The sequence below is a fragment of the Rhinoderma darwinii genome, chromosome 11 (assembly GCF_050947455.1).
Source record: "Rhinoderma darwinii isolate aRhiDar2 chromosome 11, aRhiDar2.hap1, whole genome shotgun sequence".
In the NCBI taxonomy this organism is placed as follows: Eukaryota; Metazoa; Chordata; class Amphibia; order Anura; family Rhinodermatidae; genus Rhinoderma; species Rhinoderma darwinii.
The window spans coordinates 13,311,479-13,372,426 of record NC_134697.1 but is presented as its reverse complement, the minus strand read 5'-3'; the positions used below and the strand labels follow the sequence as shown (position 1 = coordinate 13,372,426).

General features: G+C 42.2%; 1 protein-coding gene across 1 annotated transcript; it reads left to right on the top strand.

Annotated features, from left to right (window-relative positions):
- The first annotated feature begins 2,845 nt into the window (after nt 1-2,845).
- On the top strand, nt 2,846-47,111 carry LOC142663871 (ovostatin-like). The gene is made up of 36 exons (XM_075842704.1): nt 2,846-2,853; nt 9,595-9,778; nt 10,184-10,340; nt 11,347-11,399; nt 13,230-13,250; nt 14,085-14,253; nt 15,401-15,485; nt 16,821-16,947; nt 17,454-17,568; nt 17,781-17,896; nt 18,964-19,122; nt 20,549-20,779; nt 21,541-21,598; nt 22,013-22,155; nt 23,885-24,034; nt 25,421-25,591; nt 26,013-26,151; nt 26,268-26,379; nt 27,024-27,255; nt 28,629-28,749; nt 29,409-29,527; nt 30,902-30,953; nt 31,431-31,514; nt 32,726-32,902; nt 33,509-33,590; nt 34,267-34,426; nt 34,710-34,784; nt 35,535-35,697; nt 36,757-36,977; nt 38,205-38,420; nt 40,618-40,742; nt 41,163-41,253; nt 42,334-42,396; nt 43,805-43,907; nt 45,888-45,947; nt 47,010-47,111. The coding sequence occupies exons 1-35, from the start codon at nt 2,846-2,848 to the stop codon at nt 45,932-45,934; spliced, it is 4,329 nt and encodes a 1,442-aa protein (XP_075698819.1). The 3' UTR covers nt 45,935-45,947; nt 47,010-47,111.
- The last annotated feature ends 13,837 nt before the right edge of the window (nt 47,112-60,948 follow it).

The following is a 60,948-nucleotide window of genomic DNA, read 5'->3' as shown; positions in this document are numbered from 1 at the left end:
ATAAATAAGTTGCGAAAGAGAAGATATTATAAACACGTTGTGTCAATGTTACTATTGTACTATTACCAGTGACTTATTTGGTACCTGGAGGCTATGTGCACACTTTATTTTTTCAATGTTCCATTCATTTGTTCTTGTGCTGTCCCATTATCTGCTTCTCATCTTTCTTTCTTCTATATTAATTTTCTCCTTTTTTCAATAAATGGACCCTGTCGCGGAATCACTACTTGAGCAATTCTCCCAGAGTGAAAGTTTATGGAATTGCTATATGAGCAATTCTCCAAAGGCAGCTGGAGACTTTCTGGATCAAGCATACAAGTAAATCAGCTACCTCAAGTCCCACTCTGGTCAGCAGAGCGTAAGGCTACTCTATGGTCTTCACCAGAGCCCGCCACAAGGCAGGTTGGATTTAGCCGCATAAAACCTAGGTTGCTTTTACAGAATAGGGTGTTGGACAGAAGGTACAGTTGCAGGCAACGCCAGAATGGATAACCAGAAAGCCAGAGGGGTAAAACCAAAGAAAAAGCCGAAGTCCGGTTTAAAGAGTCCAAGTAGTCAAGGTGATTCAGGGTGTAACCAGGAGCTTGATCAGACACATGCATTCACAAGAAAATTAAAAACAACAATGAAAAAACTGAACAAACTCAAATACCCCACCCTTAGCCCTGATAGGTTGCAGACAGAGAAAAAAGATTGGCCCTGCATCTCAAACCAAGGTCACCCAGAAGCTTGGCTAGTAGTCACGACAACCTAAAAGTGACGGACCTCTCTTAACAGACCCATGAAATTATAACAAAGGAATCCACAACTACATGCACTTAAAAGGGGTTGTCTAGTTTGGAAAACCTACTTTAAAATACCCTTTTAAGGAATTTAGAGGGACTAGAGGGGGGACCTTTGTTCATTAACTCCTCTATTAGCATAAAGTAGAGTGACTACATAAGAACGCCTCTTGCTCTGGAAGACCCACCATGTTCATGCATTACATGGACTGCCCATTGATTTCAATGAGAACTGTGTAATACTTAATTTCTCCTGTGGTGGCGCTGCAGAGGAATTAAACACTTGCTGTCAGATTTCCCCTACAGATTGCAGCCGATTCCTGGGGATCCTAAAGGGCTAGTTCACACTGAGTTTTCTGGTGCTGTTTTTGACGTGGAAACCGCGCCACAAATCGCCGAAATTGCCTCCCATTGATTTCAACGGGAGGCGGAGGTATTTTTTTCCTGTGAGCAGAAAAAAACATTTGCGTGAAAAAAGAGCAACATGCTCTTACTGCCCGCAGTTCCGTCTCTGACCTCGTTTTTCGCTGCATTTTTTCCCGCAGTGCTCAAAAATTTCCCGCAGCGCTCAAGAAAGTGCAGGCAGGTCAAAATCTCTGAAAGAATTTTGAGGCAGATTTTTCTGCCTGCAAAAAACTCTGTGTGAACATACCCAAACAGTCCCTCAACTTGCTGACATACAGCAACTGGCTAGACAGCATCCCCTTAGGGTATGTTCACACGGCCAAATTGCAGACGTATACGAGGCGTATTATGCCTCGTTTTACGTCTGAAAATACGGCTCCAATACGTCGGCAAACATCTGCCCATTCATTTGAATGGGTTTGCCGACGTACTGTGCCGACGACCTGTTATTTACGCGTCGTCGTTTGACAGCTGTCAAACGACGACTCGTAAAAATACAGCCTCGTCAAAAGAAGTGCAGGACACTTCTTTCAGACGTTTTTGGAGCTGTTTTCTCATAGACTACAATGAAAACAGCTCCAAAAACGGACGTAAAAAACGCCGCGAAAACGGCGCGAAAAACGCCGCGAAAAATGCGAGTTGGTAAAAAAACGTCTGAAAAACAGGGTCTGTTTCCCCATGAAAACAGCTCTGGATTTTCAGACGTTTTTGTTGACTACGTGTGAACATACCCTAATAATTGGGGCAGAGCCAGCGCACTTTAAGGACTCCGATACAGAAATACAATATAGCTACGAAGAAGTCGATCAAAATGAGTAAGCCCTTCTCTTACATAACGGTGACCTAGACTGGAGCAAACCCGAACATTAGACCTGGACAACAGAAGATTCATTTCTTGGCCCTTTGCCTGTAAATTGCGCCTCATCCAGATAGGAACCAAGGATATTTTGATCATGCCAAGAATATTTAATCTAAAAAATAATTCATGAATAGAAAGTGTATGCAAATGTTAAAAATCAATGTGCTCAATATACTGGTACATTTAATCAATAGTCCTGATTTCTAGATTATTGGATGCCGAATTACAGGAATTTCACTGTATGTAAATTTCAGCACTTGGGAGTTGTTGCAGTGGCTATAAGGGTCAGTTCACACGTAGCCTAAATACATTGATTTTCCGCAACGGATTTCGCTGCGGAAAACCCGCAGCATAATTTAATAGCACCAAAGTGGATAAGATTGAACAAATCTCCTCCGCGCGCTGCGTAAATGATAAGCGGAAAAAAACGCTCAGAAATTGATCTGCGTTTCTTTAATCCGCAGCATGTCAATTGTATTTGCGTAATCGCTGTTATTTGTTGAGGGTTGGCCCCCATTGAAATTAAATGGGGAAGTAATACCTGCAACAAAGTGCAGATGTTTCGGGGGTTTTTTCGGCGGAAAAGCAGTGATACTGCCACAAAAAAACGCAACTCAGGAAAAAAAAACAAAAAAACTTATACTTACCCAGAATTCTGTATTTCTTCATCCAGGCTGGCTTCCTCGGATGACATTTCATCCCATGTGACTGCTGCAGCCAATCACAGGCTGCAGCGGTCACATGTGATAAATCGTTATCCCAGGAGGCCGACCTGCAGTACGGCAGAGGAATGGTCGCCATGGCTACGTAAGTATCAAACTTTTTTTTTTTTTAATTGCATTTTTTTACAGCGGACATTCAGGCCGAAAAACTGCACCACAATTTGGTGCGGTTTTTCCTCCGGAATTCCCAGCGGCGCCCAGGGCGGATACGCCGTGTGGTTTTACGCAGCGTATCCGCCCTGTGCGAACACAGCCTAATGGTTTTCACACAGTTCTCCCAGATTCAGATATAATAACATTTGGTTCTCTACCAAAAAAAAAAAAGATTTTCGGTTCTTGCAATATTCTCTTCGACTTCTCGCTCGTGAACAGAACCTTTATTGATAAAATTCTCTCTCTATTGGCACGGCTGCTTCTCTATCGACGAGATCCTCGCTGTGTTGACAAGACTTTGCTCAGGTTTTCAACAAGATTTACTCCCACAGCTCAATGAGATACAAGGAAGTGTCCGCCCCTTCCCAGGTGCTTATAAACAGGTGGAGTACAATGAGTTGCAGCAGGTGAGAGCCCTACCTGTGTGCTGGCATGTACCTCAAGCTGATAACCCTGAGCCTGGCGCTCCTGTGCCTCATCGATGGAGGGACATCTGAGCCGTAAGTTGGAGAATAACTTCATATTATACTTTATAGCGCAGGATTAGGCAGTCTGTGTTTTGTAGAACTTAAAATTCCAGCAAAATAAGCAGAGGTTAGTTTCATATACTAAAGACTACTTGTGTCCTAAAACATGATGGGGTATGTGGTTCTCTTACACAGTATCACGCATGATGGCTTAGATACATTGGCTGAGCAGATGATCATACACGGTAGGCTTAGATATACCACTTAGCAGACAGTACTGCCCATGATAAGCCTAGATACGTCAGCTGAACAGACAGTATCACGCATGATATGCTTAGATACACTGAGCAAACTCTATCATGCATGATGGCTTTAGATATGTCTGCTCGGCAGACTGTATCAAATGTGATCTGCTTAGATACAAAGATTAAACCGCACAATTTTACTTATGATAGGCTTAGATACATTGGCTGAGCAGACCATAGTATACATGATAGGCTTAGATATACCACTTAGCGGACAGTATTGCATGTGATAGGCCTAGATACAACAGCTGAACAGACAGTATCACACGTGATATGCTTAGATGCAAGGATTAACCTGCACAATATCACTCATGATCGGCTTAGATACACCAGCTCACAAGATGGTAAAAAGATTAGGCTTAGATACAGCCATTTAGCAGCACCGTATCACTCATGAGACTAAGGTATGCTGACTGATAGTTTTAGATACATCAGCTGAGCAGACCGTATCAAACATGATCTGCTTAGATACAAGGATTTGTGAGCACAGTATCACTCATGATTACTGTATGGCCGTGTTAAAGGGTAATTAAATGATCAATGAACTTCTGATGTGACATATCAGATGTTTTGATTGGTGGGGGTCTGAGCACTGGGACCCCTGGAAATCGCTAAAAAAAAGAGGCAAAAGCGTTCGTGTGAGCGCTGAGCCTTTTTGCTTCTGATTGGCTTTTTCCAGAAAGCCGATTTAGCGGATTACGGGCTCCTAGACTTTCTATTGAGTCCATACACCAAGTGCTCATCTTTCTGGGTGCTATATGGTTGTTGTTTAGTGTGGTCTTGCTGCGTTATGACACTGCTGTTGGGGTGGAATTGTGACCGTGTTATTTTATTTTCCTCTCCAGGCCTTATTCACACGAGCGTGTGCATTTTGCGCACGCAAAAAATGCAGTGATTTGCGTGCGTTGCACTTCCGTGTGTCATCAGTGACTGGTGCGTGGCTACGTGATTTTCACGCATATGCAATGCTTATGACACGTGGTTTTGAAGTTTAGAAAAAGAAATCAAGGAAGTGCTTTTATTTTTTCCATTTCTTTATCTCATGTTGTGAGAATCGTACGGAAGTGCTTCCGTGTGCGATTTCTTTTTTTTTTTTTTTTTTTTTTTTTTTCACACGCACCCATTGACTTCAATGGGTCCGTGATGCGCGAAAAATGGCCAAGTATAGGACATGTCGTGGGTTTTACGCAGCGGACACACACTGCGTGAAAATCCCAGCCTGTCTGAACGGCCCCATTCACTAACATTTTTCATGCGCGTATCACGGACGTAATACATGTTCGTGTGAATAAGGTCTAACCTAAAATAGCACAGGGTCTTAAATGTTTTTCCAGGTCTTGCAGAAGACCTGATTAGGAGCCACCTTTTTTTATTCAAACATGATCCAGTCAGTGCCCGTGTCCTATTACTTTATATGGAAAACTAGTGCAAAAAAGTGTCAGCTTTGGCTGAAAATCAGATTACTGCCTTCATTAACCATCCATGAAAGGCGCCAGTGGAACTTATTGACTTAATATATAAAATAGTTTGGTAACCAGATCTGCAAACCCTTATTTTTTTGCAGGACTAAAATTTGCAATTGATGCTTGCCGTTGCCTCATTCTCATCTGCCCGTATGTGACCCACCACTAAAATTCTGTACTAGACTTTCTGCCCCCTTAAGTTTCTCGCTGGCGTTTGATGCTTTAGAGGATTGCAAACCCTATTACTCTAAGGCCTCATGCCCACGTCCGTTATTTTCTTCTGGGTACTATCTGTTTTTTTTTAACTGATTGCACACAGACACGTTAATTTCTATGGGGCCATGCGCACTTCCATTGTTTTGACTGTTCCGTTCTTTAGTTCCATCAAAAGTAGAACATGTCCTACTTTTGTCTGTGGTTCAGTGTCGGTCTTGCCTGTTGAAGCCTATAGGTCTGTCAAAACAACGTACGACACGCTGAAGGCATCCGTGTTCCGTCCGTTTTTCACGGATTAGTTGCAAAGTAACGGCAGGGTGCGCCAAAGTTCCCTGCATTCAACACACAAGATGGATTTTAATGGACAGTTTAAAACCAGAGCACAACTTCCTTTAAAACAGAGTGAAAACTGAAACCACACGAAGGTCATAACTAACACACTGATCCGTTTTAAACGGAGGTGAAAACGGTGAAGGATGTGTGCGTGAGGCGTGACTATCGTATTCCCTAGATAGACTTGGAACTTGTCCACACGTAATGGAATTGCTTCAGAAAATTCTGCGGCAACTCAGTTGAAAGTAGCAGACATTCCGCTGCGGCGAAAACGCACCATTTTCTGCATTTTTGTGTGCAGAAAATGGTGCGTATTTTGCTGCGTTTCTCATAATGTTGTGAGATGGAGACATCTCCTCGGAAAAATGCAGCAATTCAATCTGCTCTCCGTATCAGGAATGGCGTGGTACAAAAAATACGCACAGCAGGTCAATTTCTGGTCGGAATTTTCTAAGCAGCGTGTGGATTGGTTAAATCTCACCCACTTTCCTGATGCGTATTTTCTGTCCGCAATTCCGGATGGTAAGTACGCAGCCATTCCGCTACATGTGGACGAGCCCTCATACACTCAGATTTAAGTTGCACTAGAATAGGTTCCCCGCCTCACGGACTAAGAACATTTTTTTTCTTAGGAGTAGATTACTGCTCTAGATACTAACAACCTCCAACATGTCTAAATAATAAGTGGATGTCTAAATGTATTGGATGATTTGCGTAAAAAAAACTAGTACCACAGCGTTACCCGCTCATGTATTGAGTTGACGCCTCTTAAACACACCCAAAGCCTGGAAATTAATGAGGTTAAAATACAAAGACATTATGCAAGGTGTCAAAACAAAAAGGTGTGAACTTCTACTGGTCCTCTGGAGGGTCAAATGGGTGCCAAACCTTCTGTAAGAGGGAAGGACTTGGGTTCTTAATTGCATATTACTTACCCCATGCACACAACCGTAAAAAAATCTCCGTAACTGCGGACCGTAATACGGTCCACAATTACGGACCCACTGCTTCTATTGGCCGCGGACACCTTTCTGTATCGCTACAGATAGGTGTCCGTGCTGGGAATTATGGGGTGTCCCACTTTTCGTATTTTACGGACTGTGCTCACATACTTTGTATGGGAGAACGGCCCGACAATGTGGGCTGCAGCCGTGCCTGCAATCGCGGGCCGTGATTACGGGCATGGCCGTGTGCATGAGACCTTAATCACAGCCAAGGACCTGAAGCAAAGGGGGGTTGGCAAAAGAAAATGTGTAATTTATTCTGGATTGTATCATACTATTGGCTGGTGATTTGATATGTTTGAGTTTACATGTTAAATAGCAAATCTGACTTCTTAGTAGTAAAAATAAAACCAGGGATGATGGAATTTTTTTAAAATTTTAATGCAGCTTACAATAGGCAATAAACAAGTTCGTTTTTATGCAGTTTCGGGCCGACTTCTTTGAACCCACGACTGATGAAAGGATGATCTTGTAACATGCCAGTGAGCAAGATGGAATGTGAGATCTCTCAATAGAAGCCATTCTATCCAGTAAATCATAACTGAATGACCAGAGCCAGCTGTTAACTAAACCAGTCCTCGAAGATACAATTAATATAAAATGACTAAATATGTTATTTATGTTAATTATGAACGAATAAAAAAAAGATATATAAATATCTACCTTATCTGTATCGATTATCCATCTATCTCCTTCCTTGGCTCTTGGTAGGAGGAGCAAGTGACGAGGAGATGTAGACTATGGTCCAATCAAATGGAGGGATTAATTAATTGGTGGTCAGCCATACAGAGAACTTGGGACTCCATCAATAGTAGCCAAGTTCTGAAGGGTTTATCTTCATGATCGGTATCTTGTAATACCTCTATGAATTTTTTTTAGGAAGTGTGCCCAAGCATGTCTGGTTGTACGGGTCACTGACAAAAAAACGCACCATGTGCCTACACCCCCCAGGCATGGGTGAATGTGCCAGGGCTACTGCCATTCTAGATTAAATCAGACTATTATATGAAGACTAGATGAGAGCTGCAGCTCTTTGTTTGGTCAGATTGGAACGCAAGACCCCTATTCTAGAAGACAGCAATGCTTCCACTACAGAGATCTGAACCATTGCACGTACTGACGCCTCTGAGTCAATTGGTTTTTCAGTAGTTGCTATGTAATTGCTGGATATAAAGTAAATGTAATAGATCCTACACATAATAAAATCTACTGAAAACCTGTTCTTGCACTCAGGTCCTATTAATGCAGTTTAAGGGTTGAGTGTAAATTACTTTAATTATAAGTTGCTCTGCCCTGTATGGGTGTCTATAGGTTTACGAAATTCTATGTGGAAATCGGCCATGACATGTGCTTGCCTAGTCAAATAAAAGGCATGGAGAAAAACAATCTAATAATTCATAGAATTTCCAATGATTTGTACTAGAACATTAATCTAGAAATATTATAGACTCTATATTGGATGCAAATGACCCTCCTCCTAATCAGCTGTTTAGCAAGTTGCTAATTGTAACCCTTAGGCCTGATTCACACGAATGTGTTAAACATCCGTGAGACGACCGTTGACACAGCGGCCGTCCCACGGACCTATGTTGTTCAATGTGGCCGTTCGCACAGCCGTTGTTTCAGCGGACCGTGGGAAAATGGGACATGTCCTATCTTTTCACGCATCCCTCCATAGACTCTCAACTATGGTGCATGCGTGACATTGCGTCCTGCTGAGCACGGATGCACCTCGGAAGTTAAAAACTGCAGTTTTTCACGTCCGAGATGTGCAACGCTCGTGTGAATTGGGCCTTAGTAGACGTACCAAGTCATGGCTACCTTCAAATGGGCCCACCAGATGAGAGGATTCTAGGGGTTTCCCTACATCACGGGGGCAGACATACCATTGGAGCAACCTGTGCAGCTGCACAGGGGGCCCAGTAAGTAACGGGGCCCATTGCCACCTTTGTAGGAAGCTGCTTATGTCTACAGCTCACAATTACTGATGCATTGCTAAAGAAACATAAGGGAGTGCTCTATGATGAGCCTGCCCCCCCCCCTTCCTTTATACAGAGTAGGCATTTCCAATTTCATTTAATCATACTCTCAGGTTATTCCCATAATAAATAAACCCTAGTGGTGAGGAGTTGTCTCCATAGTCTGGTCTGAATGGGGTTATCTTCTGCTGGACCTATGGGTCCATTGTTGTCAGTCTGGGCGTATGTTAGGATCATCTGGTTGGCAGAGTCTGATCTTGATCTTTCACCAAACATCCTTCCTACTCTACCCACACAATTCTTCCTCATCCTGACGCTTTCGGAAAGACGTAGGACAGAACTCGCATCTCGCACCTCAGTGAACTTCTCTCGGCAAAGAGCCAAGCTAATAAATGGTTCTTCCTTGGTAACATTGGGTCTCCTTCACCCTCACCACCCTACCTCCTCAGTTCCAGTGCCGCACTGCACCGTGCTCTTCTAGCTGCTCTGTGCATCTGGTAGCCGCTTTGCATCTCCTGACAACCACTGCTTGAATGTCTTGGTGCCGTCGCCTTGTCCTCATATCTGGTAATTCTTGGCTCTGGCCCTTTTTGCTCCCTTCCTTCCTTCGTTTTTTTTTTTTCCGTCTGCTTGTCCCTTTTTTAAGTGCAGTCTGGGGCTTCTAACTCCGACCCTTTGGGCTACGTTTGTTTCTTCTCTGGTACTACTGCTATTACCCTCACCTCTTCCGGGTGGTTTCTGTAGTACGGTCTCTAGTGAATGCAGACTATCTGGGAGATATCCGTCTATGTGAACTACTATAATATATTGGTGGTATGAATTAAAAATATGTGAAAGGGGACTTCTGTGTCATAGCAAATTGGCTAACCTTTGTATTCCAAACCGCTTCTTCTTGTTTCCCTGTAGACAATGTGCCTTCTCAATCCCAGCTTTGCTGAAGAGTGAAGAAATGGCCAAAGGATGTTTAGAGGTCAAGCGGCACTTGGAACCTGTTGGTGTAGATGTAATCCTTGAGGTCAGCGGTGTGAATTACACAATCCTCAGCCAGCAGGTGCCAGTGGAGAACACCTTCATATGTCAAGAATTTCAGGTTTGTCCCAGATTTAAGTTTTTAGCAGATTATTAAGTTTGGTATTTACAGAGTTTGTCCAAAAAGAGTTTTATGGGATGTTATATGATATGGAGAAGGGGCTGGTATTTGAGCCAATAAACAAGAACTAGATCTGGATCTTCAAATGAGGTGGTCATGACATGGGCAATAACTCTCCATTTAATTGCAAGACCAATCCCTTTCTACTGATTCATCTTTCGGAATGATGAGGGTTCCTGCTATCAATATTTGTTATGTTTGTTAGAAATTTCATTAGTGTTTTCGGCAAAGCCCTTTAGGTCTTATCCACTGAATGCAATTAAGATCATTATGAGATTCTACACATGACACCATCAAATAAAAAAAGATTAATTCCGTTTCTGTTTATTTTTTTTCTTCTATCAGGTCCCAAAGTTACTTTCTGCCGCCCCTGTCTTTCTTACATTCAGTGCAGTTGCCACTAATTTCAGCTATACAGCCCGCAGGGCTGTGGTGGTGGCTCCGACAGGAAAAACGACATTAATCCAGTTAGAAAAGTCCATTTTCAAGCCTGGACAGACCGGTAAGTTGACACTTCACTTGATTGATCAGTCCATTGTTTTGGGTTTTTAACTGATCTTAATTGGTTCCCTTGACCTAAAATACTTGACGGGGTCATTCTGTCTTGTTGCAGTGGCCAATTTTGTAAAAGTGACCGTGTAATGTAAAGTTTCAAGTTCTCCCAGTTACACATGCTTGAGAGGCTCCTGAACGTAGCTTTTTGATGTGCTTGGGATGTGTTAATAAATACTATTATATTTTTGCCATATTGATGCTGTCAAGTTTTGTTGTGAATTCTTTGATAATTTCTCATACCTCACAACAGTCCATAGGTGTGTGCGCCTATTTGCAATTGGCGTTTCCAGGTAGATTTAGGTTCCCATATGCTATTTCCTCCATTCATATCAGTAGCCATATTGGTGTGCCGGAATGATCCAAGAGACCTCCTGGCACACCCCATTAACTTATTCTTGCCATCAAAAGTAACACCACCTTTGAACAGCATGCCAAATGCAATTGTGAACATAGCCTTATATACAGTGGCCTGGTCGGGCCCTTTGTCCGGTGTGCAAAAATATTTTTGCAGTGGTTTTAATTATTGGCTCACCGTCTCTTTTCGGGCACTTTTTGATGTTTCTTTAACCCAGAATCTGACCTTACTACTTTCACAGGTGTTCTCACCAAGGAGGTACTGGGAGCCGTCATTGAAGGGCTTATATATATATATATATATATATATATATATATATATATATATATATATATATATATATATATATTTACCATTATCCAGGATTTAGTTCAGTCCAAGCTTTGTTTCTAAATACCAAAGCCAAGGCATATAGGCTTGTTGGCATCCCTTCTGGCACCCAGGGCTTGATACATTAGCAGGGATGTCACTGTATAGCTAGAAGTTAACTATTTGGAGGATTAAAAAAGCAATCGGGAGAAAATCATCAAAAAATATCCTGCTATATTTAAGGGTTCAGTTTAGAAATTCATGACTGATTTATTCCTTTATTTTACAGTGCATTTGAATGTGATTGCATTGAATAATAATTTACAGCTAGTGGAGGACATGGTGAGTATACGCTGTTTGTCTGTGCTATGAGTGTCTTCACTAGGGGGGAGAATATATACAAAGAATATTTCACTGCTGAAACTTCTAATGTGGACCACCATTTCTAAAGATTGATTCCTGCTCTGGAGGGCTAAACAGTCCTCTGAAATAAGATAGCAAAGTTACAAGCGTTCCTCGAAGTATCTACAATACTGGGACTATCCAAACCTACAGCATTGAGGTTCAGCATGGGTCCCCATTAAAAGCTTAGGGCCCTTCTGCACTGCATTTTCCCTTCTGTTTGACTTATTCATTGGGAAAGCTCCAGACTCATACGTAAAACATACCCATTCTACTGACAAAGGCTAAAAGTCCTTTTGGCCTCTGCCAGGCGGTATACAGCTGGTATGACTTTTTTCAGCTGGCTGGAAAGGGTAGTCGTCTACGCTATTCTATCCAGAGGTGTCTAGTAAAAAAAAGAGGCATCCATTAGATGTACAATGTGACAAGCCACTGTATGGCATAAGTTACAGGCTTTTGTTAAATGTATACCTCTGGAAGCTCTAGTGACTGAACTGACCGTATATGGACAGTTACCATATATGGACCGTTATGTCACTGGAGCTTCCCTGGGCAAAGTTAGAAAGCCGCTTAGGGTCCCCAAACACAGCAACACTATTTTAAAGCGGGTGCAGTCGGGGGACTCTGGCTATGGGCTGAAGTAGGGGGGTTACAAGCTAGACACCGTACCGCTCCTGACATTGCAGGGCTGGGGGAATCCAATATAGCCGTGCATCCATCTGATGAAGAGGGTCTAAGAGTGAGTGAGGGACAACAGAGGGCTCATGGGTGGAGGGCAACGTATCTAGGCAAGGGGGCTGTATAGGTGACTTAGGTCATTGTATGCCTATACAGTGGGATACATTGCAGCTTTCAGTTAGAGCTGTATGTCCTCTTGACTTATTCCTCCGACAGAATACTGAAAACGCAGTGTGAAAGGGAACTTACAATAGTGTTTGTACTATAAGGTGAGCATAGAAACACTATCTCCCTTTGAGTCCCACATTACAGGCATTACTCGTTTCTCCTTCTTGGGAGTGTAAGTGGCAATACACTGTCAATAGCTGTCGGCCCAGCTCTTGTTTACAGTGGGGAGTAAATTGCAGCCAGACACCTCTAATAGCCGCTTATATCCTCCGGGAACAAAAGGATCGCGTCTTAAAATTCAACAGGTCGCCATACACATCAGATGGTCGACTGACCCGCCGAAAATGGCAGGTTCTAACAACACTAATTTAAAGTGTATGGGGGGGGGGGGGGGTCTTGAGTCATAGTGGGCAACTCGTCTACTTGACAAGCATAGATCATGTTAATCTAGATTCTGCCCAGGTTTGCTTGTCGCTGGCCCTGATAAATAACTCTTTGGACATGCTGTGAACCTCTTCTTCTTTAACCACTCAAATTGCTGCATTCTTATGGTTAACAAAAACCTGAAGTCTAATTCTGTTATAGTAGTTATATTCGTGTGTGTGTGTATATAGGGGGCAGTAATATAGTAATCTTGTATATGAGAGCAGTATTATAGTAGTTATAGTCTTGTATATAGGGGGCAGTATTATAGTAGTTATATTCTTGTATATAGGAGGCAGTATTATAGTAGTTATATTCTTGTATATAGGAGCAGTATTATAGTAGTTATATTCTTGTATATAGAAGCAGTATTATAGTAGTTATATTCTTGTATATAGCGAGCAGTATTATAGTAGTTATATTCTCGTACATAGGGGGCGGTATTTTAGTTCTTGCATTTTCTGCATAGTTATAATTTTCTTCATCTCCCTTTCTTCTTAGTATCCGCTTATCTACGTACAGGTAAGAAAATGGAGTGGTCGTTGAATATAATTTGTGTCTCCATATGTCTTTGTTGCGTGTATGAAAACCTCTTTAGCCCTAGTTCAGTTTTTTTGCAAGCCGAAAAATCTGCCTAAAATTCCTTCAGGGATTTTGTGGCAGATTTTGATCTGCTGGCAGGAAACTTGCTGCGTTTTTCAGCTGCGGCCGTTGAGCGCCACAGGCAACAAAAGTTGCGAAAACCGCCTTTGCCTGCCCATTGAAGTCAATGGGTAGTCAGACAAATTCCTGAAAAAAGGGCACAACTTTTTTATTTTTTTGGGCACTGATTCAGACTGTTTCCACGTCAAAATCAGTGCTAAATAACTGAGTTGACCCTTAGACTTATTTGACGTGCTTAAGATTTACGGAGTTGCACGAAGCTAAACTATATCGTAAGTTTGACAAAAAAAAGATTTTCCCTGTTGCAGTCCTATTCTGACTTGTAGATGCGGGATATTGTCAATTGATACTTCACAGACCTGATAGACAGTCAGTGCTCTTTGTAATAGGAGTAATTGTAATCCAAGTGCTTAACGCTGCCGTATTATACACGTAACTTCCCCATACAGTACACATAAAAAATGCTACCGTGCTGTACACCACTAAAAACAAAGCATGTCCATATAGTGACTTCATTATCAGAATGCTCCCATTAAATGCCAGTCTTTTATAAATGACCATTGTGTCCAATTGTATTTCTATTAATATTATTCTATAAATCCTGGATCTTTATGTACATTCTATTAGTTAAGATTTATATTTTTTTTTTTTTCTTGTGTGCGCATGCATGGTTTTTGTTCTACATGTATATAGGACCCTTCTGGGAACCGTCTCTTTCAATGGGTAAACCAGCAAACCGAGAACAGCATTCTGTCGTTAGACTTTGATATACTCGATGATCCAGACCTTGGAACGTACCAGTTCACAATTGAAAGACAGTCTCAAAGCCCAGTTACTAAAAGATTCACAGTTGATGAGTATGGTATGTACCGAATTATTATTATTCTAGTCTTTTTAATTTTAGAAGCAGTAGTTTATCTTTACTGGCCTTCAATAGCCCGGTGTGAACTCTCCTCACCTCCCAGGACAGGATTAATATGTGCGGGCCATAAATTCCCCCCCCCCCTGTACTTTCTAACTGTATAAGGCGGGGAGTAGGGGTATGCTGCTGCAACATTTCATCAGGTTATATGTAAGCACACATGCTGAGAGGGGAGGAAGGAGCAGGGGGGAGTGGAGACATCTGATTGGCCCAGCGCACATCACAGCTCTTACATCACATCAGGAAGAGCCCGCCCACTCAGCGAGCATGGACAGAGAAGATCTAACCTTTACAGAAACCAATAAAGAGAAGGCAAAACATATGCAGTTTAGACTTGTGATCGGGCTGAACTACATCTAATATTTATCTACAGCTGCCTAAGGAGGGAGAGGAATTTTTATTTTTAATTTAGTAATAGTTACATGTTAAAGGGCTAGTCCCGCCACAGGCTTTCTTGGCATATCCACAGAATATGCTATAAATGCCTGATGGGTGCAGAACTTGGGTCTGGTGACCCTGTTTAGATTCCCGCTTGGCTCATTCTCCATATAACTTAAATGGAAAGGTGGCAATGCTAGACTCTCCCCATTGAGGTCTATGTCCGTTATGGAAAGAGCTGAGCAAGCAAAAACTCAGCTCTTTGGGGTAAATCCTAATCTCCTATAACCTTTTTAGTTTATAGTCATGTGCACAAGTCCTAACTGTGTCGGACTCTGAGCTTTCTCTTAGTAACTACATTTATTAATTTAACAGAGCATAAGATAACGGGGACCTTCTCCACAAAAAGGGGCGATCCAAAGGGCGTAATCCCCTTTAGGTCATTACAGCTGGTACTGAGCATTTGGATCTAGTATTGGCTCAAATGGTACCACAACAATAAGGGATAATATGGTTTGAAGCTACTCCTAAGATATTGGTCATAACAGACCTTTGCGTTTCTAAATCCACTTGACTATAAACATTACTGCTGATTCAGATCTGACATTTTTGACCAATGGACAGTCTATTTTAGAATTATGTTATTGAATACTGATCTTTTCAGGATTTTACACAAAATATCACCATTGTTCACCCTCTTGTGTTTCAGTTTTGCCCAACTTTGGGTCAGAAGTATCCGCTCCCAATTCCATAACCATCCTGGACAACACCTTGTCATACAAAGTCACTGCCCGGTAAGTGCCCCCTAAACCAGAAACGTGCCACAGTCCTAATAACCAGTTTTCTATACAAAACCTTTAAGGTAATTTATCCTTGTCTAGGTTTAGAACTATTTTATTAGGTGTCAACAGGATTTCAATCAGTAATTTGATAGTGTATTCATAGAGGAATCCGTGCAGGAAATACAGTACTCTATTCCACAAACTGACAACTTGTGACACAGCCGGGGGCACGGCTAGAGGGGGTGCAGAAATAGCAGTTGTGCCAAATTGGGCCCAAAGGTCGCTCTGACATATAGGAAGACACCAGCATTTAAAATAACACAAGGTTGGTGAGTGATGTAGCAGATTTTGCATAGGGGGCCGAGCTTAAGGGTATGTGCACACGGGTAGACTAGCTGCCAACTTTCCGCAACTCATTTAACTAAATAAAATCTGCAGCATAATACAGCAGCAGCAAAGTGGAGATTTGAACAAATCTCATCCACATGCTGCAGAAACCATCTTCTGAGAAAACGTACATAAAACCCGCGACAAATATCAAATGTGGTTTTTGCAGAGGAAAATCTGATTCCGACACAATTTCAAATCTTAAAAAATAAAAAAAATCTATACATAACACACCCCACACACTGCATTATTTATCGCAAGGATGTATGGTTCCTAGGTCGTGGCCCCCAATAGGTGGTCGGACTGCAGATGGCGGGTACAAAACATATTGCGGTCAAATAGATGTGAGTTTGTAACAGGCGGGCAGCGTCATGTCCAGAGAAGGTCAGGCCAGAAGTCCGTAAACTAATAAATCCGATTTAAGCGAAGTATAGCCAAATTTTGGGCCATACCCAGGCAACGGCAGACATAAACGCCAGGAATCTCACCACCGGGGCTGATGACTAAGCAACTACCTACAGGTCGAGTGCTCCTATAAAGTGATACTAATGCTCGCCCTCTGCTGGCCTCTAGCAGCAATGCAGTTGTGACACCAGCCTTACTATACTGAGTCTCTTTATGCCTATACATTTATGGAGGAGAGCAGGGCCACTAATAAAAATATGGCTACTCTTCTCTTATGCATTGGACAGAAGATGCTTGACTTGTCCATCCCTTCCTTGTAATGATACATTATTTAGTGGGGTGCAATGTTCAGGATGACAATCGAACTGAGGAACCCAGTGGTACTCCTATGGGTATAGCATGTAAAACGAAAACTATGAAGGTACAACCCAAGAAGACAAACTCCATTTAGCATTGTCTTTTGCCCAAGAAGCAATGACACAAATACTATTGTGTAATATCTGCATCTCACTTATACTATTCCAGTTAGGTATTAAGCTTTGTCTTCTCTCCTAGGTACACCTACGGCCAGGGAGTCCCTGGAGAGGTCACCGGAAGAGTATGCAGACCACCGATAAATTATTACCCAGGAAATTCCTGCAACCGGAACCCAGATGGCCTCTGCGTACCCATCTCTGGATTAGTAAGTACACCTAGAACTAAAATCGTAAAGACATCAAATTTGCAGACATGGCTAATGATGGCTTATCATTCACTACTGAAGTGGGCACCACTGGCTTTGAGGGCCGGGACACCCACACATGGTGCCAAAACATAGGGTAGTTCATATGAAACAGCTGCCTTCACTAGTTCATTGATCATGAATATTTTTTTTAGGCAACTAAATGGCATTTATTTTGGCACCTTATGGCAATGTTATCTGTGCACTGTATGGTACTGTTTAGGCACTGCATGGTGGTGCAAATCAGTTGCTGCATTATTGAGCACTATAAGGAACATCTTTTCAGGGTGCAAAAAAAAAGGGCACAGAGCAATCCAAGTTCCATGTTTTTGTGTAGTCATGCGTTCGTATCTGACCAGGGCACCATCTGCATGGAGACTGAAAGCAAGAACTGGTGTGGCAGTTCTCTATCCATCTTACTATGCTGATACACCCTTTAATAATATTTTTGTTAATCTGCCTAACAGTTGGATTCCAATGGTACATTAAGTGGAGAACTTGAACTGACCCCTTTCCAACTTGATCGGTCCGGATACAATATGGGACTTAATCTACAAATAACTGTGACTGAAGAAGGCTCAGGTAAAGGAAATGTCGTCTTGATTTATGTTTCGATGACTGAATACAATGTTAACGTGGACCAAACCACTCAATGCTCTCCGATCCTTCTTACCATGGCTCCGAGATACATTAAAGTCTTCTAAAATGTACAAGTCATATACTTATGTATGGCAGCTGTGATCTTGATAGATACATATAAGTTACCTGCCTTATAAGTAGTTTCTCTTTAATAGGAATCCAAGTGACTGAGTCAAAGTTCATCAGCATCACCAGCCTGTTGGGTCGTGTGTCTTTTAACCGTGAGAACATGGATACGTATTACAAAAAGGGTATTCCCTTTTATACAGAGGTAAGTCCATTCCTAAAGTGTCTATCCAACTCTTTTTCAAACTCCAGGGTGAAGTTTGTGAAATGGTGACTATATCATCTTCATGAGAAATGGACATGGTGGAAGTGCTGGTGGCTTCGGCCAACCACCATAAATGACGCTACGGGAATTCTATGGGGTCATAGATTTCCAGCTTTGTTGCACCACCGCTCATCCATCAGAAGTACGTTTCTCTGCCCAAGCCATCCAAACTTTTATGTGGACATTACCTACCTAAAAAATTTGGGTGGAAAATTCTAACTCCTTCCCGATCGCCCACTGTCTTTTGATGGCAGGTGGTGCAGGTCCATAATCTACAGCGACTCCCTGCAGAATAGGCCTACGAGGGCTCCAAAGAGCTCCTGCACTTAGAGAGGCCTATTGAATACAGCTGGGATGGGAGGAAACTCCGACCCCCAGCTGTCTAACCCTTTGATCGCCACAGCATGATCAAAGGGGACTATCCTCTTCGATCACGTCATGGGGAACCCAATAATCTGATACTGGGGGATTCTCTGCAGTAAGCCCTGGAGACCTAGAAAAGACCCCAGGGCTGTCCTGTATGCCTGCTGTTAGGACACACTATGGCACCGGCCTGCTTCATAGTTACACCGCACACTGCTAATGTGTTATTATAATGTGAAATGAAAATAAAGTTCTCTTCATGGGATTATTATTTGCTACCTTTTTTTTAATGTCCAAAAAAGTAATTAATTAGCTAAATATATTTTACTGTCCATGCGTTACATAAACTAATCTACACACATTCAATATCTACACAACTGTTTAATTGAACAAACTAGGCAAAATGTTTTTTTTTATAATGTACACCCACACTGTGCAGGAAAAATATACAATTTCTCCCGCGTAAAACAAAGCCTCAGACAGCCACGTCGATGAAATATTAAAGTAATGGCGGCTGAAAGGCAGAGGCAAAAAAACCTAAATGTAGCTGGGCATTAAGGCCTTTTCAGGCCTGGTCATTAAGGGGTTAAGAACAAAAAATGTTGACCATATTTTTAACCTCAAATGTATTACATTTTTTTCAGTTAACTGCAGTTGATGGACTTGGAAATCCACTGAGTGACCAGATCATTGAATTGCAAGTAGATGGGAAAACTCTTAAGAATCTCACCACAGATGCCAATGGCAAAGCCCAGGACTTCATCGATACCTCCAATCTGGAGCAATCGGTGGTTAATATTCAGGTGAGTGGATGAGATGCAACATTCGATCTTCCTGCAGGGCTGGGTAATGTATAAAAAGATTACTGTGACTTACACCTAGCACAATGCCTGCTCAGCTTCTTGTTGGTTAGGGCCAGGGGTTGATCCAGAGATTATTCCAAATATATTTAAAGGAGTTGTCCATAATTAGAAAAACATGGCTGCATTTCAATTTAATTAAAAAAATAAAACTACACCACACCTGTCCACAGGTTGTTTGCTATTGCAGCCTAGTCTCATTCACTGTAGACTAGCTGCAATACCAGGTGCTACCTCTGGACGGATAAGGCGCTTATTTTTTTAAGGCTTTCTCCTAATCCTGGACGAACTTTTAAAAGATTCTTCTAATATTTTCTGCAATGTCAATTAGAGATCATAAATCCATATGGGTGGCCTGGACACTCTTGTTTCTTGATTCACTGAATTCATTTTAGATTTGATGGCTAATATATCATGTGCATATGATGCAATTTATCCAGAAAAATTGCAGAAGATCTTGATGTATCACATAGCAGTGTTTTAATATAATATATTATAAATAACATACCTGCATAATTTTTTTATTCCCCCCCCCCCCCCCCCCCCCCAATGCTGCTTCTAGGTATTTCAACATGGAGTCCATGGCTGCAGAAAAATGCAATAGAAGAGTTAATGCTCCTCTTATTGGTTGATCGCTAACGTCATAGCTCCTACTTGTTGTGTACATTGCTGGAGAGCAGCAGGGGGCGCTTTACCTCAATGCCATGGAACCCTACACACCTAGAAAATGAGCAATTTACAGGAACATACTCACGCGTGCTATTAATTCTATATTTTAGCATTGGGTTTTAGTTCTGCAAAAGTCAGACCACTGAACAGTGATTTAAGATCCATCCCCAACTTAGTTGGGTCTGTTACAAGGCATAGAATGCAAAAGTGTTTTTTTTCTAGCCGTAGATATATGGTCGTGTACTTCCAGGCAGGTCCGGTGTGGTCTAAGGATCACAACAAACTGGACTATTACATGCTACGATTTTCATCAGTTGAGTAGTTAAGAAATCTAAAATTACTATTTTTTTTTTTACTATCTCATGGTAGCGGGGCCGGCCTTAGGGGTATGAGACCTGTGCGGTCGCACAGGGTGCATTGCCTGTCACTACTGAAGGAGGTACCAATGGCACTGATGGCCTGGACACCAGGATCTTGCATTCCCTAGTTTGCTTGGGAAGCATTATTTGGGCACTACATGGTACACCATAACAGGGGTACTGCATAGGGCATCCAGAAACCTAAGGCCAGTCCAGAATGGTAACGTGAGACTAGGCCTCCTAACACAGATGACTACTTTTTTTTTTTTTTTTTTTTGTTCTAATCTCAGTAAATTTTGTTTTCATAGTCTTACTTTTATTTTATTTTTTATTTTCCCCAGGTCATTTACAAGAATGTCGAGCAATGTTATGATTCTAACTATATAGTGCCCACTTATTCCAATGACGTCTACTCCATCACACGCTTCTATTCTCGGTCTGGTAGCTTTGTGAATATAGAAGGGCCTAAAGGGGAGCTACAATGCGGACAAACCTATACTCTTAAAGTCAAGTACATATTTGGTAAATCAGGACTTCAAGAAGGTGAAACCACCGCACATTTCAACTACATGGTGAGTATATTCAGCGACGAGGTCGGATACAAGCGATCGTGGAAACGACAATAACTGCAACCACTAAAGACATTCCAAGAAACCGATTTAACCAGATTTATTACGAATTTTAATATTTAGACATTATACATCCGTTGTCGGTCACTATGTTGCCATTTGAGCACTATGGCGGTGTTACCACTCAGGCAACCTACTGTAGTATATGGGGGTAGGGGCATCAGGAGAGTACCACACAGAGGACCATTCAACATTAAGGCCGGGTTCCCACGTAGCGTAAACGCTGCAGAATTTCCGCAATATAATTCTGTGTGGAAATTCCACAGCATCTACAGTAGTGAATGAGATTTAGTCAACCTCATGCCCACGCTGCGTGAGCGTTAATTGACCTGCGATGCAGAGTTTACTTCCGCAGCATGTCCATTTATGCTGCGTTTTTCTGTTGTGGGTTTTCATCGTTGAATTCAATGGGGATGCTAAACCTGCAACAAAGTTTTGTGGCTTTTTCGCAGCGATTACGCTGCAAAAATCGCAGAGTTGTGCAGTGGAAATTCCATCCAAAAAAACAGATGGAAGGTGCTGCGGGTTCCAGGTCTGATACACTCCGTGATTTTTACAGTGTATCCGGCTCGTGGGAACTCTGCCTTAGGCTGCCCTGCTTTAACCTATACATTAGTCAAGTCTAACTTCTATGTCAAGTCACCTTTATGTCAAGCCTCATTTTCTAAGGACATGTTTGTTTTTATTTTTGCTCATTTCTGTAGATCATGTCAAGGACCAAGATTGTAGAATTTGGTCAAATTCCAGCAGATCTGACCAACTGTGAGTATTACTATATTAAGTAAATGTCCACTTTTTTTTTTTTTTCATAAAATAGTTTTTGGGTTAAACGTTCTGTGCTGATTCCTTAAAAGAGTTTTACAGGATTAGGAATAACATGGGTGTTTTTTTTCCCCAGAGACAGTGTTGCATTTGTCCATATGTCAATGGGACTGATCTGCAATACCACACACAACCTCTAGACCGGTGTGGCACTGTTTCAGGAAGAAAGCAGCCATGTGTTTCTAATACTGGACACCCCCCCCCCCCTTTAATATATCTTTTTTTGTATTCAGAGTTCAAAACCCCCTTTTAGACAAAGCTGATCAAATTGTGTGAGCCCACCTTCCACTGGGCAACCACTATCTATTTATCACTCCTATCTATTGACTGGTTTGTTTTACTCCTACATTACAGCTTTGCAAGGGGAATTTCTCATTAATGTGCCAATCACTTCGGAGCATGTTCCAGTTATTGACGTTGTGGTCTACTACATGATGGCGAAAGAGGTTGTGACCGACACGATTAGTCTCAATACGGAGAAGTGCTTTAGTAATCAGGTAAAGAAAAATTCAAAGACAGTTTTTGTCTGGTATGGGCCAGTTCTCCCATGTAGCTCTGGCCTTACAACTGTCCATCTTTAGGCCTCATGCACACAACCTTAATTCTCACCTGTAATTGCGGATGAAATAGTGGACCAATTAATTTCTATTGGCCACTGACACCTTTCCGTATGTTTACGGATTTGTCCGGGCCGTAGAAATGATCCGCAAATTATAGAACATGTCCTATTCTTGCCTGCAGAGGCGGAACGGACTCGCCCATAGAAGTCTACGGACTCTTACACAATTGTGGACCGCTACGGATGTGTAGCCATCGGATCCGTGTTTTCAGACCGTAAAAACCCATACCGTCATGTGCATGAGGCCTTAGCTAAAAACTTCCTCTGACTGAATCTACAACATAAAAGCAAGAAATAGTAAAGTCAGAGAATGCAGACAAATTCCACTGTGTACAGAATGAAGCTCCATACAGATGTGTATTTTTTGCATTGTATGATATAAAAGCTGCTGTAGTGTATAAAAATGGTATCTTGATTTGGTCAAGAAAGAGGATGGCTATGAAGTTACATTGGAACAGTGTCAAGGAGATAAAAAGCAAAATTTAAGGGATTTATTTGGGGGCATTAGTCTGCAGATATCATTTCTCTACAATCTGCGGTTTAGAGATGGAAAAGAAAATGCCCTAATTTAAATAGTTTACTTTTTCTTGAACAAAATAAACTTGACTCCTTCAGACTAATTCTTCTATTATTACTTTGTATACTAGAGATAAGTAAACATGGTGTACATAAGCAAAGACATATTGGTTTTTTTTCCATCTGTGCCTTGGGTTCAATAGGTTTTTTCCATCTGTGACCCAGTGCACCTAATAAATTTCGCTCAATTTAAGTATGAATTCCTGTGAGGATCTTTCCTAGAAAATTCAGTTTTCCATTGGACCTAGGAAGAGTGCACTAATAACTCGAATAGCGGTGTGAAACATTACTTGTGTAATGGCCTCAAAATAGATAAGTGGCGCCCCTTTTTGCTCTATAAAAACAAAAAAAACTTGGAGCCATGGAAAAATTGTGCCCCATTACTACAGGGTAGCCTTAGGAGGAAAAAGTTGATACTGACATTGACTCAGATATTTGTAGTCCGGTCTCAACAGAACACCTTATCTCTTCCAAGTAATTTACATATCCGACTAGTAAGCTTTCCTCTGCAACATCGTTATTTCTGTCCAGGAGACTCCTAATCAACAGTGTGGTGATTAGTCAAAAGCTTCCAGGGACACTGATAGGATAGCTGTTAGTGCAACTTCTACAGCATAGGGAATTGCTCAAAGTAAACTTGCCAAAAGACGGTGGTGGTAGTAGAACTAATCCTTTAAGATCAAGGAAGAGAAAACCGGTGGTGGCCTCTAGACGTTGGTCATGACCTGGAGGATAATAAGTGCTGGACAGGATCTGGGAAGGAGGTCCTGCTGAGGAGTTGGATTCAGAGGTGCAGGGATGTGCTCAGGATCTTATCAGTGACATTTATTTTGCCTCTCAGGGCGGTAATAGAGGCAATGGCCCCAGATTTTGTCTTCATCCCACCAGGCGATGCGTCCCTGACCTGGTGTAACTTTTTTTGCTCCAAGCCTGTGTTGGTTCAATAGGGTACAATACATTGAAGCAATGGCCTATCTCGATTGAGTCCATTCTACAGATTTTTATTGACTACTTTTTTTATTTTATTTCAGTATTCTTTGCAATTCTCTGAAGAGAGAGGAGCACCTGGTTCCACTGTTAACTTGGAGATTACTTCAGCATCACGTTCTCTGTGTGCCGTGAGGATCTACGATTCAAGCCTTCTGCTTTTAAACCAAGAAGAGCCTCTCACACCTGCAACGGTAAAATACTTTGTGGGAGGGTTAATCGAAAAGTAGAAGAATTGCCAATGGCAACCAGTCAGATCGCAGCTCTCAATTTACAAAGGCTTCTAGTGCAAGCAACCACTTTATTTGTTATGGGGATTTACTTCAATTTCCCCTGGTATTTTTGAAAATCTCTCAACCTCTAAGGTTAGGTTCAGACTTTTTTGCAGGCAGAAAATTTGCCTCAAAATTCAGTTAAAAATTTTGAGGCAGATTTTGCTTTGCCTGCACGCCGATTTTTTTTTTTTTTTTTTTTTTTTTTTTTTTTTTTTTTTTTTTTTTGCCCGCAGCTACTGAGCGCCGATGGGCAAAAACGCAGTGAAATACGCTTTCTCTGCCTTCCATTGATGTCAATGGGAGGTCAGAGACAAACACCCGAAGATAGGGCATGTTGCTGCTTTTTCCTGCGAGACTGTTTTTCCGCTCGCGGGGGGAAAAAACGCCTCCCATAGAAATCAATTGGAGGCATTTTCGGCTGTTTTTTGGTGTGTTTTCTGATGCAGTTTCCGCATCAAATGTGTCAAAACTCCATGTGAACATACCCTTAGACTTGCTTGGCTTTTTTTTTTTTTTTTTTTTATTCTGACTAACTTCCTGTACTGGTGACTAGGTTGTTCGTACATGGATTAGATAAAGTTGTTTTGGTCACCAGTAGTTATTCTGTGAAGCACAGAGCATTGACAATGTATGACAAAAAGGAAAGATGTCCCATCGATGCTAAAGCAGATGGGGAGACCAGTCAAAAGAAATAGGGTTGAGGATTGGTACTCTTGGCAAAAACTCCATGTCTAAAAGGAATTTGGCTTAATAAATCTACAGTAATTTGTAGGTCATGATCAGGTTCTGCTCTGGTAGGAAACAAGTCGGTGATCTGATGGGGGCACATAAAAAAAAAAAAAGATAATTGTAACCCTTATGGCACTGACACTAATCATCTAGATGGATGAGTACTACAGCCATCGATTCAGACTTGAAGGGTTTCCCCAAGACTATATAATTTGATGGGCGATAAATGTTTGATAAGGGTGTTCAAACCTCCGGGACCACTGCAGATCAACCCAATGATTGGGGCCACTTAACAGTGGCACCATCTGCTTGTCCATACGAGTGGTGGTGCCTCGTATTGCAGCTTGCCCCATTCAGTTGAAAGGGCCATAAAATGTGCATGGTGTGCCACACATACCGTACACTATCCCTTCTCCCATGAAGTACACCCTAACCACATGGCCTGAGCATGCCCATTCCAATATGAGAAGTGCAAAATCTTAAAGAATATACTGACCAGTTGGCACTTATTGCCCCATAGCAGACAACAAAACCAAAGGTAGGACTCTTCATGACTAGATGACCTTTCTCTTTCAGGTGTATTCTTCTCTACAATACAACAGTCTATATGGCTACGACATCGCAGGATACAATGTAGCTCCACCTGAACCTCCCTGTATCGATTCTAATAAACAGGTCCTGATTGATGGTTTGTACTATACACCGACCGCCTTCCCCAATGAAGGAGACACCACTGAGCAGTTGAGAGTGAGTATGTGTACTCTGGACACGCAGAATTATTATTGGACATCCCAGCTATGAAATGGGCAGTGTGTCTAGGACAGAGGGTGCCGGCCATGTTTTCCTCTTCTGTATTCAGAATAATTACTTTTTAGACTTCTCTCATTGTATAAGATGGGAAAACTTTGAAGCCTATTGCTTATCTGCGTTCCAAGCAAATCGGCCCGGTTCCGTGTAGTTGTAGGAATGAGTTTTCTGGTTTAAGACACTTTGCAATGTCAATGAACAGAAAGGGATGAGTGAGAAACACTCAGGAAGACTGACTTAAAGTTTTAGCTAGACCTGGTATAGGATAGAATTTTTATTTGGGGGGGGTATAGATTTTTGGAATTGACTTTGTTTCTATTGTCTTTATATCGTGGTGATATGTGTTTTCTGTGTCTTTCAGAGTGTCGGTCTACATCTTATTACAGAAACCAGATTGGGAAAACCTACGTTGTGCGGGCAGCCTACTTTTTTTGGACGACCACCTGTCTGGAATGGCGGGTTAAATACTGCAAATATTCTAGCTTTCAGTTCTGTGGATGGTAATCCTCTTCTGTAATGTTTGTGACTGTCTATTGCGCTTGTATGAAGGCTTACATACTGTTTAACATTTGTATAAGTTCTGGATTGATGACACAACTATTATTCTTTAATGCAGCAAGGCCCGCAGAAGCATTTGCAGTTTCCAGTGATCAGGGTGCTACTAATGAGATCAACAGTGTGCGGGATAAATTTCCTGAATTATGGTTTTTCAATAAAACTTATATTGGGTAAGTGTTTAACAAACGGTAAAGTCTTAGTTAAAAAATGTATAATTTAAAATATTAAAGTGACTATCCCTCCTTGGGTAGATGAGGTGCAGATATTTGTAACCTGTGCTTTTTGGGTATTTTTCGTTTATTTGCCTAATGCATATTTTTACTCTATGTGGCACTTGAGTGGGCAGGCTCCTCCTGACATGATAGTTTTGTGTTGTCTCCCCACCATTGTGGGGACCGCTATGGGGCATTATACTGTTGGGGCAGCTATGGAGAGCACTACTGTGTGGGGGCAGTAATCCCCACAAACTATTATACAAATTCCCCCCCCCCCTTCCCCACAATTTTTTATAAAGAATATCCCCCATACACACATCAGTTGGTATGTTCACACGCTGAGCCAAAAACTTCTGACAATACGGAGCTGTTTTCAAGGGAAACGTTGATTTCAGAAACTTTATATCATCCTGCTGGGGATTGTCTAAGGTACTTGGGTTTTAGGACTCATTGGGGGATACACCGGCTCCCGGTAGGTTAGTCTTGGCCTGCTGCACTTGCATTTGTGTTTTTTTGTGTTCTGGAATCCAAGTTTATTGCCTTTTTTATTCTGTCTGTTTTCAAAGTTTCTTAAACTTTGTTTTATTTTTCTCTCACAGGGAAAGTGGTTTACTTTCTTTACCATTGGAGGTTCCTGGCACCATCACTGAATGGAAAGGCGACATGATCTGTTTGGATCATGGGTCTGGTTTTGGGATGACCCAATACCCGGCCAACTTCACCTCCTTCCAGGAGTTCTTTGTAGCCGACTTTCTTCCTTATTCCTTTGTCCGAGGGGAGACCCTCATTGTAAGAGTTGTGATATCCAATTACTTGAACAAATGTGCCAAGGTGAGCTTTCAGTGTTGTGTGGTTTATACTCGTCAGGGGTGAAGCCGGGGGGAGGCAGGGTGGTGGGATCAAGACAAGAAAAGTTTAGTGTCTTACCCACTACGTTTTTCATTGTAAACTATGCTCCAGATATTGAATTCCCGATGTTAAAAAGGTGGTCATATGCAGATAACGCATATTACAGCACGAAGTCTGCTCTGCTCCACAGTTTTTACACCGGACAGGAGAGCAACCTTTTCTATATGGAAAAGTGTCGGCATAAACACCATGTCCGACTTTGCGTTGTTTTTAGTCTGCATTAGATTTATCTACATATGTTTGCCCTGTTGATGAAGCCAACGCACACTGCACTGGGGAGAGCAACGAGGCTTAATACACCCAGGGCATTGCCCAACCTTTATCTCTGCCAGGGTATGTAGATACGAGAGGCTTGGTGCCTCCTTTGGCATCCAGCACTCAGAGCACATGCCCCGCTAGCCCTCTTTGCTACAAACCCAGAGAGCGGCACACCTCTCGTAGAGTGCACTCCTAATAATTATCACCCATTGCTTGCATTCACTAAAAGAAAGGTGGGTCTTTTTAAAAAAAATAAAAAATAATTAAAAACACAGGACTTATAATAATCAAATTTGCCTTCAGAGACTGCCCATAATACATTAAATTCTGCCAGATGCTCTGCCCCATCAGTTTTACCCGGCTTCTTTTGGCTTTGAGAACTGTTAAGACGGGCCATAGGTTGTAATGCAAGTCTATGACTTTTACTGATGGGACCCGAGCAGTCATGGAGCTCTGTAGAGTTCGGAAGCTAGTGGGAGTCTCCGTGCCCAGACCTCTTCTAATGGAAACGTCCGGCATGTCCCTATGATGTCCCTATCATCTAAAGTACCAAAAACCATAATGTAATACATCTCTGGGTAACCCCAGTACTTAAAACATTTTAAAAACTAATATCTAACATACAAATGGAGTAGCTTTAAAGTGAACGTGGGAAGAAATGGCTCCTCATCTGATCTACTGCACCACAAACTGGCATTCTTTTGGTTTCCTACATTACCATAAGGTTAGTGCAGGGGTATCTAGAGTTCTGGCAGGGCATGTTCCCCCCCCCTCAGTGCTGGTTGGTTTAGGTAGTGCCAGGAGATCAGGGAAACGGGCCATTTTGCATGGGCAGTAAGAACTGAATCTTTTGCCTGGGTAACTCCTAGTTAAGCGTTCTGGGTTAGCGTGTAGGTGCTAGAACTTTTGTGCCACCTCTATCCATGATCTCCTTCGCAGGCTATAGCTGTGCAGTGCTGTAGTAAACCTTTGCTTATGTGCTTTTATAAATCCTGGCAACTCATCCATAAGTTCCATCATATTCTGTCTGTCTGCAGGTCCGTGCAATATTAGCTCATTCTGAGGACTACACAGTAGAGCCGATAGATGACCGCGTCCAATGTGTTTGCTTTGGGGAAAGAGCCTCATACTCCTTTACTATGAAAGCCAAATCCGTAGGTAAGATAAAGGGGTATTCCGCTTTGAAGACTTCTTACTTGTTAAAAGGATTAATTTGCAATAAACTGATCAAAGCGACAAAATGCTGGGCCATCAACAATATGCTCTAACCTCAGAGGAAGCCTGGAATTGTGTTCAGATTCTCTGCAGTGCCCCCACAGGGGACATGAAGCATTACAGTGCTCTTTCATATCAATAGGTTGTTTGTGTAATGCAAGACAGGTCCTCCAGAGCGAGAGTTGCTCTTTGTAAACCCCCCCCCCCTTATCTTAATGTTTTCTAATAGGGTAGATTAAAATAGGTTTTCTATACTAGAAACCCCCACTTCAGCTTTAAACATCTCTCAAATATTTAGTTTAAATGTGCATTACTGTCTTGAGTGCTCACAATAATTTTTCAAGCCCATTCGGTCTGATCCAAAGAGTTGTATTTGTGGGCCCTTAATGAGACCATCCCAAAACAACCCCCATCCATGTGTCGTCTTGTGACATATGGCCGGTGTAGAGGGGGGGGGGGGGCAATATGATTGATTTTTTTTCTAAAGGCATTTGAATGGGACGACCCCTTCAAATCTCCTCCTGTGATCTTGGTGTACATAAGAAAAAAAAATTATCACACAATGTTGAAGTCTACTCAATGTCTATGCTTCCACTTTGCAGGTGTGGTGATAGTCCGAATAACAGGTGAAACTGTTCATATTGGAGATACATGCGAAGGTGCCCCTGACCCCAATGTGCCCTCTCGTAAAGATACCATCATACGATCCATCATTGTAGAGGTATTTTCCTTTCTGAAGCCTAATAGAAGTGAAAACTACATTAAACGTTATGACGGTAGAAATTCTATTAAAAAGGAATGACTGTAGACAAAATCCTAATACAGGTGGAGTGCACGGTTTGGCATTTGGGTTGATTAACCTGTATTTGCTGGGAAATATGTAGGGGCCCCCTCTACCCATTTTTTGGGGGGGGGGAAATCTAAGTAGGACAAGCTGAGATTGAGATTTACATGATACGACTGGTCAGAGAAGCGAAAAAGTAGCACAGGCGGAAAGTGAAGCTCCTGGGCCCCAACGCAAAATCTGCAACGGGCCCACAACGTGCCATTTGTGACGCTGGTGTTATATGTGGTAGAGGGACCTTTGGGCTCCCTCTGACACCAGGGCCAGGTACTTCTTGGCACCCCCAGTAGGTATGCCTTTTTTTTTTTTTTTTCCCCAGTTGAACTGATACATCAGATGTGAGAGTCTGGCTGCTAGAGATACAATGTCTACAGCCTTCTGCTTAACTCTCTTATATACAATCTGTCTGTAGTAACCAGTCTGTCTCAGATTACACAGCTTCCAACTCAACAGTGAATCCATACTGAGCAGGAAGTGATCCTCCATAGCTCTGAGGAGATGTTATCCTCTTTGTATTTCAGCCATAATAAGACTTTGGACAACCCATTTAAGGGGTTCTGTCAGGTCTCCAATCTGAAGGCACCATTGAAAAGAGGGTAAAGCGCTGAGCTTGGAGATATTAGGTTTTCTATGATTTTGGTATAGTTTTTAGGCTGCACACAATCTGGAGCGATTCTTAAACCTACGTCCACACTAACATTGTATACAGATGTCTCGTGAAAATGGGGGTGGTTGCTTATAGTTATAGACTTCAACATTTTGCATCTTTGTCTCTCGTTTTAAACATATGACCATAAAAAAAATAAATGGTAAATACTACCTGGACTTCTCCTAGAAAGCCTGGTAGTCCTGCTTCCCCAGTCTACTTCTAGGAAAGTCCTGATCTCCCCACACAGTGATTGACCGCTATCCCTATATACTGACCGTTTTCCCTGTATGAATCAATGAATGTGTGTGGGGGGGAGCAGGACTCTCAGGCTTTTTCCGTGTGGACAGGCAGCATGTAAACTTTATATATATATATATATATATATATATATATATATTCTCTAATTTTTTTTATTTATTTTTTTAAATATACAATACTGAATTCAATCATAGAAAATATTTCCCCAAGCCAAGAATCTCCCTATATCGTCCTGTGCTGCCCTCAAAAGGAGATGTGACCAGTCCCCATCAGTGTGAAACTGATATATTTTCTGCAGAATATGGTAACTGGTTGCTTTAACTCTGTTTTTTACCTCTATTTAGCCCGAGGGCATACCCAAAGAAGTAACCAAGAGCACCTTAGTATGCGTAAAAGGTAAGATCATGGGACCAATGCTGAAAGGTAAAACTATGAGCGAGACCGCCAGACAGTGCTATAGAATAAAGAATTAGATATTAGATCATTATTTCAATTCAGGTCTCCTATAAACCATGTCATTAATTAGTTTCAGTATTCTATACTAATTTGTGCCAAATGAGAAACTCCGGTATGCTACATCTGTATGTCCACACTTAACCATGGGGCCCCATAGCAAAACTTGTGTAGGGGAACCACTCAGCAGTGTCTTCAAGATATGGCGAGGTTATGATCCTGGTCACTGCTGCGGGACTTTGGTCTTTCAATGACCTGCATTTTTCTTGATTGCCCCCCTCTGGGTTTTTTTATTCTAACATTGGAGGTGGGTCCCTCAGCTGCTGGGACTCGTAGCCGCTCCTTTGCCTGTTACCCTGATTTATTACGCCCATAAACTTTCATTCTACTTAAAGTATTTACCATGTTCATTTATTTCAGATACAAGTGTAGTGATACCCGTCAACATTTCGCTTCCTGAACAGTGTGTGGAAGATGCAGTAACGGCGAAAGTTACCGTAATAGGTGAGATGCGCTTCGATATACAGTATTAATGTGTTGTCCTTTTACATAATTGGTTTCCTTCAAATGTCTGATCTGTGGATGTTTTAAAAGGGTTAGAAAAAAAAAAGGGACTCTTTGTTTTTCAGAAACGCCACCTCCCTTGCCCATGGGCGATGTCTGGTAGGCAGCTCCCCCCCCCCCCTCCCATTGGCATTTCAACATTGATCTCTGACACACCGAATCCCAGATTATATTGGCTAGAAATATTTTTTTATACTTGATGATGCTACCTGGGAAGTCTTTAGAATTTAGTAGTTTTAACTAAAAAAAATAAAAAAATAAAAAATGCTTCAATTAGAGACAGTCCTACTTGGACAACCACTCTGAAAGAAATCACCACAGCGATCAGGTGATCACTGCGAGTCCAGCTTCTCTAGCTCTGTGCAGCCGCTCATTATTTCCCCAGCAGTGGCCACTATAGGGAAATAGTATCGGCAACCATGTAATACATGGTGACCCCCTAGTTGTCCCATGATATCTGCTTGTCTAATGAAGCGGTCCCATCTGACCTGCATATGCCCTAATTAGCAATATGGGAGGGTTTTTTTCAAATGGGACAACACTTTATTCTTCTCAATTCCACTAAAATTTAAGCCATGCTGAAGGGGCATGGGTGCCATTTCTTCACCACTACTCTACCTATTATAGGCGACATATCTAAATATCTGTAGACCTAGATACCACAACATTAGATGCCAAAAGTGACCATAGATCCTCTGACAATGAAGACAGAGCTTTCCCCACTTGTCTTGGGTGACTCAATGGAGTCAGCGAAAATTCAACTAATTTGATTCAGTCCCCATATCATGAAGGTTCTCTCAGTCCCCTTGGGTATTAGATGTGGAGCACCTGGTGGCCATAATTGGTACTGTAGTTTTAGATGTGTTCATATTACAATTGTTAATATAACTACCAATACATGGTTTGAATAACCTTTTTAGACTTTTTTTTTTTAAAGAAGTGTGAGAATGGTGGGCACATGATTGGACTTTATGGCTTTTCTTTTCATTACATGCCTGCAGATTGGCTTATCTGATTACAGCTTATGAAAGCCAGAGCAGAGAGACTTTACTTAATCCCATGTTGGTTTAGGTCTCTTTTTCATCATAGGATATTGAATCCATATATGTTATACTATATCACTTTTTAAAAAAATCTATTTACCTTGACAGGAGACATATTGGGCCGAGCTTTAGTCAATCCAGAGTCTTTGATCCATGATCCCACAGGATGTGGTGAACAGAATCTGGCCACTTTGATGCCCATAGCTGTGGTTATGGAGTATATGAATATTACCGGTCGCCTGACGGAGGAGATTAAATCCAGAGCCGTGCAGTACATGGGAAATGGTAATAAAGCAATGTGTATTACGAATACAGCTCTTAGGCTCCATACACACGACCATATTTTTCATCAGTTACTGAAAGTAATTATGGACCCATTCATTTCTATTGGCCACGGACACATTTCAGTATTTTTACTGATGGGTGTCAGTGCTGAAAATATTATAAAACCTGTCCTATTGTCAGTAATTACAGCAAGGACTCTCCCATAGTCTATGGGAGCTTCCGTAAATCTGGATGTGCATCCGTATACCGTCAATATTTATGGAAGCATTGCTATGTAACCTTTGTTTTTTTTTTGTTTGTTTTTTTTACGGATCCGTATATACAGATGCAATATAGACCGTGTTTATGGACACTCTTCCGTAAATATGGATACCTACTGATCCGTATTTACGGACAGTATTTCGAGATAGATGAAAATACGGTAGTGTGCATGGCGGCCTTAGACATATTCACTGTCTTAATTGATTTGTAATCCCAATAGTTCCACAACTTCTACAGTCTCTCCATTCATTATGATCTATTATACTGTAACTTATCTAGAGTTGAGCTAATTAACCAGAAACTCCAGTTTGTGGAATTAGCTAAATCTTCCTCCCTTCATTCTAGGTTACAGGAGGCAGCTACGCTACCGAAATTGGGATGGAAGTTTTAGCGCTTTTGGACGGGGACAATCCACTGGAAGTTCATGGTAAGTGCAGAAACCAGAGTCTGTTTTTCACCTTGACGAAAGAACAAACTTTTGCATGGAGTTTTTCTTCTATGTGCGGAAGAGATCCAAAAGTTGTATCCCTAGTGGGGCACTCCAAGCATGTACACCAAGTCCATTCACTTAATCGACTTCCATAAATCTGTCTTGAACTTTTGTTATATACAAGCTTTTGGAGTTTAGATGTTGCATCCTGTTGACTTAGACATACTTTACTTCACATGTAAATCTTAGGCCATGTGGATCTTTGTCCTTTACCCCATCCACTATCCTTTACCGTATGTCTGTGGGTAGAAGGCACAGCTGATATTGGGTCCATGCGCCTAGGAGTCTGTATCTAGTCATAGGTGATGTACATCTAAAAATTCCCAGTTTGCTTCAGTGGTTGGTGTACAGACACCATAGACTGGCACTTCCTGTTTGATTATTATGTCCCAGTCTATACAGTAAAGCTGAAAAGTAGTCCTCTTCTGATTTGAAGATGCAACCGTTGTAACTGCAGCATTAGGTTTTCATGATACCTGGTCAGAATGAAAACTCTGATAAAAAAATATTAAGTAATCGGGTAACGTGCGTGCATGGTTTTTGAAATAGTTACTTTTTATTTTTTTATTTTTTAAATCCTTTTCTTACTTGTCTTGTTTTCTGTTGTATACAGGTTGACTCTCCAGACACTGGCCACCTTTCAGCGTATTAAAGGATACACCTTTGTAGATGACAATACATTTAACCAAGCCTTGGTGTATCTAGAAGGATTGAGGGATAAGACCACAGGGGCATTCAAACCAAAAGGGACTCTGTTTAACAATGCGCTAAAGGTAACCTTCTCGCGTTTTTTGTGTTGGAAGTGTATTTTCCAATTATTATTTTTTTTTATATCTATCGTAAGTGTGATTCCCAATAGTGAGACACCAATTTTAAGCTTTACACACTGCTGGCCTGCAGGAATATCAGGCTTTTTTTTTTTCTCATCTGACATAAAAATCTATTATTGTTACATGCAGGATATACAGAATTTCTGTTGAAGATTAATCTCCCTTCATCATATATCTCTATACATTGTATATCTCATGCTATTTGTCTTACTCTTGTATGATACAGGGCGGTGCTGAAGATGATCTCAGCTTTACAGCGATGATGGTGGTTACTCTGCTCCAGTCCACTTATGCGGCCACTGTAAGTTATTACATTTACCCCTTTTACACGGATCTTTCTGTGGGATTGTACGGGTGGGCAGCATGGGGGCACAGTGGTTTACTGCGATGCAGTTCTGGAACCACGAGTTCTGATCCCATAAGCACCAAGTCTGCAATGACCACATATGTTCGTTTCATGTTCACACTTACAGTAAAAACTGGTCAGTTACCATAAAATTTATCCTAATAGACAAGCACCGGATTGGGGGGGGGGGGGGGTATGCCAAGGACAAAAGACATTTGCGCAGAAACCACCACTGTGCCACCTTCACCATTCTCCTTAAATTTCCTTCAGAGTGGCTCGTTGTAATCTGACATCTTGGCACTTGTATTATTTGGGTGCTGTGTAGCAGTATGATGATGGCGGCGCTATATGCCACTTGTTGTATGACGTCACTATATGTAATGTATGATGGCACTATGCTACTTGTAGTAGTTGAGCACTATATAGCAGAAGTATGATGGCACTGTCACTAGTAGTTGGGCACTGTATAGCAGAATTACGATGGCACTGTCACTTATAGTGCTGTAATAATGCTGCTATACATTGATGCACTATTACGTCACTTGTAGTAGTGTGGCACTGTATGGCTGTATTCTAGCACTATGTCACTGGTACATGGTATTATGGGTGCGTCTTAAGTTTGTGCTCTGACCTATTGTCTAATGATTGTATTACACAGTTGTAGCTTCGTCTAGATCCTAACACTGAATCTTGTTTTATGTTAAGCCCACGCTGCTCCGAGAAGCCATGTATTACCTGGATGCCGCCTCTCGGAGAGAACAAACTGTCTACAATGTGGCTTTGCTGTTCTATGCCTTCCGGGTGGCTGGGAATGAGGAGCGCAGTACTGCTATGTTTAACAAGCTGAGCGGACTGGAGCGTGCGCAAGGTACAGTCTTCTTAAAACGTATAAACTGGCTGAGAATTTTGGACTTGCAACGTTCCCATTTACCATGAACTTCTTCAATTGGAATAAGCACCAGACTGTTGGGTTCTGGATTAAAAGGGTTCTCTGCTTTAGACAATCCCTACTTTGTCTACTGACAATAAGATGACCACAATGTGTCTCCCTGCTGGGACTCCCAGTGATCAACTAATCTGAACACTTCCTACAAGATTTCCCAACAATTTCACTACAGCGCCACCACAGGAGATATAAAGTATTACAGTGCCCATTCAAATCGATGGTTTGTGTAATACAGGACAGGTCCTCGCGAGCGACTTTCTAACCATTCTCAACTCTGGCCAAGAGATGAGGATCCTAAACAGGGGACCCTTCTATTAACTCAGAATTCAATGGTAAGGTGTATGACTATGGGTTTTCTGAACTGGTCAGCCCCTTTAAAAAAAAAAAAAAAAAATTGTATTAAATATTAGATTGTTCGGAATAAAAAAATTACTGCTTTCTGCCAAAATAAAGTCCCACAATTGTCCACAGGTTGTGTGGTATTGCAGCTCAGTCCTAATTTAAATGGAGAGAATCTGTGAAACCACACAACCCATGGTCCGGTATGGCGCAGTTTCCAGAAAGCGGCCATATATTTATCCCCCTCAAACCCTTTAACTTTTTAGCCCACTATAAACGTAAGGACCACTTTTGCGATATGACTTTCTACTAGGGCTCCTTGATTCTTAGTACATTCTGTAGATGGCGCACAGATGTAGGGGAGTTCACTTTGTTAGGTGTGGCAGCTTCGAGTTTCTGGCACAGGTCGCTGTAATATCAGGTGAATCCACCAAAAAAAAGCAAAAACAATGCAGCGCCAAGCGGAACAAAAGACTCCAATCTTCTACATCTGTACTATCCTGATGTCAGTTGGTTGCTCGCATTTCGTACACTGAAGGTTTCACTATGGCAATTATCTATAGTATACTAGTGATTTAGTAACTAAATGTATGTTCCACATATTAAACATGCAAATGTTCCTGTCTTTGTAATACCTTCCAGACGGCACCATTCACTGGGAACGTTCTATCAAACCAAGCACGCCAACATCCTTTATATTCTCTCCACGTGCTGCATCCGCAGAGATAGAGATCACTGCCTATGTACTGCTGGCCTTAACCTCAGGACCATCCCCACCCTTGGCGGACCTAAGCTACATGTCTCAGATTGCTCTCTGGTTGTCGCAGCAGCAGGACGCCTATGGATCATACAGCACTACAGCGGTAATGGAATGGCTTGAGAAGGGATGAAATTAGTCTTTGAATGTGGTTGTAAATTTATATACTAATTTTGCTAGCAGCTGTTTCTAGTATCATGCCATCTAACTTTCTTTTGAGACCCGTGATAAAGATTAATTAAAGTGAATCTATATTTGTCAATTTTGAGTCAAATTCTGCACTGAATAAATTCCCCAAATCGGTTTCTGAACCAGAGTGCCAAATCCCCTGCATATACAGAGTTCTAAAAGCTAAATAGAAACTCATCTGGCCAAAAAACTGCAGTTGACATCTCCGTTAGATTACAGACGCCTCACAGATTCTGACGGTCTTTATTTTTTTTTTTCTTCTAGCCCCCACCATTCCTGAGATATCGGGGCCGTTCGTTCTGGTGTCTGATATGCAAATGAGGCCTTTGACTGTCAAGTAGGTGGGTAACACCTGTCACTTGATAAGGGGTAACCACCCACTCAGTCAAAGGCCTCATTTGCATATCAGAGTGGGTGGTTACCGCTTATCAAGTGACAGGTGTTACCCACCTACTTGACAGTCAAAGGCCTCATTTGCATATCAGAAACCAGACCAAACGGCCCCGATATTTCGAACGGTGGGGGCTAGAAGAAATCTCAAAAAAATACATACTGGTATAAAGTACAAGCCAAGAAGTGGTGTAACGTGTCTAGCAAAATGCGCCAAATTTATTATGCAGTTTCTGCCTGTCTGGCCTGGCTTTACCCGTTTGAGTCTTTTAAAGGGCTTGTCCTGTCCCTAAAAAAAAAAAAAAAAAAAAACAATTATGGCTTCTCTTTAGGATAGGCCATCAATATCTGATGGGTTGGTCTGACTCCCGGAAACCCCCACTAATCAACTGTTCTGAAGGGGCTGGGGTGATTGTAAGAGCACTGCTTACCCTTAATTTCCTTCACTACTCACTGAACCACTGCCACAAGTGTCAGGAATTCACAGTATTACAGCCTTCTGCCATCGAACTGTCGGTCAGACCTGACTGACAAGATATTGATGCCCTGTCCTGAGGATGGGCCATTTTTTTATTTAAGGGCCTAGATAAGCCCTTTAAGACCGAATTAATAAGTCTGCTCCGCTGTGTATATGATAGACATGAATAAAATTGCAAATATTATGCAATCTTTAACCCAATGCTGAGGACTTCAGAGCACTGCATTGTTCTGATGACTCTCTCGCTCTTGATAATCCGTAATTTGTTTTCCTCAGGACACTGTGGTCGCTCTACAAGCCTTGTGTGGTTACGGCGCATTGGTGTACCAAAGAGATGCCAGTAATGTTGTTGAAGTCAAATATGGAGACGAAGTGGTCAAAGAATTCAACCTCGACTCTGGAAACAGAAACTTGCTGCAGACCCATCCTCTGCCCCATGTACCTGGAAACTATGGCATGACCGTCAGTGGGAATGGTTGCGTCCTGCTGCAGGTATTATACAGTTATTCATTATATACCATAGATCATGCATGATAATATAGCCCAACTCTCAGATGTCATAGCTCGATCCTCCTGTTGGTCAATGACAAAAAATTGTCTCCCGGAAATTTTGCTGACTGCTTACCCTTGGCTTGACGTGAGTGGAGATATTCATACTTGTGTTCCATGGATGCAACATCCTAATGAAACGATGATGGTTCCACCTACAGTAAAAATAAATGGAGCCGAATTTCTTGAGCTCAAGGTTATATCCACAAATTAGAGAAGCATTCAGCTCAACTTTTGGATTATTTTTAAAAGTTTTTGGTACCGCAGGTGATGGGAGGTGACTTATTTGTAATCTTCCTTACTACTTGCAAATATACAGGAAATATTTCATCTTGGGCAGTTTCATTTGGCGGCCATAATAGTGGTTCATTGGTTAGCAGTGTCACATTTTAACATGAGGGTCCTAGACATCCCCCTCGGCAAGCATGGAATCATGGAGTGTCCTCTTGGTTCTCCAGTTTCCTCTTACAATCCCAAGAGCAATGTAAATAAATTTTCCCTAGTGCAGATGCTTCGATAAGGCTGGGTTCACACGACCTATTTTCAGACGTAAACGAGGCGTATTATGCCTCGTTTTATGTCTGAAAATACGGCTACAATACGTCGGCAAACATCTGCCCATTCATTTGAATGGGTTTGCCGATGTACTGTGCAGACAACCTGTAAAAATACAGCCTCGTCAAAAGTGCAGGACACTTCTTTCAGGCGTAATTTGAGCCGTTCTTCATTGAAGTCAATGAAGCACAGCTCAAAATTTACGGCTGTCAGAGAAGCCTCACAAAATGCGAGGAGGAGTATTTACGTCAAACGAGGCAGCTGGTTTCTCCTGAAAACAGTGTCTTTTCAGACGTAAAAGCTTGCTACTGTGTGCACATACCCTTAGAGTTAGGTTTTCAGACCCGCTCATGTATGGAAGGACATTCTGTGTGCAGTGTTGCAGAATGTTAGGGCTAAATAAATTATGCCACATTGTGAAGTTGTCCCACATGCATTGGGGGACAATAAATGAGGTGGATTTATTGATCAATTTGCCAAATAAAATTAATGGATAAACTAAGAACATTCACTATTGACGCTTTTGTCCAAGCGATCAACTAAACCATGAGGCCTAAGGTTCTCTTCACAGCAGGCTTTACCGCCTTAACGGTATGGCAGCTGGCCAACAGGACACAGGTCAAAGTCTATAGTTCGTATAGGTGAACCTGTGGTAGCTACAGACAGTAGCAAGACAGGCTCGGATGGGACTAGGCAGCAGGCAGGCACCAGGCGTGGTGAAGCAGGGCAGGCGAGGTACTCGGCACAGCACGACTCCAACTGAATATGGCACTTGGGCCAGGATAACACGGGATACATGTAGTGGGAACTGGCGACACTTTGGGGACCATTTGCAGAGACAAACTTGGGTAATGATGACAATGCTCTAGAAATGCAGGGAGGGGCAGAGCCCTTCTTATAGTCCAGGGTGATATGGGAGCAATCTGCTCAATCTCACACATTTGTACGCTCTGGCTCCTTAAGGCTGGACTGAGCTTGCGAGCGCACCCTAGTGGTCACTGCGGAACAGAACAGCCACATGTGAAGACATCTCTGGAGAGAAGGGGGTCAACAGGATGGGAGGAGTTCACGGACGTTAGACTGTATAGACATATGGGGATATACATCACCCATAGGACCCGGCAGTGGAAAAACAAACTATGTGAGAATCATTTTTCTAATGTATGCCATTGCATGGAACAACTTAGTCTACTATGCTAGTTCATACAGCAGAAAAACAGGCCTACCAGTCCGGCCTGTACCAAAAAAGGCACTTATGGCATTTGTCGTGTGAATAAGCCTTTGGATACGTCTTGCGTATGTGCCCAGTTTTCCCGGTGCGTATGCTGAATGTAGGTCATTGCAGATGGAATATAAACTACATCTCTGCATGATCACCCATCCTGCTCAATAATTCATAATCCAACTTCATACAGAGGATCTAAGCAAATGGAGCATCCATCACAGGACCTTCTTGCAGAATGTTCCCTTGGCCGCATCACCTAAACTAAGTCCAAACAAAATTCTTAAGTTTTGTGTTCTATAAAAAAAACAAACAAAAAAAAACCCAATGTAATGTGCTGCTTCTGACCATGTCTCCCTGCAGACTACTGTGAACTTCCACATCCCTGTGAACGAGGAAGACTCTGCTTTCCTTATCTCGGTTCATACACCCTCGGAGAGCTGTGTGGATGGCGTGGCCTATACCTTCCCTGTGACCCTCAATGTCAGGTAAGCAACATTAGGTGATTTATAAACTTCCGGCCTGTAAGATCTCAGCATGTGATTATACTAATGTAATGTAAGCCCTTACGTTAGAAATACAGGTTTTGCTCTATAGTTTCCAAATCCGAGAAAATGAAGTCTATGATGAAGGATTCTAAAAATGTCCTTTTAAGTTTTCCAAGGCCTCATTTTTAGTTTTATTTAATAAAAATAAATAAAACTAGATCAGGTAAAGCTTTACAGGCAGCTTACTGGCACTAGTCGAAGATCTGTTATTTAGATATAGAAAAGGGCACAGGGGAAAAGTTTTTACTTTTATTTGTGGCAGACCATTCTGAGCAACGTGGGTCCAATATTTTGTGTTACTATTCGGTCACTGGTCTACGTGCGACCTAATTTTTCAAGTCTGTCTTCCTCTATCTGCAGTTATAATGGCCTGCGTAATAACTCCAACATGGCTTTAATACAACTAGAGCCGCCATCTGGATACACCGTGGAATACCAGTCTCTACAGCAGGTAACCATTGACTGTGCATGATACTTCCAATCTGCTCAATACAGATTTAGCAGAGCTGAAGTTGCAATCTGGCTCAACTTATCATGCGTGACCTGTTGCCCAGCGAAGACGTAGGTCAAATTCAGCTCTCCTACAACTAGATCTATATTTATATTACTAGAAGGCATCAATGGATGCCAGGAAGGAGGCTGCAGTCTGGATATCATAGATTCTCATATGTCATTACGGAAAGCGTCCAGCAGAGGTCTCTACTAACATATACCGGATGCCATAAAGCAGATGCAATAGAATCTCACAATGAGAATCGCTGAAATTGAGAGCTGCAATGTAATTGGTTGCTATTATAATTCCTCTTTTTGTTTCCAGTAATTTTTATAAACTGCTATTCTGTGTTTATGGGGACAGCACAATCCCGCTCACGGTGTCGCAGTGTTATTAGGCCCTGTTCACAAGGAAACCACATCTGAAAACGCTCCAAAAAACTTCTGAAAACGAGGCTTTTTTTTCCCCACAAGGAGTAAAACTGGCTCACGGGGGGAAAAAAGCATCATGACGTATCTTCGGTTGTTTATGTCTCTGCCACATTTTTCGCAGCAAAAGGAGGTTAAATGGCGTGCAGGCAGATCAAACTCTGCCTCAAGAATTCCAGAAGGAATTTTGAGGCAGAATTTTCTGGCTGCAAAAAAACTCAGTGTGAACAGGGCCGTACAGTACTTGTTGTCCTTGGTTAAATACCAACCCAGGACCCATCTACATGCAGTTCGAGGGTATGTTCACACAGAGGGATTTTGCAGGCTGAATGCGCCTCCCATTCATTTCAATGAGTCAGACTCCGGTTCTGTGCTCCTATATATTGGCCCATTTATGTGTTTCGAGAGGGAAATCCATCCCTGTCCCCGATGGAGCTCATGAACTTATGTGAGTGACAATCTCTGTACATCGCTGTGAATATGTTGGTGCTACATAAGCAACAGGATATAAATAGATAAATTTTGTATCCAACGTGAGACTTGATACTTTTGTGCATTTACAAATTTATTTTTTTTGTGTTCGTTTTTTATTTCTTTATTTTTCTTATAGCTGAGAAGCAAAGTGCCCAAAGTGGAACAGAAGAACAATCGCCTCATCATTTATCTGGACAGTGTGAGTTATCTTCACTATATATATATATATATTCTTTTATATAGCTTTTTGTATAATGAAAAGTTACAAAGAAAATATTTGAAAACAGTGTAACTGTCACGAGTTGCTGTCATTCAATAGGAACTTTTATTTACGAACGGTATAAAAATAAGCTGGTCATGTGACTCACACAGGTGCACAGTTCGTTACAAGTCACAGCTCGGATAACTAACTGGTCATGGGATGGATACACAGGTGCACGGCTCGTGACAAGTCACAGCTCTGTGTCCATCACATGACCAGTCAGACATTACTGAGTGGCTTCTTATGGCGCTTAGCGAAGGGTTACTGAGCAGGTGACTCATCTATCACTTCCATATGCCCTAATATGTGGTTAAAAGGGTTGTATGACAGTAGAAAATCGGCTTTTTCCCCAGTACTGTGCCACTCTTGCCCACAGGCTGCGTCAGGTATTGTGACATTGAAGTCAATGGGACTGAGCTATAATACAGCACACAGCTTATGGATGAGGGCGGCACAGTTTCTATTCTGACAAACCCTAAGGCCCCATGCGCACGACCGTATTTTAATCCGTAATGTATCCGTATGTGATCCGTATATATGGATCCGTTAAAAAAAAAAAAAAGAGGCTGCAAATGTCAAACAGGTTGCATAGCAACGCTTCTGTAAATAGACTGTATACGGATGCACATTGATAGCCGTCCATATTTATGGAAACTCCCATAGGCTTTTATGGGAGTCCGTGCCATAATTACGGACAAGAATAGGACAGGCTCTATGGTATTTCAGCACAGACACCCATCAGTAAAAATACTGAAAGGTGTCCGTGGCCAATAGAAATGAATGGGTCCGTAATTACTGATGAAGAAAAGCTGTGTGCCTGAGGCCTTACATCTGAGTGAATAGCGGCAACGATGGCTCTGGGTTAGGAAGGATGGGAGTAAATACAGGCATAAAATACACTTAAAGGGTAACTAAACTTTTGAAAGACTTCTGCCATAAGTTTTCATCAGTGGGGGTCCGAGCCCTGAGACCCCCTACTACCGATCGATGAAACAAAAGCAGAAACTAAGCGGCTCAGTGCTCACCCATGTGAGTGATTGGCTTTTCTCGGAGAGTCGAGCAGTTTGTGTACGGGCCCATGGACTTTGTACCATTACATCAGCTTCCTGAGAAAAGCCTCTCAACCCAAGCGCTCCTGCCGCTGCGTTTCAGCAATTTGATGGGGGGGGGGGGGGGGGTCTCGGTGCTCGGACACCCACCGATCAAAACTTCTGACATGTTAGAGTTTTTCCGAAAGTTTTAGTTACCCTTTTAAAGTCAAACTAAATCTCCATTTAAAAATAAAGCCTGGAGCTGATTAACGCTCTGTATACCGAACTGACGCTCCTCTTCCTTTTGGTGACAGGTCTCCGAAGATACAATCTCCTTGGATTTGAAATTTAAGATGGGTACAAGGGTGCAGAACTTCCAACCAAAATATGTTTTAGTCTGGGACTACTATGAGAAAGGTAAGAATCTCACCCCCCCCCCCTGAATTTCACTTATAGATGCCCATACAGATTCAGGGCCCCCCGACAATCTGACTTGTATTCAAACTGGTCAGTGGGAACACTTTTTGGATTCCAACATTCCTAATCCTTTGTGCCAGGAGATAAGCAGCTGCCAGAATTGTCTGGGCGCAGCTTCGCTCTTCACATTAAAATGAACAATCACTCAGCAGGAATGGTTATTGTGGAGATGGTGGTCAGTAGGAAGATTTCATGAAGGTGATAGAGATCAACACTCTGCACTTTATCTAGACGACCGTTTCTGCCATCGTTACTTTATTAACTTGTTGCAACAATGTTTTTTTGTTTAACCAGTTCCTGACCTGAAGTCCCCCCCCCCCCCCCCCCCCCATCCTGACCGGGCAGTTTCAATCTTCAGCCATTTGCCAATTTCTTAACAAATTACTGTTCAATTCCTCAGCCAACCTCCATGTATTTGGGTTCTGTTTTTTTTTTGTTTTTTTTTTTATCCAAACATATAGGGCTTTGATGTAGCATAATAAAAAAAATATATATTTTTTAGAAGCTGAGAATATTTTGTAATTCATAGGATAGTAAAATTATAAAACAAAGTTATTTTGGTAGATGTTCCAGTAGAAAACCTACACCGCGGACAGAGGCATAACTTGAAGCTCCAGAGCCCTAATGCAAAATGTGTAACAAGGCCCCCACCTACCATGTGCCATTTATAATACTGGTGTCTTATGTGGTAGAGGGGATTTTGGACCCTGCAGACATCAGGGCCTAGATACAACTCCTATCTTTTCCACCCCTACAGCTACACCCCTGACAATGGAGCGCACACCTGAGTAGAACATGGGGCTTGTATGTTCGCTGTATTTATATTGGGCCAGCCAAAACTTTTTTCCTCCTAGATGACTATACTCTGTGGGCAAAAGTATCTGAAGGGTCTGTCCATGAAGTATTCACACCAGTCATACTTTCTTGAACACTTATTCATTTGTATATTACTGCTGCCCCTCCATGTTATTCTCCATACCCTATGCCTTACTGCATAGTATCTAGTAGATCTCTCTCTCTCTCTCTCTCTCTCTCTGTGTGAAAAAGGGAGACATGGATGTACTCAAAGACAGGCCATACTTACCAAATGGGCATGTAGACACCAGTTCCCAACAGGATGCAGATAAGCCACAAATGCTACAGAGGGAGAGGGTGCATTACATTGAGCAACCACTCCCCTCAAGAATAGTGGGAGTGGATATCACTGTTCTCACTGCATGCAACCAAAGCTTCAAATGTGCAAAGTGTAGCGTATCTTGCCAGATCATACTATTCGATCAGATGGGCTGACCTGCACACCACACCAGGCACTGGCACACCATGCTCTCCCAGCATTATAAGATCGGGCTGCATCCTAAAAAGTGTACACAGAAAAAGTATCCTTGATAAATTAGGTATTCGTTTATATTTTGGACAAAAGCTCGCAACCCAAGTCAAGGGTGCGCAGTCTTGCGAGTCCCTACACTAGACCTTTTTGTTCCCTACATAAAAGCAATACAAAGATAAAAGGTCATAGATGTACTCAAATCGCAAAAACAGTATATTGTACATGTGCCCTAAATGGCACAATTTTGTTCTAGTTCAGCCCGCTTTCTTCATCATTCCTTGATGGCATCAAAAAACACAAGAGGAATAAGTGGCAGAAATCTGATGTATTCCAATGTATTGGATTTGAATAGTAGATAGAACTTCCTGTGACTACTGTTGCGCAGATGGCTGCGTGTACTAGATTGGTGGTCAGCAGTTTGTTTACAAAAGCCTAAAAAAATTAAATGTAAAAAAAAAAGATGACTAGCAACCACGAGATGAGAAACTCTGGACTTAAATATAAAATCAGTATTACATATACTTTGTAACTGCTAGCCTTTACTGTTAATCTATGAACAGCTGGTATTAAACTTTTTTTTTTCCTTTTGACAGAGGAGAATGGTATAGCGGTTCTGAAACATCCCTGCCATATACAGTGATTTTCTTTTGAAGGTAAGGCCATGTGTAAGATATTCACTGGTTTGTCAGTCTTAAAACAGGAGTGTTCCTTTTATACCCATGATGCAATGCTATGGTGCTTACGAAGTATCCTGAGACATTAATTACATCATCTGCCTCAGACTTAATATTTCAAAGGCTAGTCCTTATAAAGAAAAAAAAGAGCAGATTCCCCCCCTCAACAGCGCTACTCTTGTCTATGGGTTATATACAGCATTCTGATGAATGCAGCTGAACTGCAATACAAGACACCACTATAGAAAAGTCTCCTGGATTGTTTCCAAACAATCTAACTAGAAATAAACTGCAGACTACAGTTAGATCACTGTATGTGATGCAGCTTCAGCATATGTCACTGATGTATCACTAGCATAAGGCAGTGTGTATTCCTAGTTGATGCCGCTTCAACCTGTCTCTTCTGCCTCCTGCTTGTGATTGATTTTCTTAATAGAGTATTCCTAGGAGATGCTGCTCCTCACTGTCTTCTGTGTAAAAACAGTGCTGTGTAGAGTCCAGTCAGATAGCCAGTCAGGGGAGGTTTGATTAGCTGCAGAGTTATAATGTATGGTCTGCACTCCTATTTCTTTAGATAGGGAAGCAATATTCCCTTTTAGCATCACTATATGCAAGGGGGCGGCATACAGAAAAAGGGTGGAGCTGGAGAGGTCTCATCTACTAGGAGAGACTTGATAGGTGATTATGTAACCCTGAAGTTCACAGGTAGTCGGACACACAGGAGAAACTGACTACCTGTCTACACATGAGAACATGGTATATTTTGTTGGTCAGATTGAGATCATGTGACCCATCTGCCCATAGTGAAAGGGCTCAAAATGTATGGCTACAACGAAGCTGGGAAAACAAATATCATGCTAACTCATCAGCAGGGCCATGTGACAACTTTTTTGAAGTTCAATTGTGCGCATTCTCTACCTTCAGATTAAGGACTTTAACACCAGGCAGAATTGCCACTGAAGTAAGACCGACTGGTTGATAGGGACTTTCTGCCTTGACTTATTTGTTCTGTAACTAATTCTTATCTGTTTCTGCACACAGGAGAATATAAAGCATCTTCGTTTCCAGAATTTCAGGCCTATTATGAATTACATGCCGACGGCCATCACCTCCTGTAGACATGTGTAGAACTGTACACCATGTAATTTAACGAACAAATAAATATTTAATGCTTTGAATGTCGAAGTTGTTGGGATTTATTTTTTTCTTCCCCAGAAACTGCTCCACATTTGTCTACAGGTTGTGTTTTAGTATTGCAGATATGGTAATGCAGCATTCAAGTAAATAAGCCAGTCACACACCATGGACAAGAGTGGCACTTTTTCTGGCAGCAAATTATCCCTGTTCAATGTTTGAAATTAGATGAGATGATAAAATAACGGCTTGCAACCAAAATAAAGATTTGTTCCAATAACTAAAATTAAACTGAAGAAATTTAGCAAATATTCTGGTTTAAAAAATCTCCTACCGTCTGTGTCCACGGCTCTTGTGCATACCTGTGTCTCCATGGTTACAGACTACAAATAAACACTGTAGTCTGATCCAGCAGTCAAGCAATATTCCCTTCCAGCTGTCCATTTATATCCGTTATTGTAAGCAAAAATGATTTGCCACAAGATGGAGAATGAATGTTTTGCTTGAGTCTGTACAGTACATTCTCTCATGTCATTATCACTAGTGTCACAGATCAGAATATACAGTCATGTCACAACTGCCTGAGATGAAGGTGGTTCTCTGTGGATGATGGAGAAGGAATCCTTAATCAGGGGCGTAGCTAGGGGGGGGCAGGCGGGGCATTTGCCCCGGGCGCAAGGGAAGGGGGGGCGCCGAAGAGCAGCTGATCGCTGCTGACAGGCACCCCGTATGTAGGACACCTGCAGCAGCTTAGGAAGAGCCAGGAAATATAGGGTGTTCTGACTGGGGTCTGTGACAGCCATGGAGTGGACCAGTCCAGTCACCTGACCTCACGTCACAAACATCACAAACACACATCACAAACCTCGGACTTCCGGGGTCTGTGTCGGCAGCTCCGTAGAAATGAATGGAGTGCCGGTCGCGCTTGTGCGCATGCGTGACCAGCGCTCCTCATTTTAATTGAGCTGCGCAGACACCGGAAGTCCGAGGTTAGTCATGGAGAACATTAAGGGGGGGGACTTTCAGTCCCCCGTTCTCCCTATCGCTGCCAGCGATCACATATGTATCCCCAGTCCTATGGAGAGGGGATACATGTCTTTTGTAGGACACACTGTAGGTCAGATTTTTTTGGGAGAAGGGGCTGTATGGCGTTCCCTACAGGGGGGGGGCCAGTATGACGTTCTCTACAAGGGGGGCTGTATTGCGTTAGCGCCAAACAGCCCCCCCTGTAGATAAGGCCATACAGTCCCCCTCTGTAGATAACTCCATACAGCCCCCCCCCCTGTAGAAAACGCCATACAGCCCCCTTTGTAGATATCTACAGGGGGGGGGGGCTATAAAAAAAAGCACTATCTAGAAGGGGGGGGTGGTGTGTGACACCCAGTCAAAAGTTTGCTATGGGGCCCAGTCTTTCCTTGTTACGCCCCTGGTGCTATCTGTAGTGTTATATCTACTACATTATCTGTACTGTGTAGCAGAGCTGAGATTGTAATTTAGCACAATGTGTTATCTGTGGTGTTACATAGGACTGCAGGTAATACTACTATATTATCTGTAATCAGAGAGTTATCACTGTTATCTGTGCTGTGTACATATGTGCCTGTGTGGGTATATATGGGTCTGTTTGTGAATGTGTCTTTGTATATTTGTGCCTTTCATGTATTTGTATATGTTCCGGTCTGTGTGCGTACGTCTATATATTTACCTGTATGTATTCCAGAATGTGTATGTATATTTGCCTGTATGTCTAAATATCTATCTTTATGTATGTACAGTATATGTTCCAGCGTGTCCCTATATGTGGTTAATTTTTGGTTTGTGTAGGGGGCAGCAATAGAGTCCCGCACAGGGCACCATCCAAGCGAAGGCCGGCCCTGGCTGTCACCGACCCTAGTCAGAAGGAACTCCGCCGCTGCCTGCGCCGCATGACCTCCTCGGCTCCTCCGGTAAGTCACACCAGGCAGAGCGGAGAGTGGTAGCGGTAGGCTACCGCTCACCGGTCTGTTCACAGTGTGGCGCTAAGTACAAGGGGTGGGAGTGTGCTGCTATCTACTAGGGGGGAAGCGGGCTGTGTGTGGCGCTATCTACAGCGGGCTGTGTGTGGCCTCTTTAATTTATTTTCTTAATTTATTTTTATGTTAATTACATTATAGATCTACATCGCTTGTAAAATGTAGAAATGCTTTTATACTCGCGTTACATTAAAATAAATTGTGAAAAAAAATTACACCATTGATTGGTAGGGAAAAAAAACATGGCTAGGGGGAGGGAGATGTTGGGAAATAAGTTGGGGGGGGGGGGGGGCGCGCGCCGCCAATCTGAGTCTTTGCCTCGGGTGCAGGAGAACCTAGCTACGCCTCTGCCTTAATTATAAACCGCACACTTGTTCTCAGAGTTCAGGAAATCTGGAGACATGACTAGAGATGAGCTAATCCAGTCAATTTTGGGTGGGTGTAGAAGGGGCACATTTTAGTCTGCCGCAGTAAATCTAGACATGGATATAAAGCTCCAGCTGAACCGTCATTAGGACTAACATGAGGTGTCTAGAGTGGTCCCTCTTTAAAGCTACACAATTGAACACTGAACAATCCCTTTTTTTTATATATATATATATATATATATATATATATTTTTTTTTTTTTTTTATGTCGCTGTAATATCCACTGTGTTCACTAATCATACGGCTGCTTCTCTTTAGAGGCACAGAAAGCTTACAACAGGGTCTGAGCGTCTGCCAATAAAAACATCCGTTTTTCTTGGCTATTTTGCATTCATTCAGTTTCCATTCTGGGCAGTGTTTCCTTTAACAGCCGATTGTGACCTGTTTTGCATCAGTTTTTCACTGTCCGTTTTTAGAGATGAATTTCATTAGTCCTTTATATTGGTCCCAACCCACTAAAAATACCTTCAGGAAGGTCACCTGATCGCCCAGTCACCATTTTCTCTTGCTTTCAGAGTAAAGAGCTTTGTCTGATCCCTCAGATTCTTTGCATCAGTTTATGGCTTCTTTTTTTTTTTTTTTTTCCTTCTACTTACTACCATGTCCTCACTGACATTAAACCTTGTACTGCAGCTCTGGCTCCTTTCTCAGCAATTCGGACAAATCACAGATGTTGGTGCCCCCTGTAGATGGTGCTATAGTGACCCCTGGTAGGTAGCTCCGTATAGGAGCAGAATCCCTCTAGATGGGAGTTCTGCTCCTAGAGGTGGCCCTGACATCTGTGCATATATGGATAGTGACATAAGGGGCTTCTCCTGGAGCAGAATCCGTGGCCAGAGCAGCAGCAACCATCCTGGCTGGGAATTCCACTTCAGCAGTTGTCACTGTCCATATGTGGATAGTAATGTCAGAGGCTCCAGCTAGGAGTGGGATCCCTGGCAAGAGTGATTCCACTTCTATGGTGGTAACAGCTACAGGGGGAAGGGCTGCCATCTATGGGTGGGGATGTGGTCTACAAGGGGTTGTGTGGCACTACCTACAGCAAAAAAAAAAAAAAAACTTCTCACATGCACGATGTGAAATTTATAAATGAAACACTAAGGCTGGATTCTCACGTTGCAGAAATGCTGCAGAATTTCCACATTGGACTTCTGTGCAGAAATTCTGCAGCATTTACAGTAGCTGTAAAGTGGATGAGATTAAGAAAATCTCCTCATGCCCACGCTGTGGTAAAAAAAACCAGTGTAAACGCTAAATTGACCTGCGGTGCGGATTTTAAATCTTCAGCATGTCAATTTAAGCTGCGTTTTCCATTGCGGGTGTCCCCATGGAATTTAATGGGGACGCAAAACCCACAACAAAAAGCCAAGTTTTGCGGCTTATTCACAGCAATTACGCCGCAGCTACAGAAAGAAAAAAATATATACTTGCTCAGAAGTCTGTGTTCCTTCATCTAGTTTGACCTCTTGAGATGACAATGCTTTCCATGTGACCGCTGCAGCCAATCACAAGCTGTCACATGGGATGAAACATCCCAGGAGGCCGGCCTGGATGACATCCGTAGTAGTCGACTACGCTATTCATTCCGTCAAAACCCCTGCACAACAGAAACCATTTGCACCCGATCCATCACCATTGAAATCAAGACTGCAAGGACCCATTATCCACTTTACCTGCCCAGGACCTTAACCATCCTTCTTTGAATTAACACACCAACACTTTCTTTATGGAAATGTGGAAGTGGCCACAGCTTTATTCTTATTTACAAACATCGGCATGAAGACATATATATATTTAGTTTTCTCTCCTTCTCCTGAAATGCCAATGCTCCCTGTCTCCATCAGGCATGTAGGGTGCTACCTCCGTCTTCATCTGCCGTACTTTCCGCCAAGAAGGGGGAACTGAGAAACCTACTCAGTCCCCCGACCACCCCCACCAAGCAACGCTAACCCTCTCTCGGCACCATCCAAGAGGTCCAATAAAAAGATATCGAGCCCGATATCATTCAGATGCACTCCATCCGGCGCCAGCAAATCTGCATTATCCCCCTCCAGGGATTGGTGTCGCAACCCGATCCCCCCTATAGAGCGAATGAACCGCGACACCCGCACATTAATTAGCCTGCGCACTCTCTCCAACGCTGCCATGTTCCTCGCTCCTCGCCACACCGTGCGCGCCACTATCTCGGACCAAACTACCACGCAACGGGCGAACAGGTCCTGAAAACGCGCCAAATCAGTCCGTATAAATGATAATAACTCGGCCATTTTTACTTGTCCTGATCATACATGCTGGTGGAAATGATATCAGCCAACAGGTCCGTACGTGTGCCTTGTAACTGCCACTACTTCTGGCAGTAACTGCACCCACCGTAATCCCCGGACACCTCTCCAATGGACGTCGGCCTGTGAGAGGCCCAAATTCGGACCCAACGGCCTCCGTCCCGCTCGAACCGCTGCCCAATGCACATACGAATGCCCCAAGATCCACACTTGGGGGCGCCGCGACCCTAACAAAGAAAATCAAGCTACATTCCGGTCATTTTTACTATGAAAACCTTCCAGCTTACACACTCTTTAAAACCAAATCAGGTCGCACATATGACTTATAGCTATTAGAACGCCATCTACCCAGACGCATGATAGCCGCTGAATCCAAGCCCAAGGCATCCGCCTCAGTTGCCGCCCCTATCCTAAACAAATGTGTACCAAACTCGCCCGGTGGCAAACCCAGGTACTTCAAACCGGCCTTAAAAATTGCCTCAAATTGAAAACGCGACATTGCGGATCCATCCTGATGGATCAAAAATTGAGCCCCGGGCACTCGGACCAACACGAATTCTTGGACCCATTTTACCAGGCAATCCTGCCCCCCAATCGACAGCCAAGCACCCCTCCCTACCATGTCAGTCTTTGACCTCCGCACACAGACCCTGAGAGAATCTCCCAACGTCACTACATCAGATCCGAGAAGACCACCGCTTGCACCCACGCTGTGCGGAACCAGCTCACTAACCCGTAATGCGGCAAAGAAAGCCAAAGAAAACGCCACGCCGAACAAAGACACTTCATATTCATCCCGACACACAAAACATAAAACGGCTAGAAGCCGACCCAGAAGCGAAAAAGATACTGGCCGCCTCGTGTCCCTGGAACACGCCTCTTTTTTCCACCCTTTTAAAGACTGCCGAACTACAAATTCTTTTGTAACATCTCTGCATCCCCACAATTTTAACATAAAGGCCACCCCTGCTAAAAACTTGCTCGCCGTGGCCGCACTACCCCCTTCCTGACGTAATTGAACCAAACTTGCTAACGTGACGTCCAGGTGACACCCATCCTGTGATGGGAAGTTATTCCCCGCAATCTCCAACCACCGATCCCACGCTCTGCAATGACTCTTCCAAGTCGCCGGTACCACCGAACCCCTCAACAGCCTCATAAGTTGTCCTCGACCAGGGCCCATAAGTGAAGGGGGGGGGGGACTCCCCTTCTGCCAAAGCTGCCGGGTGCAATTCCCGAAACCGGGACATCTGTGAACGAGACAAACAAAACAGATAAAAACAAGGACATTTAAGCAAAAACACCGAAAAAGGCCATACTTACAAATGGACACAGCCAAGTCAGAAATGCTGATGAAGGCGAGTGAGCAGGTGCTTTAGATAATAATAGCCACTCCCACTAGTCTTGAGGGGAGTGGTATGTGGTGCATGGGATGTGTAGTAAGAAATAATAAATAAATAGTGTATGTGCAAGTGTAATAATGTAAGTGAAATATAGGGGGCAGTAATGAGTAAAGTGCCTAAAAAATAAATGAATAATGGGATGCAAGTGTGTGAAACATGGAGGGATAGTGTGTAAGTCATGAGGCGCAACGTGTCTAGCCAGGTAGAAGCCTATTTGTGACGCCTTGATAATTCATAGAGCGGGCTACCCTGCTTGCTAGGCCAAACAACAACACACCATGCTCTCCCAGCATCAAAGACCTGGCTGTGTCCAAAAGAAGCGAATATAAGTAATAATGAAAAATACCTGGGGTATTAGTGATCATTTTGGCCAAAAGGACGCAAGCTCGCAATCCACGACAAGGATCCACGACAAGGATCCAAGACAAAGCATCAGCCATCACATTACGGACTCCCGGAACATGTTTTCACGAAACCACACATTCAAACCCAAACACTTCAAAACCAACCGTCTTAATAAAGCTAATACCGGCAATGAACTAGACGACAACCCGTTCACCGCATGCACCACCGCCATGTTGTCTGTCCAAAATACAATCCTCTTATTCACCATCACGCTACCCCACAACTCTATTGCAACTAAAATAGGAAACAATTCCAATAGCGTCAAATTACGTAAAACTCCCAAATCACTCCAATGCGAGGGCCAAGGGGACCTACACCAACTTCGGCCCAAAATTGCTCCAAAACCATCACTTCCGGCTGCATCCGTAAACAATTCCAAGTCTACATTAGACAACTCCGCGTCCTGACATACCGACCTCCCATTAAACGAACTCAAAAACGAATGCCAGACAAACAAATCCTTCTTCATCCAAGAGGTTACCCGGATAAAATGATTCGGCTTCGAGATACCCCTAGTGGCTAAAGACAAACGCCTAGAAAAAACACGACCCATTGGAATTATCCGACAAGCAAACACCAGCAGTCCCATTAACGACTGTAACTGTTTTAACGTCACTTTTTTCGACCCCATGACCTGGTCAACTTGCTTCACTAGCCTTGCCAATTTTTCATCAGGCAAGCGAAAAATCATCCGCTCGCTATCTATTTCGATACCCAAAAATGACAAAACAGTTAACGGACCTTCCGTCTTATCTTCGGAAATAGGTACACCAAAACGCGACATCACCTGTCTAAACACTCTCAGCAACGTGCTGCACAACCCAGAGCCACCCGGGCCTACAAAAAGAAAATCATCCAGATAATGAATGACCGAGTCACAACCAGACTCCAAACGAACTACCCATTCTAGAAATGACGCAAACATCTCAAAGTAACTGCATGATATTGAACAACCCATAGGAAGGCACATATCAACGTAAAACCCTTTATCTAAACAACAACCCAGCAGGTGAAAACACTCCGGATGAACCGGCAGCAAACGAAAGGCCGCTTCAATATCAGATTTAGCTAACAACGCCCCCTGTCCAGCCGCCTGTACCAGCCTTACTGCAACATCGAAAGACGTATACGAAACCGCCGCCTCCGCCCTAGAAATACCGTCGTTAACAGAACCACCGCGAGGAAAGGAAAGGTGATGAATCAGCCTAAACTTTCCCCGTTCCTTCTTTGGAACTAAACCAAGGGGGGAAACTCGCAGATTCGTATACGGCGGCTCGCTGAATGGACCTGCCATTCTCCCTAATTCCACTTCTTTCGCCAATTTTAGCCGCGCAATGCCCACATTCTCATTGATCGACTTCAAATTGTCAGCCAATGACAATGTCGCAGAATATTCAAAAGGAATCTCAAAACCAAACGAAAACCCGCTAGTGAGCACCTCTGCTTCCCGTCTCCTGTGGTACCGCTCTAACCATGGGCCCATCTCGAGAACGTTCACCGGCGTTCTCCGCTGCGCCGGAAGGAGGTGCCTTAACCGACTGCTTACCTCTCCGGAAACACCGGAGCGCCGCATGAGCGCCCCCACAGATGGAGCATTCATGTCGGAATTTGCACGCGGCAAAGAAACGACAGTGGCCCTCGTTGTAGAGCCAACAGGCACCCGTGGGCCTAGCGGCCGCAACTCCTGGGGCGGGGCCCGGCGCTGCGGCCGCACTGGTAAAGGGGCGTTGTTGCCTGCTCCCTTGCGCTAAGATAAGCTGTAACCACACGGCCGTTGCCTTCGTCGCCCAACTAATATCAGGCGACAAAGCCAAACGACGCCGAAATTCTTCATCATATCGCCACCAGGCCGCACCACCGTGCAGCCTGTGGGCGCTGAAAATTGTGTCAAAATAGACAAACAACTCGGCCCCTTTCCCAGGATAGCGTTGGCAAATAACATGAGCCAGTGTAGCATAACACTGTACCCAGTTGGTATCAAAAAAGACTTGTTAAAATGTCAAATAACAGGCTTGGCGTCAAGGCAGTATTCGGTAGGTGTAATGGGCCTACGCGTTTCAAGCACGGCTGGTGCTCTTAGTCATGGCATTCATTCACTCACTGGGACACAATAGTATGGGTTTATATAGTTGATTTTGGATGGGTGGAGTTTACCAGGTGGTTAATCAGAGACACCCTATGTATGTGTTTTTGGTGGTTAGATACAACAGTTAACCCTTCCAGGTATATAAATGAACACTGTGCAAGAAACCTCAGGGTCACTGCAATACTCATGTTTTTATTGTCTATTTTGCCGTTTTTAATTCTTTTTTTGGGATTTTGTATGATGTTTATACATCTGAATCCCTAATTTGAGTAATTTATTAACTTATGGCTTGTTGTAGTGTAGAACATAAAAAATCGCAGTCGGAAGACGGATCGCAAACAACCGCATCCAGAACGGGACCCTGGCAACTCAACACGAATGTGAGTATATTCAAACTTTTGTTAACCTCGTGTCCCTGTGTGTGAATGATTCCCAATTACATACCAAAGTTGCAACCAGTTTCAACATAAGAAAAACATAAAAACGGACATTCAGAAGAAAGAAAGAAAATTTTTAAAATTGAAATATATCATAAACAAAAACATAGTTGATTAGGTTTATACATATGTAATAGAAATGAATTTCTCCTAACAATCCTGTAAACCTAGAGATATAATCAACTGAGTTTTGCACTGGATTTTTTGGAAATTCTTCCATAGACAAGTGAATAAAATATATATAGTGGAAACTTATAGTTATATAAGTTGATTTGAAATGTAGTCATGTCATAATATTGTATTTAGGGGTTTAATATTTTATTATAACTACCCAGATATTCATATATGCTTATGACTTTGAAAATTGTTATATAAGCTTTATGTTGGCTGTCACTCTATTGACGCACAGAACATTGGCTAATGCTTTTGTTATTTTTATGAGTTTGGACATAAATTTAATAATATCGAAAAAGTTAGTGATTCTGATTGGAATGTCTGGACTAATGGTTGTGATATATTACCTTCTTGTTAACGATTCAATTAATATGAGCAAATACAAAAACCGTTGTTTGTCCCCTGTATGAGAATTATTATTCAGATGACATTCATGTTGAAATTAATAGAGATGTCACCTTGACCGCTATGGAAAATATAATTAAAGATGTGGCCATTGCGTGACCTGAATAGGGTCGTGCAGGTATAAAATGGTTTATATTAACTTCTATTTGAGAAGATGAAATGTAACTTATAAACTTCCATTTTGTCATAAAAGATTAATTGTAGTTGATATAGAGATGATTGTTTATATACTATATTCTATATGTCAGAATTAATATGCACATAGAATATCAATTTTTTCAATAAAACCAACTACATATAACTGTTATGAAGTCCAAAGCGGATCAAATAGAAACAATGAAGGGATTTGGTTATCCTAGCTGATTCAATATAGAAACATCAATTCCTTCCTCAAATTCAGACCATGCGGGAATCTTGTTTTTAGATTGAATATCCAGAACGCTTCACGTGTCAGAAGTGTTTTTTTCAAATCACCCCCACGAATATTGTTCCTTATTTTTTCTATAGCATAAGTTTTCAAATAGGTTATATTACGATTGTGACAGGTGATAAAATGTCGCGCGGCATTGGATATGTTAATAATTGCCGGATTCCTAATATAACTAAGATGCTCCAAAATTCTTATTTTAAACCTTCTGGTAGTGCTCCCCACATACTTCAAATTGCAACTAGTGCATTCTATTATGTATATTACGTGATCACTATTGCAATTGATGTATGATTTTATGGGATGACTGTTTTGGCCGCTGGAGTCTTCGAACTTTCGGATGACTTTGGTATAATTACACACCTTACATGGGTGGGATCCACATTTGTAAAAACCCTCTTGTTCGAGCCATGTTGGATTACTTATGTTAGTTTTTAGTAATGAGGGTGATAAAATGTTCCCTATTGTCGATCCTCTACGTGCCACTATCCTGCACCCTTGTTTTAATATATATTCCAACCTTGCATCGTCGTACAGTATTGGAATATATCGATTGATCATGCTTTTGATAATGGGAAACTGATTACTATATTGTAAGCTCAGTGTGGGAATCTCCTTGTCTGTTTTATTGATAGGAGTGACATCAGATTTATCTATCAATAGATTTTGTCTATCTTTGGTTCTCACTATCTCTTTAGCCCTTTTGAGCATCCAATTTTTATAACCCCTCCCAGCCAATTTTCTACTCATGTTATGTTGTTCCCTTTCAAAACTTTGGTTTGTACTACAGTTCCTTTTTGCCCTTATGAATTCTCCGATAGGTATTGACGTAACAGTATGCTTTGGATGGTTTGAGCTAGCATGTAAAATAGTGTTACCTGATATCGGCTTTTGATATATTTCTGAGTGTATTACTTTGTCTGCTGTAGCTATTAATTTTAAGTCCAAAAAGTTTATACTGGTTCTTTCAATATTGTGTGTAAACCTTAAGTTGAAATCATTATTATTAAGATAGGCTAGAAAGTCCGGTATGGCAGATACATCGCCCTCCCATATAAGTAGGAGGTCATCGATGTATCTGCCATACCAGTGGATGTACTTAGTGAATGGATTGGTATTGGAGAAGAGGGTCATCTCCTCCCACCAGGCCATAACCAAATTGGCCAATGATGGTGAAAATTTGGCCCCCATGGAAACTCCCTGTTTTTGAAGATAATATTGACCATTGAATTTAAAATAATTGTGAGTCATAAGGAAAATAAGGGCATCAGTTGCAAATATTTGTAAATTTTGATCATACGAGCTATATTTTGAAAGATGGAATTTCAAAGCTTTGACAGCAATTGTGTGTGGTATGCTCGTATACAATGCTATCACATCGCAACTGAGCCAGGTGAAATTCTGTTTCCATGGTTTGTTATGGAATATTTGGAGAACGTCTTTGGTGTCTCTGAGATGGCAAGGGACCCTCTGTACTAGGGGTTGCAATAGGAGATCTAGCCATTCAGAGAGTCTCTCTGAGAGAGACCCAATGCCAGAGACAATAGGGCGCATCGGAGGAGGTACTAAGCCCTTGTGGGTTTTGGGCAATGCATGCAAAATCGGAATAATGGGGTGTTCCTTTAGCATGTAATCAAATTCTTTTTTGGAGAGGACCCCATTTCCTAGACCAGTATTCAATAGATCTTTTAATATTGATTGGTAAATTTGAGTAGGATTATGGTCTAGTTTTAAGTATGTTTCTGCATCCGTAAGTAACTCCATAATTTGTTTGATATAGATGTTTGTATCTAAAACCGTGACACTACCCCCTTTGTCAGATTTGCGTATAACTATGTCCCTATTGTCATTTAATGATTTTATGGCATTTTTTTGTACAATAGACAAATTATATTTGTGTTGGCTCCTCCTGTTGCGGAGATCCGGGCGAAGCAGGACTGTCAGGAGGCGAGCTGGTGAGCTGGAGGTTTCCTCCCCTTGTATTACCTTCTATCAAACGGTCTTATCTTCCGTGCTTACCAGCATATATATAGCATACATATAACAGTGCAAGTATATTGTTCAGTTGAACAGTCTGCATTTTTTCAGCTATTTCAAACAAGGCAGTATTTCCTCTGCTTCATTGTTTCAACAAGAAACAAGGAAAATAAGCCATTTGGCTATCATTCAGGACATTTAAGTGGAAACATTCTATCGGCTATCATGTCACACAATCAACAAAGTATAAGAACAGAATTGGCGGCCTCGGTCTTTTCGGATCATGGCGCTGATAACAGTTTGGATACTTCATTGCAAAATCAATTCCGAGAATTAGAAAAAATATCCACACATGAAACTAAAATCTGGTGGGACCTCACCACTCTACGGAATTATGTTAGCAAGGAAATGATCCCACGGGGACTTCGGCTAAAGAAAATACCGACTTTTGCATATTCTCCAAATTTTATGACAGAATGGAATAAACTATTATCGGAATGTTCACTGGGCTTGATGAACCTCATAGTGGAACAGGAGGAACTAAAATTAGCTGAATTGCAGGTGGATATTAAAAAACTCAAAGAGGAAATACAAAAATCCTCCAGCTCACCGGACTTCAAGAATTTAGAAACAAGAACATCCAAATATCTCGAACAGCTGGATAAATCTATTGCTGAAAATAAAAGAAATAAATTCAAAAGAGATATGAATGATTATTCTAAAAATGAAGTTTATAACTGGAGCCAACGGGACAATACAAGACAAGGAACCAAATCCATCCTCAAAAAGCGAAAGAATTTTAAGAAACGCAACTTCAGTCCACATAGAGTGAACTTCAGCTCAACGGAGTTGGAAACTTCGGATGAAGCCACAGGAGGATCTGACATAGATTTCCCAGGAGATATTCACACATGTAGATATAACTACAAGGAAGTACGAAACATGCCAAAAAACGGGGAAAAAGGGGGGGCAGGAAACACACATCCAATAGAAAATATTCTACCTCGGAAATTGAGGAATCAAAGATATTAAACCACACACATATGGATGTTATCAACCTGTCCTCCACCATACTGACACAAGCCGAAATAGATGTACTTACACTAGGCTTAAACTTTGTACCAACCAAAGATTTCGATCTCTTTACAACTTTATTGGACATAAACAAATTTGTCAGGAATCTTACAGTAAAGAGACACTTTTCAACTCAAATAGAACAAGATATACTTCCAACAGCAAAAGAAGTCTCTCAAACCCGGAAACATCCAAATGAATACCGGGAATTTATGTTCCAAGAACAGATAACGCTCATCAATCTGGAGGCTCTGACAGAAAAGAAAGAATTGGAGTCAATTTCGAATTTAAAAGAGTTTACAACATCCAACCCAACTTACTACCCAATCGAATCGAGAACTGAGTCTATGGACAAATTCCAGGCCATCATGGAAAGAGAATTACAACATCTGCAGGAGTCCAACAGGAGGAGCCAACACAAATATAATTTGTCTATTGTACAAAAAAATGCCATAAAATCATTAAATGACAATAGGGACATAGTTATACGCAAATCTGACAAAGGGGGTAGTGTCACGGTTTTAGATACAAACATCTATATCAAACAAATTATGGAGTTACTTACGGATGCAGAAACATACTTAAAACTAGACCATAATCCTACTCAAATTTACCAATCAATATTAAAAGATCTATTGAATACTGGTCTAGGAAATGGGGTCCTCTCCAAAAAAGAATTTGATTACATGCTAAAGGAACACCCCATTATTCCGATTTTCCATGCATTGCCCAAAAC

Bases quoted from the DNA above. Each gene is read 5' to 3' on its own strand.
- LOC142663871 (XM_075842704.1), top strand. The intron at 17,897-18,963 runs GTAAGTCCATTC...CATTTTTTTCAG, and splicing joins GTATTCCCTTTTATACAGAG to TTAACTGCAGTTGATGGACT. The intron at 24,035-25,420 runs GTAAAATACTTT...TTTCTCTTTCAG, and splicing joins AGCCTCTCACACCTGCAACG to GTGTATTCTTCTCTACAATA.